This window comes from Scardinius erythrophthalmus (genome assembly GCF_964197995.2).
Source record: "Scardinius erythrophthalmus genome assembly, chromosome: 12".
NCBI lineage: Eukaryota > Metazoa > Chordata > Actinopteri > Cypriniformes > Leuciscidae > Scardinius > Scardinius erythrophthalmus.
This window is the reverse complement of record NC_138232.1, coordinates 13,992,198-14,064,286: the sequence shown is the minus strand read 5'-3', so window position 1 is coordinate 14,064,286 and position 72,089 is coordinate 13,992,198. Positions and strand designations below refer to the sequence as shown.

General features: G+C 39.5%; 1 protein-coding gene across 1 annotated transcript; it reads right to left on the bottom strand.

Annotated features, from left to right (window-relative positions):
* Nucleotides 1-15,847: 15,847 nt before the first annotated feature.
* brinp3a.2 (bone morphogenetic protein/retinoic acid inducible neural-specific 3a, tandem duplicate 2) lies at nucleotides 15,848-66,456 on the bottom strand. The gene is made up of 8 exons (XM_081381638.1): nucleotides 65,886-66,456; nucleotides 56,192-56,485; nucleotides 45,068-45,258; nucleotides 37,388-37,578; nucleotides 28,253-28,358; nucleotides 26,268-26,504; nucleotides 18,948-19,170; nucleotides 15,848-17,325 (listed from the first exon to the last, which is right to left on the bottom strand). The coding sequence occupies exons 2-8, from the start codon at nucleotides 56,389-56,391 to the stop codon at nucleotides 16,209-16,211; spliced, it is 2,265 nt and encodes a 754-aa protein (XP_081237764.1). The 5' UTR covers nucleotides 56,392-56,485; nucleotides 65,886-66,456; the 3' UTR covers nucleotides 15,848-16,208.
* Between the last annotated feature and the right edge of the window lie 5,633 nt (nucleotides 66,457-72,089).

Sequence of the window (72,089 nt, the reverse complement as noted above, 5' to 3'; positions counted from 1 at the left end):
ACAGCTGCTGCACCCCATCCAGCGCCCCGTGTAAGCCTCTATCCCTTCTTGCTTGGAAGGAAGATAGGAGAGGGCTTACACAGAGTGTATCTGTCACTGTTGTTCCATGAACACTGGGAAAGCATGCCCTTTCTATGGGAAGGGGAACGCTGCGGAAGCCACATTCTTCGAATTAGTTATTTGGAAAAAATACATATGGAATAGCCTGACTAGCCCTGCATATGAATACTGGGTGACTTAGCCCAAGGGAAAGACACATATGAAACCCAGCCTAGACCCGGTTCTCAAGGATTCAATGGATAAAGGCCTGGCACCGGACACTCTGCCATGTCCGGGCCGAGGGTGTTGGAGGACTCACAGGTTTTTCACTCTGGAGCAATAAGGAGCACAGTAGGGTGCAGCAAGCCGTCAGAGCCGGGCCTTCTACCAGTTTAGGGTGAAAACACGGGAGGAGACCGGCTCTACACGTAGGCCATAAAATCTAGCCAACGTGTTAGGTGTCGCCCAGCCCGCAGCTCTACAGATATCTGTTAGCAAGGAGCTACGTGCCAGCGCCCAGGAGGATGCAACGCCTCTCGTGGAGTGAGCATACAACCTGAGCGAGCAGGGCACGCCTTGAGCTTGGTAAGCCAAGGCGATGGCATCCACTATCCAGTGGGCCATCCTCTGCTTGGAGACAGCCTTTCCCTTCTGCTGGCCTCCGTAACAGACAAATTGCTGGTCTGAGGTCCTGAGACTGATTCCTGTCCACGTACAGACGCAGAGCACGAACAGGACAGAGCAAAGCAAGCGCTGGGTCTGCCTCCTCCAGGGGCAACACTTGTAGGTCCACCACCTGGTCCCTGAAGGGAAAGGTAGGAACCTTGGGCACATAGCCAGGCTGGGGTCTGAGTACAACATGGTTGTCACCTGGCCCGAACTCAAGGCACGATTCGTCGACCAAAAATGCTTGCAGGTCCCCTACCCTCTTGATAGAAGCCAGTGCAATTAGCAGCAAAGTCTTCAAGGAGAGAAGCTTTAAGTCTGCTGATTGCAAAGGCTCAAAGGGAACATCCTGAAGTGCTCAAAGCACCAGGGAAAGGTCCCAAGAGGGTATGGAGGGGGGTCGAGGAGGGTTTAACCATCTCGCCCCCCTAAGGAACCTGATGACCAGGTTGTGCTTTCCTACTGATTTGCCATCTAAGGGGTCATGATTTGCTGAAATAACGGCAGCATGTACTTTTAAGGTGGAGGGAGACAGCCTTTGCTCCAACCCTTGCTGCAAGAAGGAACGTGGGGTTCTACAAAAGGCACTCTGGTGATACATCGGGGGAGGTGCTTCAGTCTGCTGTTGACTGCGGAGAACTGCTGGGCCAGTTCTAAACAGTGTCGCCAAGAAGGCCACCTTGTGAGATGGGAGCATAGAGAAAAAGTACTTTGACGACCTCTCGCACCTCTGCAATGACAGCCAGGGGCGCTTCTGGACCACCAAGGTGGACATCGTCTGACTGAGGGCCTGCGCTGTGACTTGAACACGGTCAGTTGACAAGTGCAGCTCAACCCCGGCTCAGAACTACCCTGCTACGTGCCAGCGCCCAGGAGGATGCAACGCCTCTCGTGGAGTGAGCATACAACCTGAGCGAGCAGGGCACGCCTTGAGCTTGGTAAGCCAAGGCGATGGCATCCACTATCCAGTGGGCCATCCTCTGCTTGGAGACAGCCTTTCCCTTCTGCTGGCCTCCGTAACAGACAAATTGCTGGTCTGAGGTCCTGAGACTGATTTCTGTCCACGTACAGACGCAGAGCGCGAACAGGACAGAGCAAAGCAAACGCTGGGTCTGCCTCCTCCAGGGGCAACACTTGCAGGTTCACCACCTGGTCCCTGAAGGGAATGGTAGGAACCTTGGGCACATAGCCAGGCTGGGGTCTGAGTACAACATGGTTGTCACCCGGCCCGAACTCAAGGCACGATTCGTCGACCAAAAATGCTTGCTGGTCCCCTAGCCTCTTGATAGAAGCCAGTGCAATTAGCAGCAAAGTCTTCAAGGAGAGAAGCTTTAAGTCTGCTGATTGCAAAGGCTCAAAGGGAACATCCTGAAGTGCTCGAAGCACCAGGGAAAGGTCCCAAGAAGGTATGGAGGGGGGTCGAGGAGGGTTTAACCATCTCGCCCCCCTAAGGAACCTGATGACCAGGTTGTGCTTTCCTACTTATTTGCCATCTAAGGGTTCATGATTTGCTGAAATAACGGCAGCATGTACTTTTAAGGTGGAGGGAAACAGCCTTCGCTCCAACCCTTGCTGCAAGAAGGAACATGGGGTTCTACAAAAGGCACTCTGGTGATACATCGGGGGAGGTGCTTCAGTCTGCTGTTGACTGCGGAGAACTGCTGGGCCAGTTCTAAACAGTGTCGCCAAGAAGGCCACCTTGTGAGATGGGAGCATCGAGAAAAAGTACTTTGATGACCTCTCGCACCTCTGCAATGACAGCCAGGGGCGCTTCTGGACCACCAAGGTGGACATCGTCTGACTGAGGGCCTGCGCTGTGACTTGAACACGGTCAGTTGACAAGTGCAGCTCAACCCCGGCTCAGAACTACCCTCGTGCAATTAGAGTGCCTTGGCCTCACATGCAGGGCAGAGGTGGCCTGCCAGAGGCACAGCCACCCCACCATCAAGGGTAGTGAGAGAGGTGAAAACTTTTATGCAGAATTTCATACTTTTGGCGTTCCACATTTTGGCACCAATATAGCTCCATACTGCTAAGTTTTCAATGCACATTCAAAAAAGACCCGGGAAAGCATGGCTGTCGCTCTGAATCTGATTCAGCATAAGCACACACACTATTACAGTGGAAACTCAGCATCATTTTCATTTCCAGAATGAAACAGCCCCTCTCTCCGATGCAGCAATCGACATCTGCCCTCAGCTGGAGCCCTGAATGAAACGCTAAGGGCCAGCAGTCCCATCCAGAAGCTGCACAGCCGTGACAACCCACGCTGCAGCCCGGCAGCTCGACGGCACATTACACACCGAGGAGTGAGAGACCCGTTGGGTTTGCCTGGCGGAAGCTATTGTTAATCTAGACGGCCTCCCAGAGTGTCGAGCAGACCTGCAGCTGTGCTTTTACACACAAGCAGCAGCTGGCCAACAACAGAGGGGACTCAAGCTTTCCGGAGAAAGAAGAATCAACCGGCATGCTGACGTGGTCATGTTCCCTTGCGAAAACATAAACCACCCACTAACACAGTCTCACATGTTTCCCAGGCATGCGAGACAGTGATCGTGGCCGTCAGTGAGGGCAGGAAAAGACCGCATCCAGAAACACAAGGGTGGAATGCCATCTTTAGAAAGGCGCAACTCACACCCATGTAAGCTCTTTCAGGGAAATGCTCTCCTTGGAACTGAAGCACGCAGGGGAACGGTCGCAGCGGACACAGACAGGAAATGTGCAACCTGTTGTGCGATGTCTCTCTTCACGGCGGCCTTACCAGAACGGCTATTCAGCGCTCTTTGCGCACCGTTACTAGCTGTGAAAACAGCCTTTTTGTTTTGCTCAGTAACACCAAAACAAAAACAAAAGAGAGAGAGAAAGAAAGTCGACCCCGCTGTCGCGCTGTATCGCCCACACCAGACACGAGTGATCCTCCTGAAGAGCTTGCTCGTTGTTTGATCACTCAGTAGATTAAACAGCATCGAAACACTCGGCTCCGAAGCAAAAAGCTGAAGTGCAATCGCACCTGCTACTCATTAAATACCCGCGCTGCATGGCTGAACAGCTGATGCAAATGATTGCACGCCAATGTGCATTGGCTCGTTTAGTTTCACTCGAAGTACAGTAGATGGGCTCTATAGCGAGATTCCTATTAGTCGGTCCCATGTATGTTGAGAGTGACCGACTGATAGGGAACAGGTCAGGTGAGATATGATCCCTTTTCTTAGGTTCTGTTAACAGTCTGGCTGCTGAATTTTGAACCATCTGTAACCGAGATTGAGGTTGAGGTAGGCCATGTTACAGATAGTTACAGTAGAGGGCATTACAAGGGTGAGCTCTTGTAACCTGGCTAGTGCTCCGTATGTAATGGTTCCCTAACGGTGACCCCATACAATGTATTTTCCACAGTTCAGTTTCCCTAGTGGTGAACCCAGTGTCTTCCTCTGGACAAAGCTAGCTCCACCACCACTCGCTGAAAAGCCGGTAGTTTCCCCATAGTCAGGTGGAGCCCGCCACAGGAACTCTTTCCTGTGTAGTACTCCCATCGGTGACATTATTTCACCAAGTACAACATGTTCCTGGATCAACATCTTTGTTGATCCTGGGACAACATTGCAATCAACCAATCAGATTTAAGGGGCAAGTTTACAGTTTATGTCAAGATTAGGCTTACAACCCCACATCAATGCTTCTTCAGTGTTATTCTATTTCTTAAAATATGTTGACCCTGCACTGACCTCTTCCGAGGTTATTTACCCTGGTCATTTACCCTGGGTGTTGGAAGGTTGTGAGTTAGTGTAGCTGCACTTGCCAACAGCATTTGCATTTGCACCCCCATGCCTCGTGACACAGTTCAAGTTGTGGCATTTAGAATAGGGACCCCTAGTGTCGGTATTTTGACACAACATCGAAAGTGACTGATAGAAAGAGAATGTCTAGGTTACTGGTATAACCCTTGTTCCCTGATAGAGGAAACATAGATGTTGATCCTGGCACAACTTGCACTGTCACTGGGGGTTGAGACGCTGCCTCGGCTCTTCAGAACAAAACTGAAATGTGTTTGCATGCAGGCTGGCCTTATTTACCCATAACCTTGGAAATGGCCTGGCATGCAAATTCCACACGCCAATTTCATTGGCCTTTTCTGAATACATCAGAGGTATTTGGGGCTCTCAAGGACGACCCCTAGTGTCTGTATTTCGACACGAAATGAGGGTTACACCAGTAAGTGAGATGTTTTACCTAAAATATTTGTGTTAATGACAGTTAATGACAAAATCATTAACTGAACCAGGTGTTATTTATGTTTTGAGCAAGATGAAAAGGGAGGGAAATTCGTAGTGTTAAATGTTCTGTTATAGGACTTTGATAATATTGGTAGTTAACATCATGCTGAAGAGTGGCACTGATAATGGTTTAAGGTGTTTGTTTGTTTTTTATTGCTAAATGTTGCTTTACTCAATAAGATGTTAGTTTGTAAATATATCAACTAGCACCATAACTAGTCTTTTCTTTTGTTTTCTGTCAACCACTTGCTTTGCAAAAATGCAAATGCTGATCCAAAATGTATAAAAGCAACGGAAGCTCTCCCCAAACATGAATAAAGAATCTGTAATAGTATTTAAAAAATGTTTGTTGAAATCACATGATTTGCCAATTTTGATTTGTGCTCTGAACCACTGATTTAAAAAAATGTAAGATTCATTTAAAGTTTGGCCAACTTTTTTTTTTTTTTTTTTTTCATGAATTTTTACATTCATTTCTTTTTACAGATGTCTAAATTATATCTACAGAATATCTGTCTCCCTTTAGCTCCTCTAGCAGCATGGAACATGGTTTCGATATCAGCTTTTAAAAATCACACAGAACAGACTGAAACATTTATAATGCCAAATTAAATAAATACATTGATGGCATTTACTAAAGTGTTTATTTGCATCTGTTACACATTAACTTTGGCAGTACTAAAGCTAATATCTCTGTTAAACCTGTTCAGGCAATTCATTTAATTGTCTTTTAATTGTCTTTAGATTTGAGTCAACATGTCATCAATAGTTGCACATGCACATCTTTGAAATAACATCAGTATATCAGTAATATGAACAGCATTTTCACAAAGTCTTTCAAGCCTGTTTGTTCATAATTTTATTTTACAATTTAATTAAATCTAGGATTATCTTTTCACAAATCATTAACTTGATTTTAAATGCATGTGAAGCACCTCATGAAAAGCTGAATCTAAGACAATGTGCTTCTTGGATCCTGTTGAGTATAACAACAAATGAACAAATGTCTTTTTGAAATGTCATTCAGCCTGCAGCCTGAATATCAGTGAAATAAACGGTAATCAGCTTTTTGTGCCAAAGTGCCTGTAGTGTCATCATCAAATGATGTTACATTTTGGAACACAATAAATGATCAATTTAGACCTTTTGAATTTCTTTCTGTAGTGAGTATAAGTCACAGAAATTCAAGAAGAACGTTTTGTTCTGTAATAGTATTTACTTGTCTATTTACTTGAGTTTTCTCACAGACTCTGCAGATATTCCACTGAATTTATAAAGCCATCAACATATTGTGTGTATGCATCATTTGTTGTTCCAACCTACCATTAAAATATGCACAGTATGCTTGGTGAGGCAAATGGTTTGTCTTTTAAAGCCGATATTCTTTCACAATTCAACCAAAGTGCTTCATTGAATCTAATTTTCATATACTAATGCACATGCACAATGACACAGAAGTCTCAAACAGGCCCCCTGATAAAAGACATTTCTAGAATGTGCCTTAGTCCTCCTGTTATGTCATAAATGGCTCCTGCTCTGACCACTAAAAATCCCAGATGAGTATTTGGTGTATAAGGGGATTATCTAATAAGAGATGCATTTAGAACCCAGCTAAGGGATCCCCAAAAGCAATTCATTGGCAATTTGAAATCCAGCATAGACTGGTTATTGTGAGTTGGGACTTATTGGGTCCTATTTATTTCTGTCAGGCTGAACTTGTCTTACGATCACCTCCTCAGCTACCAGAATCAGATGTTTGGCTCACGAGCAACTCAGTGGGTCAGACCTCACGCTTTTCCGCTCACAAAAAGAACCCTAAATCGTCTGATTTTAGTAGGTTAGCAGGCTATCATAACCATAGCGCCAGGAGAACTTAAATGAAAATGCAATTAATTGAAAAGATTCAATGGTCATGCCTGTTGGAATGACGAGTATGCATAAATCCATAAAGCAACTTTTTGTTGAGTGCATATAGTATGTTAAGTATACGTAATCTGCCTTACTCTAATTTAATTAATTTCTGATGCAGTTGCATTCTGGGAACTGTATGCTAATTTTCTAATTCCTCAGGCTCTTCATTAGCAAAGCTCATCAAACAGTTCAGTTTGAAGCAGGTGTAGGCTCTCCCCTAAGGGAGTGATTCCACTTGTTGTGATCAAGAGGGATAATGTAGGACTACATAATCCTTCAGGAGTGTAACATTTAATTTTTCTGTAGAGAAACTAGAGAGGATGTAGTTTAAAGATAAAATTGTGCAGGTTGGGAATAGTACCCCTTTAGGTAAAAAAAAAAAAATAATATATATATATATATATATGTATATATATATATATATATATATATATATATATATATATATATATATATATATATATATATATGTATAAATATATTTTTGGACCTAAAGGGGTCCAAAGGATTAGCAGTTTGTAGCTAATCCAGCTACAAACTGTATGTAGCTGGATTTTAATGTTGAAAGCAGGAATGTTGTCAAAGTAACTTTTTTTTTTCTCTCAAGTCCAACCAACCACAGCTTTAGCACAGTGGTGTCCTCCTCCTTTTTTTTTTTTTTTTTTTTTTACTTGTTTATGTCAGCCAGCAGAGTGCCCTGGATTTCTAAAATGTTTTTTTTTGAAGGCAATACATTTCTTCAGTGTATCTAAGATCAGTGACCTCTATAATTTATTTTCTTAACTTTATGGGCCCTATTTTAACGATCTGAAAGCAAGTGTCAAAGCGCAAAGCGCAAGTAACTTTGTGGGCGGGTCTTGGCGCTGTTGCTATTTTCCTGGCGGGATAAATGACTCTTGCGCCAGGCGCAAATCTAAAATGGGTTGGTCTGAAGTAGCTTCATTATTCATAGGTGTGGTTTGGGCGTAACGTGAAATAAACCAATCAGAGCGTCATCTCACATTCCCTTTAAGAGGGAATTCCTATTATAACGGCGGATTTGCCAGGCGTGCGCCAGGAGCGTTTCACAGCCAAGGAGAGCAACGCTCTCGTCAGGGACGTTGGGGATGGAGAAACACACCCAAATTAACTTCGGTTGAAAAGGCGTATGATAATTTGGGTAAATGTGTAAGCTAGATGTATGCTTTTATAATAAATTGTCTATCTATCTATCTATCTATCTATCTATCTATCTATCTATCTATCTATCTATCTATCTATCTATCTATCTATCTATCTATCTATCTATCTATCTATCTATCTATCTATCTATCTATCTATCGTAATAATGTATGATTTGCAAAAATGAAAACTGCTGCTTCTGTGTAGATGAGAGAATCAAAGTGCGCGTTGTGCACATGCTACATTGATTATGGCCAAGCATGCGCCCTTAAAATAGCATATGAATAACATGCGCAACGCGCCACTGACTTTAAACTATTTTTTCCTGGTAAGTAGCGCAATTGTTTTCTAAACCTGCAAAATAGCATGAAGGAACGTTTGCGCTGGAACACGCCTCCTTTTTTGCGCTGAACTGCCCAGGGAGGTCAAGTTCATTCCCTAGTTTAGCGACGTGCTTCTGTGGAGGGAAACACGCGCTTTGTGCGGGTGCAAAATAGGAATGATACATGCGTCGGTGTACAAAGTCAATTGCGCTGGGTGCAAGATAGGCCCCTTATGTGTTTAAGGATAATACTCTCTCTCCCTCTCTCTTTCTCTGTCTTCTAGAAGACTGTCTTGTTTATTCACTGTTAGCCTAAGTAGTTTGTATTAGTCATGTTATCTATTTAAATCCTCTGTGTGTGACAATTTGAAATTCAATTTAATATTGAAAGTAGAAAAATGAGAAAACCGTTCCTTTTTTGTTTTTTCATTGTTTCCAAAAAAAAAAAAAAAAAAAAAACGAAAAACAAGAATTCAGCTTGATTTTTCATTCTGAGGTAGAAAAATGAATACACAGCTTGAATATTCGATTTCTACACGTGGGCGGGAATGAAACGCCCCTTTCCTCTGATTTGTCAGCCGAAGATCAAACTGTTCCATCATCAGTTCTTCCTCAGTTCCGCACAGCAGAATAAGAGTCCTCCGCTGCTGCAGCTGATGTGCGGATTCTTATCTTGTGTATTGCAACTACATTTAATCTTTTTCTCATCAAACAATCAGAATAACGAATGGCTCGACACAACCCGTACCGGGCAAGAGCCCAGACAGGGTTTTCTTCTGTGTAGACCAGCAGTTCTCAAATGCCAGGGGGTCCGTGAAATAATTTGCTATTTTCCTATATTTTCCGGACTGTAAAGTCACATTTTTTTTTACCATAATCTAAATGTTGACTTTCAAAAATAGGCGCGCCAAGATTGAAGGTTATTCGCTGTATTTTGGTTCATTCTTGGTGTGCGCCAGAAAGATGCAACAAATCCAAGTGACGGCGCCTGCCCAGCAAACATGCTCATTTGGGGCCCGAATGGAGCCCTTGCGGGCAGCCCACTGCGGGCCCAGATACCGGCGTGAAATGCGGGGCACATGTGGGCCCCACACTATGGGGCCCATGAGTCCCCATCGGGACAGCCCAAAGTGTGAGCTGACTGTGGGCTGGCCCACACTAAGTAGAGTGGGCCCCCATTGGGGCCAGTTGTGGGCCCACACCCACAGCAATGAAGCCCATTGCTGGGTGCGCATCGCGCTTACACAACAAATTATCAGTTCACTTCTGGCATTGCTAACTTGACATCGCAGCCTGTTCATTAGTAAAATAAAACAGTCAACCAAACATATAAAAAGTTATTCTGCTTAATTTAATTCGTCTTTTGTACAATATAAAGGCTGTGCCAGTCAGTCATGACTTGCTGTTATTCCAAACTAATTTCCCTTGAAGATGCTGATTTAGCCTTTGTGTATAATATGACTCGACGGAAGTATGAAGCTTTTTTTACATTAATATTTAGCATCCAAATGTTACATTGCAAACATGGAAACGTTGGACCGAATGAGAGATGCGCGAACCCAACGTCAGTACAGTTTCAGTTTAGATTCAAATAAATTCGTTTAGGCTTGGCGTTAAAAATATGCTAAATGTTGTTTGTAATAAAGGGCACAATAGGCTATTTTTATAGGCTAGCCTACTATGTATATTTTACTATATATATTTTCATTCTTGTTGTTTTCTGAATACCATTCATTTAAGGATTTGACATAGGTTACAGTAAAGGGGAAGTAAAATATGCATATGTTATCAAAAGTGTTTATAATGTTCATTTTGTATTTTATTTACCGGTCTTTTACACTATTTCTGAATAGACTAATAATAAAACGTTACAATGTGACGTGCGCATGTTTTAAGGCCCTTTCACACTGGACACGATTTTGACGCAAGAATAATTCACGCGATGGTTTTATTTTTTGATCAGCTGTTTGTGTAATGAGTGCTTCCACACCGAACGCGAATGTGCTGCGGCGAAAAAACGACTTTTATTTTTTTCGCTTCGATGTCGATTTTTTTTTTACTTTTGCAGCGACAGAAAAGGCTTCAGCCAATCATATACTACAAGGACAACGATTTGAAAGACAATGTGTGGCGTAGCATTGCCAACCAACTCAGTTATCACGACTGTGAGTATGTTGTGTGATAGTTTTAGTCGTTGTATAGTCCTGTGCTGTGTAGGCTAGCAGGCTACATTTGGGATAGAAAGCTAACACTATTATCTTCAAAGATAGAGACAGAGCCCGTGTTTACTTTGAACATGTAACGTTAACAAAATGTAGTGACTATTTAGGGCTGCTTTTTGTATACTATACATTCTTTGTGTGATATCTACAGTTTCTAGTCGAATGATTTTAACTTACTTTTTGTTACATGTTTATGTAGTGACATTACAAAATGCACTGTGTTTAGTTGAAGACGCAATAAAACTGTGCACATTAGCATACTCCCCTTCAGACTCTCTGTTCTTTAAAGAAAAAGACATAACCTTTTTTTCTGTCTTTTAAAGAAAATGAAAAGCTCGTCTTCACTGGATGATGATGATGAAGTGTCCATGTTTTCTCAGCTGTTGGCGTGAAAGTTTTTGAATGTTGAAGCTCTCTGAACGTCACAGAGGTCGCAAATTCGCGTCGCGGCTGATGTGAATGGTTTTGATGCGAACTATTCGCACACGAACTATTCACTTTTTCGTTTCGCTTTTTCGTTACGCATCCGGTGTGAAAGGGCCTTTACGCCGCCTTCACCCTGGCAGTTGAAATCAGCTCCGTAATACGCAATACGGACCCAGCGGACGTCGTACTACACCGTTGAAAAGCGTCGGAAGCTTTGGAAGCGAGTAGAACAAAAATGGCGGAGAGATTAACGGTTGATTTTGTCAGTGTCAGAATGTACAATTCTGAATGATCTCTCTGATATGGGTTATAGAGACATTAATCGGAAGGCTGCTGTGTGGAGGAAAGTTGCCCAGGACGTTGGCATGTCAGGTCGGCTAAATGTGATATAGTGGTATATAGGGCTTTTGATTGTATTAACTGCCCTAATAATGTTAGAAAATCATGAAAATAAAAAAAATGACATGACAACTTATCGTTATAAAATCATTATTTATTTTATAAAAAGTTAAGAATTCAGGTTTGTTTATCAGTACCATAGCAATGCTAACTTCCGCTGGAATTGTCGGATAGGAACCGTCCGTAGCTTTTCGCAAGAGTTCAATTTTTTTTACGCATCCGGATGACCAACTGACACGATTTTTTTCGCACCGCACTCGTTCCGACCTGGTTCGGACCCATTCGCATGCGGTCTGCGAATCTCCATAGGAAATGAATGACTTCCGGTTGTTTCGAAGCCGTATCGGAGCTGATTTCAACTGCCAGTGTGAAGGCGGCGTTACTCTCAACATGACCCGCTGCGCCGCGCACAACAAGCGTGCATCCTTACAAATTATAGGCTATAATTTTAATAAAACACAAGGCCTACATCATAAAACCCAGAAGAGTATGTATTTAAATATATCTGTTGTTCTCTGTTCTCCGGTTGTTAGTCAATCTGAATAACAGTTCATGCGTGAACATTAGGCCTGTTATATAGGCAAGTCAATGGATTATTCTTTCCTTTTTGTATTAGTGTTTAAAATATTTAATTTACAATTTTATATATATATATATATATATATATATATATATATATATATATATTTTTTTTTTTTTTTTTTTTTTTTTTTAACTAACTTGCTGGGCGAGGGAGACCATGCTAACAGCCGTCATTACCATTATTTGAACAGTCAACATTTAGATTATTTGAAGTAAAATGCATTATATAGGCCTACGTCACTTATGGATAAACCACAGCGTGCTTCACCTATGGTGCTTCATGATAAAAAAAAATAAAAAAATAAAAACTGTGACTTTACAGTCCGGAAAATATAGGAAAATAGCAAATTATTCCATGGACCCCCTGGCATTTGAGAACTGCTGGTCTACACAGAAGAAAGCCCTGTCTAGGCTCTTCCCCGGTATGGGTTGCGTCGAGCCATTTGTCTGGTTGTTTGATGAGAAAAAGATGAAATGTAGTTGCAATAAACGAGATAAGGGAGGAGGACTCTTATTCTGCTGTGCGGAACGGAGGAAGAACTGATGACGGAACAGTATGATCTTCAGCTGACAAATCAGAGGAAAGGGGCGTTTCGTTACCGCCCGCTTGTAGAAATCGAATATTCAAGCTGTTTATTCATTTTTCTAACTAAGAACGAAAAATCAAGCTGAATTCTTGTTTTTCATTTTTTTGGGAAAAAATTAAAAAACTAAAGGAACTGTTTTCTAATTTTTCTACTTTCAATATTAAATCAAAAAACGACTGAACAAATTATACACGGATTACTCGCAGATGTTTAACTTGATTCTGCTGTGACCTGTTTGGAACTATTCATTGGAGGAGCAATATGACTTTAAAATGTTTCTTAATGTTAACTGCCCTGATATTGCTTTATTATGAGAAAATCCTTAATTAAACCTTATGTTTAGAGTGTGCATATAAAGTTCTGCCACAATGACAGCAAAGGGACTACAATGATGCAATTGAATGGTAAATTTTAATTGGATGTAAAATCGTGATTGATTTGTGTTCATAAAAACCACATCAAGTGAAAGGACAGTGTGAGCAATAAATTGATGTTGATGTGGTCCTGGCCCTGGACAACAAAATGCCACTGGTTTGTGAGTCGGTGGTTCTTGATTGCATTGATCTCCCTGCAGATCCTTTTGTTCTTTCAGGTAATAAAGCTGCACATTGATTTATTGGCAGAAGACAGCTACCTTTTGCCTGCCTCCTGTTCACTGCAGTATCAGGCCCTCTAGAAACCTATAGTGAGGCCCAAGATAAAGTTTGTGTCAAGTTAGCAATGCATCTTCATTGTGAATCACAAGAACATAACAATATTTACATTGAAGAGATCAAGGAGGCAACACGACCACTATTGATCAAGCTTTGGCACACTGCCTCAGAGTGCTTAGTGAATAAAGAGCTAACCTACTAAGTTGATGTATGCTCTTTCTTTAATCTCTGTCTGTGTTGGAAAGTTTTCCATCTTCATCAGAGGAGCTGCACAGTAAATATAATGCAATGCTCAGTCTTTTCTTTTCCACAGCTTTTTCACTACAAATGCAGCAGCATGATAAATTGTTTGTCAGGCTGCGAGAAAAGACAGACTGCCTATGTAATGTTTTGCCATTTCTTATTGTCATATTTGTCATTACAAGAACGTGTCAACTCATTTCAGCACAACTGACAAGCTCTCATTTTACAGGCTCTCGGTGCCGCGCGCAGGTGATTTGTGTATGCATTCTGGCAGTAACTGCTCCCTTGGTCATTTGTGTTCGCAGAGTAATTGCTACAGCGTGGGGTGTTTCACATGTAAAAATGTTGCAGTAGCTGCATTGCGGTTAGATGCTCGAGGAAGACATAAAATTAGTGTTCTTCACTCTAAGAAGCTTCTTTTCTGTGGAAGCACGACCGTAGATCATTTACTCTTTTGGATTTTACAGAGTGCCTCTAAGATCTTATTATGCATCTAAGATCTTTTCAAACGACACATACAATTTCCTTTGGCGTACAATCCTTTGACCTTTACATTATGCAAACAGTGTAAATCTCAGATTTTCTACATGTAAAACTTTCCTTTGTCTGCAATGTATATGTTGTTGTTCTTGAAACATTTTCTTTATTATTCTGCACAATAATAAGTAAACTTTGAAAAAGGATGTAGCTAAGTGAGTTAGGTAAGGCTCATTTTATTTATTGTGCTAATAGGTAAAAGGTGCAAACACAGATGAAGATATGAAGAGGCAATTGACACTTTTTTGTTGGCATTAACGTAATCTGTCATCATGTGTTGATTTAACTAATTAGCATTCACACTGTCTAAATGAATGTACTGTAATGCAAGAAAAAGTGAGAAATAGCTGAACCGAAGAAAAAAAAAACATTCCATTTCTGACAAGCGTGAACCGCAAAAAAAAAAAAAAAAAAAATGCATTATAAACTGAGGTGCACAAAATAAGTAAAGCAAAACTGTATACTGTGTATTCACAAAGGCACACTGGATTCCACAATCTTTGCCCCATTTTGGCATCACTGTTACATTCCAATGTAAGGCTCATCAGTAATATATATATATATATATATATATATATATATATATATATATATATATATATATATATATATATATATATATATATATATATATATATATATATATATATATTATGGTTCAGAGAAACGGCTTTGATAAAAGTTCTGATGTAACAAAGTATGGTAAATATAAGCCAATTTTCAACTATGAAAGATATGAAAATATATGAATTAAAAATAATGAAAAGACATGAATTAAAAATAATGAAAACACACTTAGACAAATACAAACCCTGAATTCCAAATTGTGAAAATAAACAAGGTTTAGTTAGAATGTAAATAAAAACATACAGCCCCAAACATTGCATATATGTGGTTCCATTCAAATTTGACAAATATTATATTCACAGACCCCTTTATATTTTTGAACCACCCTCCATGCCTTTAAAAATGACCCTGATAAAAACAACAACAACAAATACATCTACCTATACCTTCACTGGGTCCGAAATCGCATAACTGTCTGAAGTAGGTACTACATTTGAATTCGAATATGCTTTGTGACCGTTAAAAAGTATGTTCTATAGACCTACAGTATGAATATGGGTAGTATGAATGAATTTCAGACATACTACATCTGGCATGTTGCTGTCACATGACCTACAAGCATCAAGTTGCTCTCTTCGCTGAAATTCATAAATCAAATGCGCACTGCAGAATATTGGTGGAAGCAGTAGGACATTCGTGTACTTTTCGCCTATTGTTTTTCAAATACTATGTACATACTCTTTTGTCATATTGTTTTTTGCATACTATATAGTAGGGGAGTATTTCGATTTCGGACACAGCGCCTGTCTTTTATTGAACTTTTTGAAAAAAAATGTTCAAGGCCAACTTATAAACGAGTAACATGCCAATGTGGTTCAGATGGGACATATAATATAGGGGAAAAAATAATATCAATAAAATAACATCTAATAAAATCAACATAAAAAAACTCCTACTGCTAATGTACAGGATATTGTTTCTATAGTGAATTTAAAAAAAACACACACACTGTAATGCTTAGAGTAGGCTAAAAAAAACTACATTCTCTCTTCCAATGAAAGATGAGATATGGATCTAACAAGCATAATTATATTAATAAATCTGTTTCATTATTATTTTATCAAAGTTGTATATCATGTTTAATGTATTTAATTCCTCATTAAGTGCACTCAATTGCAAATATAAAATGTGTTTCATTTTCCAATAAACTAAACTGTCACATAGCAATAAAAATATGCTGATAAATAATGCAACCATTACTCCATTACAACCATGATGTTTTAATAACAATTTATCTACAAAATTGACTGACATCACTGTATTATTTCCAAGGAAAGTGCACTGTCACTGAAGCAAAAGAAAGAAAGAAAAAACATATAAAAATTACAAACAAACACTCCATATATTTTTCAAACCTCCTCTTTGATCTCAGTGTACTATACAATAAAAATGAGTCTGTTCTTTTGAGCAAGATGATCTACTAGTGAACGTTAAGTCACAAAAAACTTTTGTCAGTGTCCAAAAGTGTCTCTAGCACTGAAAGTCATTGCAGCTTTGACTTTAACAGTCTACTCTGCATTTTTACAGTTGTTCTATTGCTTTCTGCTATGATGCTTTAGCCGTTAGCTACAGAGTTTAGTGGTCTCATAATCCAGAGAATTGGGGAGACGGGAATTAAAGGACTGGAGTGAGGCGTGAATCCGGACCACTTCATTAGCTGTCAGTTTGAGACGGTGGCGTAATAAGCAGGCGAACAGGTCCAGAGGTTGCTGGCCTGGTGGGGATAGTCGGTTGACCCGGTCTCGGATCTCCAGCAGCTGGAGCAAGGCCGAGTCCTGCGAGCCCTGCGTGTACGGGTAGTCCAGCTGTAGGATCAAGTCCCGTATTGCTTCTGGGTCAAAATGCATACTGTAACCGAACACTTGAATGCTGTTGATCTTCATATACCCCAGATTTCTTGTAGGGTCGGCCATTTCCAAAGGCTCCAGGTAAACGCTCTCATTGATGCCGGCGCCTGGAGTTTTGATGCGGCTCCTCAGGTAAATGTGGATCGTCTCAAAGAAGGTCTTCCACTTGTTGCCCAAAGTCAAGGTCCAGTTAAAGCACTCAAGCGGAAGGTCCAGCTTAGCAGACTTCCAGTCTGGAAAATTGTTCTCGTTCACAGGAATTAACCAACTCTCTGAGTGGCTCCCTCCGAAGGGATTGATGAAGAGAGTGAGTGCAGGTTCCAGAGTGCTGTTTTTAGTAAGGCAAATTTGCATGGAGATGCCTAAGAGCATATGGACTAGGTTGGATTTGTATTTGTTACTCTTTAGTGTTAGCAGCATCCTCTTCCTCCATGAAGGATCGAACCAGCTATTCAGACGCATGTCATTGCTGATGAAGATAGCATGGACCTCCAAGCGTCGATCGGCTCTCTGTAGGAGATAGCGTAGCTCCAGATCTTGAAGATCAGTCTCAAAGCCCAGGTAGTTCTCTGTGGAATCCGCCACCATTGGTCGACAAGACCCTTGACTTAACATGTAGCCGACATTGCAACTGCCGCAGCGAGTATGGTTGTCGCTAGCACAAGCAGCGCAAGCAGTACCTTCACCCACAGAGCATGGTGTAGGTACCTGGCAGGAACTGTGGTCATATGCACAAATGCAGGTGTGCAGCTCTTCTGAGAAGGAGCCAAGATGGTTGTTCTCAGAGCAGTATAGTAAAGACTGGAAGTAGTTCAGCCAATACGACTGTGGCCTATATTTTAGGAAAGATAATATAAAAATCAGTTAGTCTGCCTAAACGCTGATTGTTGAGATTAAATTGTCATGTATCCGAAACCGGTACAGCAGCAGATGGCAAGATTATAACTTGCACAAACATACATTCTGTTCCACAAAAATAAAACTTTGTCTACAAAGAAAGACAAGTACAGACATATATTGTTCCTTTTAATAAAGGTGCCAATTTGGCAAAAATGTTACTTAACATCTCACAATTTCTTCAAGTTTTATGTTTGCAAACCTATAAATGTTCTGATACCAAAGGAATTTGAAAGCCTAACAATTTTGAAGACTGCATTAAACTGCAGGTTCTCAACTGGTGGGTTCAAAAAATGGGTGGCATCCATCCATCTTCTTCCGCTTGAAATGGGTGGCAATGATACAATAATGATAAAATATTTTTAATTAATAATTTAAATGAGAAAATAATTCTCTGATTAATTGATTTAGGTATTAATTATGTAAATAGTACATTAAGGATTTATTTATGAATTTTACTGTAAGACGAAATCTGTGATTAATCACAGAAAACTGTGATTTAATTAGTTTAAGGCGTAGTTTACCCTAAAATGTTTTTTACTCACCCTGGTGTTGTTCTAATGTAGTATGCCCTTATTTATTTTATGGACCACAAAAGGAGAATAAAAAAAAAAGTCAATACAATGGCAGAGAATAGCAACAAGCATTACACTTTTTTTAAAAAGATGCACAAGTATTACAGAATGATCCCATACGACACATGCCATATATTCCAGTTATTCTGGGGATATAAGATAGGGTTTTGTAAAAAACAAACCAAAATTGTATGTATTATTTAACAAAACTTTTGACCTGGTCTTCTCTGCATGGCTGCACGGTGTGCACATTCGTGAGACTCTATTAGTGACGCAGTTCACTCAGTGTCGCCCAGAAAAAAACACACAAGTTGTGATAAATCAAGATGAACAAAAACGCAACATGACATTTTGAAATAACTAACTAAATAAAATCATTTTCTGGGCCATAAATTAAAAAAGGGCATACAACATTAAAACAACACCAGGGTGAGTAAATTATGATTTAATTTTCATTTTAGGGTGGACTATCCCTTTAACATTTTTCTTATTAACCATATAACTGTGTATAGCTTGGATAGAACAATAATTAGGCTTGTAAATATTTGAAAAGGGAGGAGAAAACACTTCCTATATCATTTGTTGATGTCAGAGGCTGTATGACATCAACTGCAAATGCAAATACAATCTAGATTACATATTGTTTAAACTATGTTGGTGTGAAGTATCCAGTGTAGCCTCTGAAGCAAAACCAGTTGAGAACCACTATACTAGCTCTAGTCTTATTGATCGTGGGTAAACACAAAAGAGACAGGAACACTCGTGCTTCTTTTCACTCTGAAGCACGCTGACCAACATTCCTTTCTGCAACCCATGGAGTCTGAAATGCGGGCCACTCAAGAACACAAGTAATGATGATAAACACTATGTGAAGGCTTTCCTCTCTTGATGCAGTAAATGGGGACATTATTCCATTTCGGAATTAAGTATCAGTGCATTTATCATCACAACAATGAGGAGATAATGAGTCTGTAGTGTTCACCTTTCACGCGGTAAGTTGATGTGGGGCTGCTTTTGGCACCTCTTGCTGAGGCTGAAGAGCTTGTAAACCACTCGTTGGGCTCGCTTGAAGATACTTTTCATGCTGCTTTCCAGCTGCTCATAGCGCCGCTGAAACACACCATCCAGCGACCACAAATGCTGGATCATTGAGGAGTTGAGGAAGAAATTCTGCGGCAGCCTCATCAGAAATGTTTTGAATTCATCTGTTGAAGAAAGGAAAAGTTCTTTCAGATATAGGAGTGTTGTCATGTAAACTTGACTGAACAATGGGTAAATGCCTGGATGCGCTGCCTTTATACTTCACTCTGCTTGACAATAAGAAGGAATCGTTTCACTGAAGAGACGTTTTTTGGGCAGTTCCTTCAAAGCATTTCATTTTAGCTGATGGGGAAGAATGCTGAATGCCTTTGATGCCCCTAACAGAAGGACACATCTATGATACTTGAGAAAGTATGTATACCTGGCCCATCCTGATAGCTTTAATAACATAAACGTCGAAAGTAATTGAACTCAGGGTTATTTTGGGAAGTCGGAAAAAAGATGAGAGTGTGAAATAAAAAAATCTATGCGTTTTAATTTTGCTCAAGCATTAATGGTCACTGTGGGTTGACCTCGACAGGCAGTAATACAGTACCTAAACATTATGCTAAGTGCTCTCATTCATACGCTTGATGAAAGATGCTGTATGGGCAATAAAGCATTTTATGGGTGATTAATCCTGCTCAACATACTGTAAGGCAATATGTTGAGCAGGATCTTTTTTCTAATCCAACGTGGTCTCTGAAGGGCATTGTGTGGTGAATGTCAGGATTCACTAAAAGTTGTTCATGTTTCAGTCTGGCCTATAGAGCAAATTACATAGAAATGACACTTTATTGAAAGTACTAGTTAAGTTAGTTAAGTAATTAATCATCAGCAATGAACAGGAGTAAATTACATAATTATATAAAATACAATAACAAATATTTATAATTATATAATAACATTTCTAAATATGCTATAATACGCTAAAAATGTATTGGTTTAGGTCAAAGAATGTGCAGCTAGCAGGGAATGTTCTCAGAACTTTGACTAATATTTTGGCAAGGTTCTCTCAGTTAAGAACAAAATGATTCTTTTGTAACTTTACTTTACTGTCATTTTTGATCAATTTATTGCATCCTTGCTGAATAACTTTAACAGAATGTTCCCTCAAAGTCATCTGGTCTATAATAATAATGTTCTCAAAAGGTAAGCACAAAAACAATATATATATATATATATATATATATATATATATATATATATATATATATATATATATATATATGTGTGTGTGTATATATATATATATATATATATATATATATATATATATATATATATATATATATATATATATATAACTTTGGATGTTCATCAAACTTTGTTTGAATGTTACTACATTTCTGCCAGGACCACTACTGTCAAATATGATTGACAATTAGCATACAGTTTGGATTGGCGGTATGGTTCTATTCTGGCCGAGAACCCCCTGCGCATCCATGCAGCCTAGCATGGATAAGAGCAGGGAGAGCAGCAATAATCCCCTTTGGGGTAAACAGAACAGAAACCAACATGAAAATTTGCAAATATATTTAATTCAAGATTTTAAAAGTACAACATATTCGATAATTGTTCTGATTCAAGGGGAATCAGAATGTCAAATTCTGACTGGGCGAGAGGAGGAGCTGGGGATGGAGGAGGGTAATTGGCTCCTGAGAACGCGATAGCTGCTGATAACACTGAAGGAGCTTATATATGTATACGGTGATAGGTGTCGTATTCCTATAGGTAGATGTGGATCAGCTGATGCGAGCTTGACTAACGTGACCTGCCAGAACTAATCCTATGCTTGATGTGTCCGAATGTTCAGGGAACATTTAAAAGTAATGTTCCCATATTGTTTGCAAAATTTATCAATTGTTAACCTGTTAACCGTTGCCAGAGCGCGGGCGCACTGAAGCGTTTTTTTTTATAAATAGTTCAAAGTTACTATCAGATTTAATGTTATACCTTGACAAACTATACATCATTACAAAGATATAAGACTCAAGTTTCAGAATTTGACCACTATTGTATTCTGAGAAACTTATAGCGACAGTTATTTCTTAATTTGTGTCAGGAGTTATGAAATGAAAAAATGAGTCGATACCTTTGATATGAATTATGCGCGTCAGCCGCTTTCATTCATAAAAAAACTCTGTGCTGTCGTCATGACAGCGATACACAAAACAACGTCCTTCCGGGCTTTTAGCTAAAAAATGTGCAGATTTGGAGAAATATTGATATATTCTCATAGGTTTACATCAGATTTCTATAGACAGGAATAATATTTATTGAATTTATACCCAAATGCGTCGATGTAATCATTATGAGCGTTTGTATATGTAAGGCGGTATATATATCTGTGTTGTCCACAAGGTGTCCCCATAACGCTATTAAATTAAAACAGATTCAAGTGCCTTTAGCGTTGTTTGGGCCTCGTCATGTACCGTAGCGTTGATACGGGAGTATTGCGTCATCTTTTCCTCAGTTCATGTTGTCAACGCTATAGGTAAGCCATGTTAATGGTAGTGGGGAAAATCAATGTAAAATATAGTTGTTGTTTTCGCACTAAAGATCAGTTAATTAAGATATTTTGTGTTTTAAGCTGTAAAAGACCTAAATGCAGATTAATAGAGAGTTGAAATGGTTTGTTTTTCCTTTAAAATGTGATTAATGCATGGTGGCTAATGTATGATAAAACAAGCAGCACAAGCTTACTGTTGAATTGCATATGCATTGAAATATACTTTGCTGGTTTAAAACTTAAGCTGAGTTCATGTTGTCAACGCTATAGATACCGTGCTGTGGAATAAACGGTCAAGCCACAATCCCGAACCACTCTGTGTCTGAGTCCCCGCTTTCTACCACCACCCACGAATATATAACACAACGCAGAGCAGCGGAGGTGCTAGAGTCCAGTGAGCGTGCGGAGAGAGAGAAAGAGGGTTACATCTTTGGTGCCGTGACAGATAAGTTCCATGACCACCTCTACGGGCGCAAGTTCTCTGTTCTGACCGACAATAACCCTCTGAAATATGTAATGACCTCAGCCAAGCTCGACGCCACAGGTCAGCGATGGGTTTCTCATCTCTCCATATTTGACTTTGACATCCAGTATCGGAGGGGACAGGACAACTCTAACGCTGACGCCCTCTCACGTATGTCCAATCAGGAAGTGGCGGAGACCCTGCAGTCATGCCCGCAACAGGTGAGGGCTCAGGAAAGGACATAGCAGCAGTCACAGAGGAGCCCAGTGAGGCGTATGTGGATGTGGGGATGGAGGCTCTACCTGCTATGACCACACAGGAGCTTCGAGTGGGACAGAAGGAAGACACAGTTATCGGTCCCATCCTCCACTTTAAGAGCAAGGACCACAAACCAAGCCACAGCGAGAGGATGAAAGTGGGCACCACTGGGGGCCTCCTCTTAAAAGAATGGAGGAGGTTAGTGGTAAAAAAAGGGATCCTGTATCGCAGCATCAGAGACTGCCATAAAGGGGTGGTGGAGCAACTAATACTGCCAGAGAGGCTGCGTGAAACTGTCAAAACAGCCCTTCACAATGACTCAGGGCATCTGGGATTTGAGAGGACACTACAGATGATAAGGGAAAGATTTTACTGGCCAAGAATGTTTCAGGAGATCAAGGCTTGGTGCGAACAGTGTGAGAGATGCTGTCTTAGGAAAACTCCCACGGCCAATGTCAGGGCTCCCCTTGTCAGTATCCATACCAGTGCCCCCATGGAACTGGTTTGTGTTGACTTCTTAAAGCTGGAGAAGTCCAAGGGTGGTATGGAGAATGTGCTCATTGTTACGGATCACTTTTCTCGTTACGCACAGGCCTACCCCACCAGGGACCAAAAGGCAGTCACAGTGGCCAGGGTCTTGTGGAGGAATTTCTTCTGCCGTTTCGGTTTCCCTGCTAAATTACACACAGATCAAGGCCGTAACTTTGAAAGTGCAATAGTGAAGGAGCTATGCAAGTGTATTGGGACCACTAAAACCCACACCACACCCTACCACCCCCAGGGCAACGGGACCACCGAAAGATTCAACCGTACCCTAATGAACATGCTGGGAACACTGGATCTGCATCTAAAGCCCCGGTGGCATGAGCATGTAGATTCAATGACACATGCATATAACTGCTCGCAACATGACTCCACTGGATATAGCCCATACTACCTTATGTTTGGTAGACACCCCAGGCTCCCAGTGGACCTCATCTTCGGGTCCACCTCAACAACCCCGCCATGTGAATACAGCGAGTATGTCCAGGCCCTGCATGACACCCTGTCGCAGGCCTATGCCCTGGCTAATCAGACCTCTCTGCTGGCAAAAGGACAGCAGAAAAAGTATTATGACAAAAAGGCTAAGAGTGAAGACTTTAGTTCTGGGGATAGGGTCTTAGTCAAGGTCTGTCATGTGGAGGGGATGCAGAAGCTGGGAGATCGATGGGAGAGACAGCCATATGTTGTGGTAAAGAAGCAACCTGGTTTGCCTGTGTACGTGGTGCGACGAGAGGATGGGGGAGCGGAGAGAGTGGTTCATAGGAACCTTTTGACGCAGTGTATGTTTCTCCCAGTGGAACGAGAGGAAGGAGTGATCATAGAAGGGAGGGAGTCAGATGGTGGGACATGTGGGGCAGGCACTGAATCAGAGGGTGAAGAGGAAACAAGGAGTGACGATTCAGAGGAGATGCTGGACAGAGCCCTAATTGGAACCCAAGAAAAAGAGGAGGCTGACTTGTGGACAGAGGAATCAAGTAATGGAGAAGGAGTGCTTGTGACTGGTAGTGATGCCGCCCCCACTCAAGGGCCCAACCCCCCAAGAAGAAACCCGAGAAGGAACCGGCATCCCCCAACTAAACTCTCACTTGAGACCCAAGTGGTGAAATTGGAGAGTGACCACCAAAAGATAGAAAGAGGGAGAAAGTTGTGGTTGAAGGCCAGAAGTAAGAGGAGCAGCAGAGAACACGTAGAACCATACTGCATGCACCCTGATAACAGTTAGCTACCCACACCTATCACACACATCAGGTGCTATTCATTCATTCACAACATGTTTTTTTTTATTATTGTTGTCATAGATTACACCACACTGGAGTTTTGGTTAATTAGATGGCTGGGACGCCATCAATTAAAGAAGGGGTGGATGTAAGGCGGTATATATATCTGTGTTGTCCACAAGGTGTCCCCATAACGCTATTAAATTAAAACAGATTCAAGTGCCTTTAGCGTTGTTTGGGCCTCGTCATGTACCGTAGCGTTGATACGGGAGTATTGCGTCATCTTTTCCTCAGTTCATGTTGTCAACGCTATAGGTAAGCCATGTTAATGGTAGTGGGGAAAATCAATGTAAAATATAGTTGTTGTTTTCGCACTAAAGATCAGTTAATTAAGATATTTTGTGTTTTAAGCTGTAAAAGACCTAAATGCAGATTAATAGAGAGTTGAAATGGTTTGTTTTTCCTTTAAAATGTGATTAATGCATGGTGGCTAATGTATGATAAAACAAGCAGCACAAGCTTACTGTTGAATTGCATATGCATTGAAATATACTTTGCTGGTTTAAAACTTAAGCTGAGTTCATGTTGTCAACGCTATAGATACCGTGCTGTGGAATAAACGGTCAAGCCACAATCCCGAACCACTCTGTGTCTGAGTCCCCGCTTTCTACCACCACCCACGAATATATAACACAACGCAGAGCAGCGGAGGTGCTAGAGTCCAGTGAGCGTGCGGAGAGAGAGAAAGAGGGTTACATATACTCTGTTAATGCGTTTTCAATTCATACCAATAGCATGAGGGCGCCCTCGCCGCCCTGTGCACAGTATTAGAACATGAAGAAGTGCCATAATCATGTGACAATCCAGGAAGCCTCGAACACACACACAGCTAACAACAGATCGCGCTGTAACATGGAGAAACAGTCGTTTTGAAGACAATAAACATGTTTGCTATGATATTTGAGTTACCTGTGTTTTTCAATCCATGCCAGGTATTTCCATAATAATAGATTATATTTATAATGTAATGCTAATCTATATAGACTATCATTGTGCAGAACAGTATACAATAGTATATTTTCTGTCTGATTTTTTTATCTGAAGCCAAATTAGATCACAGAAAATTATTTAAAATACTCGATTTGCTTTATAAAGTAAGTTTATAAGCACAAACATGGTTTTAATCTCATAAATTGTCGTGTATTGATGGTGTGCTAAGCTAACATGCTAGCTAGCCCTAGGTGCACCTGCCACCTAGAAGTTATATTTTTATTATTTTTGAACGCTTACTGAAATGTTTCTTTATTCAAGAAATGCATTTAAAACAGTTTAGAATGTAAGGGTGAACTTTGAGAAAATAAATTAGTGACTGAAACCATATGAATAGCATGTGAATAGCCAGTCGTTAGTAACTAATGCAAACAAAAGAAATGCATATTTAGAGCCATAACCTGGCTGGAGAGGTGTGAATGTGTGCAGGGGGAGACTGAGACTGAATGGGGCTCGTTTGCACCACAAAACAATAAAGACAATATACTGGATAGATGGTAAGAAGATGACACTAAATATCAGTAGCATTTTAGCATCAAATCAAAATAAAGTCACATGACATGGTCTTGAAAAACATTTCACTAAATACAGAGTTTTGGACTTATTATCTTAAGATTTTAAACATAAAATGTTTAGACATGTGGCATTAGCTGTAGTGCATTTCTAGACTGCTCCAGGGCCAACTTCAATTTTATTTTCATGAGGATGTTTCATAAAAAATAATTTCTAATAACTTTACAAAACTTTGAAGCTACTTATAACAATTTTTGTCATTATGACAATAATTAATTCTACATTACAATAAACTGCCAGGTGTCAGCTTTCAAATGAGATCATACTTGTGCTTTTAGTACAAAGGGTTCATGAACTGTATCTGTTTCAGTTTGGGTATGTCATTTCTTGGGATTTTTCAAAAGTGGGGTTGCAGCTTAACAGGTTAATGGTCATATAAACAAAACAAAAAAAGTTTTAAAACATTTAAAAAACTGGCCATTTTGAAAGTTCAGAGAACATTTAGAAATAACACTTTCATAACTTAATGGGAACGTTTGTAAAACATTTTTAAAACATATTTTTGTTAGTTGGGCTGGTGATTGAGACATTTCTTCATGAGGACAAATGAAACTGAATGAAAAGTTCAATTATTCAATTGAAATATGATTGAATTTAATCTCTTACCTGAATCTTCAAACTCTTTGTAGGTAAGAGCCCATGATTCAGAGATTCGCAAAAGGCTTTCCTCCATGGCCTGAATATCCATGTAGGGGCAGTTGCACTCTGGGAACTTGGGATCACACTTGCACCAGCAGTCATTGTCTCGGCAGACAAATGTTCCCTCTCCATTGCAGGCAATGTAACTAAGAGCTGCTTGGACGAAAGTGTCTCTGAGATAATCTGGCAAAATGACCTGTAAGCCTTAAGATACAAAGAAAAGAAAGATTGTTATGAGGATACTGGGTCACCTGAGTTAAGTGGTTTGATAAAGAGGGTCATGTGGTCACCTAGTGCACACATACGTACACTACCTTTTTAAAGGGGTCATATAATGCCATTTTTGTACAAGCTAATATGATTCTTTAGGGTCTAAATTAAAAGTTTGTAATATACTTTAATTAAAAATTCTCATTAGTATTGTAAGAAAACACTAATTTTACCTGGTCAAAAACAGCTCTGTTTTCAGCACGCCGTTTCAGTGCATGTGTCTTTAAATGATAATGAGCTTTGCTCACCCCGCCCCTCTGTTCTGTGCGTACACCGTTTGTAACACAATAACCACGCGTTGTTCATTATAAACGTGGGATTATGAATTATATTGAGAACGTCGTACATAGAAAACATGCTGTAATGTACCCTGAGTGTAAACCTTAGATGCATTCATCGTGAAGCCTGCAGCAAGGTTTGCAAATTTCGCAAAGATTAATATAAATACTAATATAAAGGTTAATAAAACATTACACTCACATCTTCTGGAGGTTCAGCAGTAACACGTTGGTACCGATCCGTTTTTTCTCGTTTGTAAAGCTGTCTGGTGTGAAATGATTCGCGTAAATATGAAAGCATGGACGATCGTGGGGAATCCCCGTGAGGGAATCCCCGCGTCAATCCTTTGGGCATATCGCTTCAAAAACAAAACTCAGCCACTGCATCTATAACGGCTCAGATTTAGGAACATCCAAATGACTGCTGTGTTCCTTATTACATCTAAGAACAGAACACCACAATCGCGTAGACGCCATTCTACTCCAGCATATCAACAATGGCGGACTAGTATGATGACGGCTGTCACAGCTTGCTCAGGGCGGGTCTTGTGTTGAAGCACGGCTGTCAATCACAATCGCGGGAGGGGCGTACGATCTTATGACGTCACAATATCGAACGGCTTGATTTCATAGATGGTCAAACATATAAGGAGATTAAAACAAAACCACTGGATGGATTTTAATCATGATAGGATGGTTGTGTACAGACACTGCCAACAGACATTTCAGTGCAATCAACTTGTAAAAGTGCATGTACCATTATATGACCCCTTTAAAAGTTTTAAATCTATGCGATTTTTATGTTTATTAAAAGAAGTCTCTTCGGCTCACCAAGGCTGCATTTATTTGATCTAAAATACAGAAAAAAAAACAGTAATATTGTGAAATATTTTTACAATTTAAAATAACTGTTTTCTATTTGAATATATTTTAAAATAGAAAACAGTTATTTTAAATTGTAAAAAACATTCAATGTATTGCTGTTTTTGCTGTATTTTAGATCAAATAAATGCAGCCTTGGTGAGCAGTAGAGACTTCTTTAAAGACCTAAAAAAAATCTTGCCGATCTAAAACTTTTGAACGGAAGTGTGCATGATACTTGGATGTTTGTCGCGGTGCCTGAAATGTGGCACATGCCAAAACTTTTTCTATTACAAAGATTTTGACTCTGTTCCAAAACCTAGTGAGCTGCCTCTCAGCCTGACATATGCGTACACTTCACAATGTCAAAATGGAGTTATGAGCAAAATCAGGTATCTTACACTATGATTTGTCCTGTCCAGAGCAGTAATTTTACGGGAGCTCCCTAGCTTTTGGAAAGAGCCTTTTGTGTTTCACATGAAATAAAATTTCTCTCACAGTATCAAAACTTACAATACTAGATTTGAACAAATTATTTTATACCTTGCAAATGGACTTTGTTCTCGGGACTCTGAACCAGCACAGAACTGACAGAATCAAGGTTGTCATAGTTACTGCAGCCGAGAGGGCCAGTTCTTGTTTCAGTTACCTGGGAAACAAAATTTAGTCCACAGAAGTATCAGTTTCATCATACGGTTACTGTACCATGGTATTTTACATGAAAAATAAACTCCTTTCCCCTGTGTTCCTTGTTAAAAGAGATATAAAGCAGCCTGGCTGTGAACAGATGCATTATAAGAACTTCCTGTGCTTGCTGACTCACTTGTCTAAGACATGGTGATAATGCACATGCAGTGATGGTCCTCTCACAGATAATCACTTACTGTTCTTCCCATCTTATTGAGAGAGCCAAGCAAGCTGTTGTGCAATGTTTTTTTCCCCTTTTCCGTTATGAAATGTTTAATTGATTAGCTTCCCTATTCACACCCACACAGAAAACAGAAGTCCATTTCTCTCTACAATGCAGAACATTATCTAACCTTAGCTGAGGGTACTTAATAATGGTCAGACTCTGTGTAGCCCTATTGACTCAGGCATCTCAATTGACCTTTTCTGCAAGCTAGCCCCACTAATATTCGCATTTGCAATAAGAGATCACACTCGATTTTTTCCTTCTCTTTTCTAGTCATCCTCCTCTCTTCATGACACACAGAAGCACGCATAATTGATTCACACTTTTCTCTCTTATGGTGCCAGTGAACCTTCATCAATTCAGTGATCTCTTTCGATTCAGCCTGTCAGACGATATCTTTTCCAGGCTGACAGTTAGACAAGGTAAGACAAGGTTGTCTTCTGCCACTCCATCACAAACCCACTGAAGAGTCCAGTGTTGGTAACAGGGAACTCTGCAGCAAGTAGATTTGCACTATATGGGTGTTCGATTTTTGGGGTAAGGTTATTTTCCGACACAATCTTGACCTGTAATGTTGCACATAGTTATACAACCTTATGGACTCTTTCACTGCTGTTCTAAAGTATGGGGTCAGTAAAATTTATTTGGGAAAGAAATCATCATTAAAGGGTTACTTCAGGATTTAGCATTAAGCTTTGTATTAGTAGAAAACCTGTAGTATTTTCGAATTACCATGCTTTCCCCCCTCATATCCCCCTGAGACAAGAGATTTATGTATTTTTTGTCTGGAAAAAATCCTCCGATGACGCAAAAATCGTCATTTTGCGTCATCGGAGGATTTTCTGTCCAGAGGCTAAAGACTACAGCCAGTAGATGGCGTTGTTCCGCATGTTTTCAACCCGCCCATAGAGGGTGGGATCTCACTCACAGAATGTACACACAGTGTCAGCCGTCTTTCTTTGGAAGCTAAGCTAGCATGCTCTTGTTCTGTGGAGAAAGCTGAATAATAGGAGAAAGCTGAGTAAGTAGGGGTTACCATCTTCCTTTTCCCGGACTTGTCCGGCGGGCGAGACTGTTAAAAATGTCCGGGATTCGGCTTTTGCGTTCTGCGGTCGCCATTCATTGTTTCCATGCACACCTCTCGTTTCAATCTAACGTTAACTGAATTAATTCCGATCGGTGAATCTGACTGTAGTGTTTACATGAACGCTAAACAAGTAATCGGTTGATGTGCGTTTTAACATTGCTAAGAAAATTCCCGCTGCTCCGTGAGAGATGCGAGACCCGGCGCGTCTCAGTAATGAAGCCACCGGCCTCGCGCCGTTCTCCCGCGGCCGTCAGCCTCGTCCTGCTCGCCACAGTAAACATAATGAATGGCGACTGTAGAACGCAAAAGCCGGATCCCGGACATTTTGGGTCTCTAAATCCCTGGCAAACTCATCACTTACTTAGGCTAGCCTTGTTGTTTTCAACTGTGCTCTCTAACCGGTAGGCGTGGCCTCCTAAGGCAGCGAAGCAAGTGCATTCTGGGAGTTGTTGTCTTTCATCCACATAAGCCAAAAATACATTTTCTGGCTTTTCTCTGTCTAGAAAGCTCCAAATTCAAAAATTTCTCCACATTTCTTCTACTTAAATGACCTATTTTAAATACACATTCATCTTCCCAGAGGTGAAGTATCCCTTTAATAAAATATATTTACACAGCAGGGATACAGTAAATTGATTAATAGTGACAGTAAAGACTCTTGAATTGTTATCAAAAAATTTTTTACATTTTTTTTTTAGAATCTCGAAAAGAAAATGCAGTTTTCACCCAAAAAATAAATAAAATAAATAATAATATAATAATAATATTAAGCAGAGAACTGTTTTCAGCTGTGATAATAATAATAAATGTTTCTTGAGCAGCAAATCAGCATACTAGAATGATTTATGATCGTGTGGTGACACTGAAGACTGGAGTAATGATAGAGGAAAGCTTTACCATTGCAGGACTAAATTACATTTTAAAATGTATTAATATTTCACAAAAATACAGTTGACTAAATTAATTAATTAATTAAGTAACAATAAATAAAATTGCATAAGATAAATAACAAAATATACATACATACATATACATATATATATATATATATATATATATATATATATATATATATATATACTGTATATAGACAAGTACTTCACTATCCTGACCAAATCCTAGTTACCACAGAATATATGGTTTGAATCTATTGCTTGAATAAAAGCTTGAACTGCAATAAAGCACCAAGCTTAGCTCAGCATTGATTTTTCTTTTTACAAAGACCATACCTGATACAATCAGATGATACATCTATGCTTCATTATTTAATGCACCATATGATGTGCCATATGCTAAAGGGGTACTGATTGATGAACAACTGGAGCACGATATTAGATTTCCTTTACAGATAACAGCTGTTATTCAAAGCAAATATTTTGCATGTCACAAAATACCTTGTAATGGCAAATTATAGGCCACCTGGACTTGCGTGATCCTCTGCTGTTTTGGCTTAATGTGAAACATCAACAGTCTGCTGTTGATTCTCACGCGGCATAGCGAGCAGCTATTAAGGATCAATCAAATATCTCAATAGACTTCTAACAATATTCTTACAGGAGGTATAAGCTACCAAGTTTTGCTTATAGGTTCTGTTCTTTTTTACTCCAATTTCACAGATGGACAAATACCACAGCTTCAGCATTTCTTTTTGAAAACACCACTAGACAAGACTACATATCCAGATTTTCAATGGATGGTCTTGCACAGCTAGGGCTTTGACCTGTTGCAAAAGTTTGGTCCTCTATGCAGTTAACTTTGGTTAAGAACTGCTCACTGATACAGGAAGAGACCACCTGACGGAATAACCTGACTGAATATGCAGTTCAAATACAAAAACAGACTGGAAAAATTAAGTCTCAATGAACTGGATAGAATGGGGCATGTCAGCTGAGAGTAGCATCCCAGCTAACAAAAAATGTGCTGAGAATATTTTGCAAACATTCACATTAAGTTATGAAAACGTCATTTCTGAAAAAGTTCTCTGAACTTTCAAAACGTCCAATTTTTTAAATGTTTTAAAAAGTTTTTCCTTGGTTAGGAAAACGTTGAGTTAGATGAATGCCCAAGTAAAACATTCCATGAAGGTTGTATAAATTGTGTCTGTTATGTTGTGTCTGTTATGTTAACGTTTTGAGAACATTATTAAAGACCAGACAACTTTGAATGAACATTATATTACCGTTACTGGAAGAATGTTGATCCATTACATTGAGAGCACCTTGCTAGAACATAAGCCAAAATTCCTGTTTCATGGGATGGATGGTTTTGCTTCAAAATATGTTACTTATAACAGAACACAACAGTTAATTCTCTGCAAAAGAGTTTGTGTCTCCCTGCGGTTACAGATCTGATGCGGTGCGTGTTTCAGAAGGTATTGCAGCTGTAAATTCAATTCTGGCTTGGCATAGAGATGATCTGGTATGAAGAAATTGTCAAATCATGTGCAAAATGATCCTCGCCGATTGCAGAATGGCTTGAGATTTCACGCATTAGACAAACAACCTGAGCCGAACCACAAAGGTGGGATAAAGCCTAACTTTGTAAAGCGCTTCGCTCCTGTGTTTTCCTCTCACAGTCCCAGCATACCGCCAAACTAATAGGCTTTTCCAATGAAAGGAAATAGCAAAAATTTCCCCACCACGGTGCCCAGTGGGGGGAGCTAGAAACCTCATTCTGTACTCCAGCTCTGTTCAATCTGGAATTCATATGGAGGAACGTTCGCCTCTGTCTGTCCCGTGAAATGTAGACATGGGTCAACGCCCTGTGGAAATGATGCGTGTGTCAGAGGCCCCTGCTGCTTCTGCGATTCATTCTCTTGCACGGTTGGAGCGACACCGTCCTGCTTGGCAGGCTGCTTCCGTTACTCACAGAGCTCTTTTGCTTTTCTCACCAGCAATAGACAAACATAGCCTTGACACCTGAGATCTGCCCTCCCAACTGTAATAAAACCATCTAAGCACTGCAGCAGTTGTGTGCCGAGGGAAAGCGCTGTTGTATATAATGGGATGGGGGGGGGGGGTGTATTCCAGACCACACTCATCAAAGTGTGGTCTGGAATATATGTGTCAAACTGTGCACTGCTGTGATAGAGTAAATGTCTGTTTGGGGGATTTGTACAGCTTTGTGTGACCAATTTTAATGGCAGTCAGCAAAAGTGTAACAGCAACTGCAAGTAGTGCATTGAATGAATCATTAAATATGACAAATATGAAGCATAAAGCTTTCTTTGGGTATTAAAATTAGTTTGTGCTGACCTGTGAGGATTTTTATTATCTTAATATAAAAATTAAGGAAGTAAGGCATGGCATTTGGCAAACATGATATCAAGACGTAATAAAGACAATTATATTAAAAACGGGCAAATTATTAAAGTTATTTTTTTTATTTTCTTAAATTTTTATTTATCTTTTCATATGTTACTTTCTTTTTCAGTACACTTACCCCTGGTTTCACAGACAAGTCCCAGACTAAAATGCATGGCTGAGCTATTTTAACTGAAAGCAACTTGCACTGACATACCTTAAAATATGTCAGTGCCATTGTTTTGTCTCAAGATGCTCACTAATAATGTTTTTTTTCTAAGGCATGTTTATAAAAGCTTAATAATTTACTTGTTATATATTCAGTTCAATAAAAGCAAGCAATATATACATATACTAAAGTACTTTAGTATATGTATATATTGCTTGCTTTTATTTAACTAATATATAATAAGCAAAATATTAAGCTTATATATACTGTATATATATATATATATATATATATATATATATACTCACCTAAAGGATTATTAGGAACACCATACTAATACTGTGTTTGACCCCCTTTCGCCTTCAGAACTGCTTTAATTCTACGTGGTAATTCTCCCGTTCCACCACATCCCAAAGATGCTCTTTTGGGTTGAGATCTGGTGACTGTGGGGGCCATTTTAGTACAGTGAACTCATTGTCATTTTCAAGAAACCAATTTGAAATGATTCGAGCTTTGTGACATGGTGCATTATCCTGCTGGAAGTAGCCATCAGAGGATGGGTACATGCAGGGCTTAATTTGAGCCGGAACACGCCAGAACATGTTCCGTCACCTCCGACGTTGGATCCGGAACCTTTTTTATTGGATCCGGCACCTCCTGTGTCACTATGGAAAATTAATTGCCTAAATTAAAAAAAAAATAATAATTGCCTCCTGTTCGTGTAGTGTTCAATGTTGTTATTTGTCTGGTTAGTCTTTATTCCCCATTGAAGTTCTACAAAAATCTTGTGTTTGCATTTTCGATGCGTTTTGAGATTGCTGTTAGCCTCGATGTCAAAAATGGCGTCAAATGTTGATGAAATGTCAAAAAGACAGCAAAATTTGCTTAACTTTTTCAAATACGCTGGCTAGTCAGATCCCAAACAAGCAAAAATCGTTTCCGCTGATCAAGAATGTGGAGACCACGGTGGAGACCACGGTGGACACAGCAGTAGTGTCGACATAATATCTAGTTATTTCGGCATAATAAGGGGACATTCTAATCTGCATTAAGCCACATTAAGCGTTCTTATAATGGTTTTCTATGGGAGGAAATGCTTAACGTGTAATTGTGTTCATATTCTGGGCTTATCTGATTTTTTTGTACATAGCATAGCCTACTTTGTTATGATTTTAGTATCATAATGATTAATAAATGTACGCACAATTATCCGTGAACTTGATTTGAGCAAATGCCTTTCAACTTGTGTGTGCAAAATTCAGAATTAAATGAACGTGCAGCAATTTGTACAAATACAGAGTATGTAGCCTACTATACTGCTGAAGCCATTAAATAAGCGCATTTAGTTTCATATTTTTTAAAATATTATAATGTTTGTTTTTTTTCATTTATGTTGATTTATGAAAAGTGAACAGCACGAGATAGGATGCGCAATATGAGACGAGTGGGTCAGACATGATTTTGACCACTTCATTAAGTTTTGTTTTGTAGAAAACGTTTCTTCAAAAGTGAATTTCGTTTTGTATAAATTGTATCTTAATTTTAATCAATTATTCATCAACCAATTGCCTGGATTTATTGAAGAAGCAAATATAACAGACAATAATCATGAAGGCGCCCCGCGGTCACTTGCATTGCACGTTAACTGCAGCGCATCTCATCCTAACTTAACGAAACTCAGTGTATGCCTTACACAGACATGAGAAATACATAAAATACACAAAGCTTGAAATGTCTTTAAATTCAAAACGAAAAGAAAAAGGCTACTCTCTGATTATGTAATCCATTATGTGCATTTCTCTCTATAGGCGCATAACGCGCGTTCAATATGGCGATCGTCAACTTCATCTTTGCAGTTGACACTGTCAGAAAACACTAGTTTATTAATAAAAATTAATACACGCGTCACCGGATTTACAAATGCACATCTTGCTTGTGGCATGCACACATATTATTTCGAAATAACGAGATATTATGTTGAAATAACATTATTATTAATTGAATGCTAAATATTTCGCTTGTTCAATTTAATAAAATTAAAACTTTAATTGTGATCATTAAAATAATTGAATATTAAATATTTAGTGGCCAAGTTTTGCGCAGCTCCCCCTGTCAAGGATCTAGCACCCCCACTTTACAAATTAAGCACTGGGTACATGGTGGTCATAAAGGGATGGACATGGTCAGAAACAATGCTCAGGTAGGCTGTGGCATTTAAACGATGCCCAATTGGCTCTAAGGGGCCTAAAGTTTGCCAAGAAAACCTCCCCCACACCATTACACCACCACCACCAGCCTGCACAGTGGTAACAAGGCATGATGGATCCATGTTCTCATTCTGTTTACGCCAAAATCTGACTCTACCATCTGAATGTCTCAACAGAAATCGAGACTCATCAGACCAGGCAACATTTTTCCAGTCTTCAACTGTCCAATTTTGGTGAGCTTGTGCAAATTGTAGCCTCTTTTTCCTATTTGTAGTGGAGATGAGTGGTACCCGGTGGGGTCTTCTGCGGTTGTAGCCCATCCGCCTCAAGGTTGTGCGTGTTGTGGCTTCACAAATGCTTTGCTGCATACCTCGGTTGTAACGAGTGGTTATTTCAGTCAAAGTTGCTCTTCTATCAGCTTGAATCAGTTGGCCCATTCTCCTCTGACCTCTAGCATCAACAAGGCATTTTCACCCACAGGACTGCCGCATACTGGATGTTTTTCCCTTTTCACACCATTCTTTGTAAACCCTAGAAATGGTTGTGCGTGAAAATCTCAGTAACTGAGCAGATTGTGAAATACTCAGACCGGCCCGTCTGGCACCAACAACCATGCCACGCTCAAAATTGCTTAAATCACCTTTCTTTCCCATTCTGACATTCAGTTTGGAGTTCAGGAGATTGTCTTGACCAGGACCACACCCCTAAATGCATTGAAGCAACTGCCATGTGATTGGTTGATTAGATAATTGCATTAATGAGAAACTGAACAGGTGTTCCTAATAATGCTTTAGGTGAGTGTATATATATATATATATATATATTTTTTTTTTTTTTTTTTAGATGACCATCTAGAGCTGGTTATAGAAGATACAAATCCATCATTGTTTCTGTATCATAATTCTATGTAAGCTTGTTTCCGCCACATAATAAAAAATAAAAAAGGTAATTGCGACTTACAATTGTGAGTTTACGCAATTGTAAGATAAAAAGTCACAATTATCTTTTAAATAGTTTTATTCTGTGGCGGAAACAAGCTTCCATATAATACAGTAAAATTAGGCAAAATACTGCTATGCAAAGGCAAAATGCAGTAACCAGACATTTTGTTAAGACTGATGACCAAAATCTCTTAAACTCTCATCTGAAAGAGTCAGTGAAAACTCTTTGACAATGTGATTATCTGGCAATCCATTAGTAAGTTGGCTGAATAATTTACTTAAAACTAAAGCCCTTTTAAATTTCAGTGTTGCCAAATTCACTGCAACACTGAAACAACGCCATAAACAACTCCATACTCAGCATCATAGGCCATATGTAAATCTCATTCTTGAATAACATGTACAACCAGAGCTAGGTTTCCTTTCTCACATCGAAGAATTTTAATAATAATATCTAATATTTCATAGGAATATTGATGTATCATTTATTTCCATATTTCCACTTGTTGTGTCTCTCAAAATGCCTGATAAACATGATTTAAGTCCTGATGTCCTCTACAGTGGACATATATGAAATCAATGCCCTGTTGTGTAACAGAAAGTAATTTTTTGATTTGAAACTCCATAACGTTTTACTGAGATGTTGGTTTATGAAATACAATTTGAAAAGTAGTTCGATTTAAATTATAATTACAATATATTATCATATTTCCATAAGAGTGTTTCATTTGATCACTAAATTAATGTCAGATATTTTTAAAGACCAAGGATAAGTTGTTTTCATGGTGAAACCTCCAAACATTTGGTATCTCTGAAAAGTCCTGAATGTGCTCTTTACAGGACACCCAGGTCGTGACATGTGACATTTATGGTGTCAGAGAAATTCACTAAAATATAATGGACATCTCTAGATACCCAATCATAGCATATGACACTTTTCATAGCAGGATCATGGTAACAGATATAGTGAAATAAAATGCACTTTGTTACACTGAACATTATTATTCTTGAGGAGTTGAAAGAACAAAACTGTGGGCTCTGACTTGACTAATGACTTACCTTGATGGCAGTGGAAGCAATCTGGATGTGATGCAGTTTTCGCAGAGTGCTCTCTCTGTCTATGAAATAGGAGGCAGCCAGCTGGTGCAGGGCCTCCAGAGTCACAGCCGTGCTGTTACTTGTGTAGTCACTCGCCTCTGCTTTCTTGCTCAACTTCCTCTTGTCCACAAATATAGTCAGAGCCTCCTCTCCTAGACAAAATGAAAGAGACTATGCTTATTGATATAAAATGTTTTACAGTAAGAAATTATCTATGTTGTGCACCTGCAGAATGTATTATGGATTCTGATGTAAGCTGTTCCTCTAAGCTGATTGATAACTATTACAGGGCTAAGCAAAAATCATGATTTTCTAATTAACCATGATCTTCATTTGAACAATCCTTTATTATTTCATAAGGTTGATTATTCAAATCCCAATATCATTCCTTACAATTTTCAGTGGCTGTGTATCAAGTATCAGTGTATCCAGCACTGCTTTTCAGTATTGAAGACTCCAGTTGAATCTTCGGCACCATGGCAAAGGATATCATAATTTATCTTGGGTTGAGTTTGGAATGTGAGTTCACAGTTTGTATTGACTGTAAAGCAATAAACACCTTGTACCACAAATTAATGGCTAGAAATGTTCTTTTGTTGATTCACAAACAAATGACTCTTATGAACTGGCTCTTTTAGTGAATCATAAACCTTTGCACAACAGTGTAGCCTGATTCCAAAAACACATAACTCTTATGAGCTGGTTATTTTAATGAACAGTTAAAAAAAGACGAGTTACCAGTTTGAAAAAGCCTGAAACACTGCGTTTTATCATTTACAGCACTGGCAGATAATGTAAGCAGAATGGACATTTTAACTTCTATAAATAGAGCGAAATCAAACTGAGAGCTTGTAAAGCAGAATTAAATCAGGAAATCTGTATCAGTTCCCAGTCCTATACGATAAAGCAGATCAGTGTGATTTTATGGTTATACTGTATATGCTCTGTGATTCTCTCTGCCAGTTTGTATTCCAGGCAAATCTCTGCTGCAAAGCCAGGACTTGCATCTCCATTTTCATGCTCTAACCTTATACAATATTGCTTGTTTTCCAGAGCAGTGAAAGCCACATCAGTTGTGTACAGCCAATAGTGTTGCATTACGTGAAGCAACTTGTAAGCGTAGGCTTTTACGAGTTTGAGAACTGAGCGAAATAATGTGTGCGGATTTCAGAAAGATAACCTATTCTGGACAAGATATCTTCTGTTTACACCTGCCTCCCCCTTCCAAAAACACAGTGGAAGAAGTAATACATTATGAGGCAGTAGGAGGCAAAACATGTCACAAGTGATTTTCCTTGGCTTGATAAGTGTAGAAACTGAAATGTGCATGAGATCTATAAGTGTTTGAAAAAAAGAAAAGAAAACACCAGTTGGTTCTCTTCCGAGAGATACTCTCGTACTGCGTAGAATACGCTAGGGGAAAATCCTTTTCCACGAGAATACTGAAGCCAAAAAAATTATCCTTTAATTTTGTATTAATGTAAAACGCGTTGCGGCAGCATACAGACATAGGCGAGGCAGCTCGCGCGCCTATTGGCTGGTCTGCTGGCAACTGCTTAAGCCTATCGAGCGAGACCTAGAGTGACGTCAGACCCAATGAGGGCGCTTCGCGCCCTCTGCGTCACGTCCCGCCGAAACGGGCGTGGCTTAGGTCTATAAATACCGCTCGCAGGCATTATTTCTCTGATTTTTCATCCTTCAGCGAAGCAACTCACATCGCTGGATCCGAGAAGAAGCCGCGCTGTTGAAGGAGCACCTCAGCGGGACGAGTCGAAGAAGCTGCTGGCCGCGCCGCCTTCATCGCCTTCCTGCTGCGCTATCCAGCGCCTATATCCTTTTCATTGCACTGTGTGTGTGTGTTCGCCGGCGCGACTCACACTATCTAAAAGAGCTGCGTCTTTTTCAAGATGCCTGCTTGTGGCTCGTGCAGAGCCGCACTCAGCGACGGGGACCGCCATGTCATCTGCGCTTCCTGCCTGGGTCAAGAACACGCAGCTCTCGCGCTCGCTGATGGCGGCTGCCATCACTGCGAGCTGTTGCCTTTAGCGACTCTGAGGACTCGCTTGGCACTGTTTACCGAGACTGCGCCCACACCTGCTGTTGTGCCGCGCCGTAAGAAGCGCCGCGCTCAGCGGATCCCGGAGCCCTCTCTCAGCCGTCAAAGCTCGCCGGTGCGCCCGCCTGCTTCTCCGGTTTCATCAGCTTCGCTCACGGACGGACAGCGGCCGCGGTCTGCCGCCGCTTCTGTCGATGACGCTGATGAGATCGACGCGCTGCTTCGAGAGGAGGATTCCTGCTCTCTCATAGCATCAGGCAGTGAGGATTGGGCGGGCTCTGAGGACCCCACCCCTCCTGCCCGTGCTTCTACGGGAAAGAGAGCGAGCATTGAGGCGGAGCTCATGCGCGTGCTCACTCAGGCCACGGCGAGCCTCGGCCTCGAGTGGATTACGCCTGAGCAGCCTGCTCATAACCGGCTGGACGGCTACTTCCTGCCTGGGGAGCGCGTTTCACCTGCATCCAAGCCAGCGCCCTTTCTTCCTGAGCTTCATGAAGAAGTCGCTAAATCTTGGAACTCCCCTTTTTCGGCCAGGACTCGGTCCTCTGTCTCTTTGGCGTTCTCCGCTGTTGACGACGCAAAGAACAGAGGCTACCACTCCCTGCCGCCGGTTGAAGAGGCTATCGCAGCGCACTTATGCCCGCCCTCCGCTGGACGGCGTGCTAAGATGGCGCTGCCCTCAAAAGCCTGCCGCACGACGTCAACCCTGCTCCGCCGCGCTTTCTCCGCCGCCGGGCAGGCCGCGTCAGCGTTGCACACCATGGCCACGCTTCAGATATACCAGGCCGATCTCCTCCGCCAGCTGGACGAGAAAGGACCTGACGCAATCTGTGTGCCGGACTTGAGGAGCGCTACAGACCTCGCTCTTCGCGCCACCAAGTCAGCAGCACAGGCCATCGGACGGAGCATGGCCTCGCTCACCGTGTCTGAGAGACATCTGTGGCTTACGCTCTCTGACATGTCTGAGTCGGAGTGCACCGCGTTCCTCGACGCGCCGCTTTCCCCTGCCGGCCTCTTCGGAACCTCGGTCAAAGATTTCGCCGATAGGTTCGCTGAGGTGCAGAAAGCGACCCAGGCCATGAAGCACTTCCTCCCGAAGCGCTCCAGTTCTGCAGCAGGCCGTGCGAAACCGTCTGCTCAGAGCTCACAGCCTAAGCCTCCGCCCGCCGCCTCCTCTTCTCAACGCCGCCAAGCCCAGAGCTCGAGACCGCGCTCTCGCTCATCCGGCCGCCGCCCCGCCCCGCGTGGCCCGCGGCAGAAGGTTGTGTTGAAGCCAGAGGCCCCGAAATCATCCTAGCACGCCTAGGAAAGCGACGGTGTCCAAGTCCCGCTGCGGCCGGACTTCCACCAAAGCTTGCCGCTCGTCCAGTTCCAGGAAATGTGACTGGTCCAGCGTATTTAGCAGCCAACAAGCCGGTTCCATTACCCGCTTGCCTGCACACAAAAGCCGTTTTTACGGCTACCCAGATAAATCCCTTAAAGAGTGTATTTTCTGGTGTCCCGGCCACGGCCGACGGTGTTTCATGTGTAGAAAAAATGCCCGCTACTCAGCGCCCATTCCTACACACAAGCACAGCCCTTCACACAGGGCGCGCGCACATAAAATCGACTCAGATCGATTGCGCTTCAAATGTAGCAAAAGTGCCCACTACCCAGTGCCCACTAACGCTACTTCCCACATGTCTCACGGTCCCTGTGAATACAGGACCCGTATGCATATGCTCTGCTCACGCGAGCAATGCTGTAAAGGTGGTGTACGTGCCCGCCGCTCCGCGCCCACGCCCACACACAGACATGAAACTAGCCCAGCCCTCCTCCTCTCAGCTAAACACTGCGGAGGAGTCGAGCGCGGGCATTCTGCCCGCTGTTATCAGCGCGCCCCCTGCCTCAGATGTCATGAGCGCGACGCTTATGTCACAGCACACAAAAGCCGCTGTATCGCGAGCCGATCAGAGCGCGCTTCGCATCCGGCCCCTAGCTACTCGCGCACCTGCGTGGGAAAAGCTTCCCGGGGTTTCGAGATGGGTGCTGAACATCATAAAAGGAGGCTATTCGCTGCAGTTTCGCCAACGCCCTCGCCGCTTCATGGCGCGCGTCGAGACCACGGTAGAATCGAAAGTAGCCCATCTACTTCGAGCCGAGATTTTGAAACTGTTGAGCAAAGGGGCTATAGAACCCCTATCTCAAGCTCAAAGCGAGGGGGGGCTTTACAGCAGATACTTCCTGGTGCCCAAAAAAGACGGGGGTCTCAGACCCATACTAGATCTGCGGCAGTTGAACAGAGCGCTTATGAAGCGCCAGTTCAGGATGCTCACAACCAGAAAAATCCTCGCGCACGTCCGCCAGGGGGACTGGTTTGTGTCAATAGATCTAAAAGACGCGTATTTTCAAATACAGATAGCGTCACGTCACAGGCGATTTTTGAGATTCGCCTTCGAGGGCCAGGCATATCAGTACACAGTCCTGCCTTTCGGCTTGTCCCTGGCACCCCGTACATTTACGAAGTGCATGGACGCAGCGCTCGCACCCCTCAGATTACGGGGCATACGAGTGCTGAACTATCTGGACGACTGGCTGATTCTAGCCCAATCTCACTCAGAGCTCGTAGAGCACAGGACCATTTTACTCGATCACCTCGAGAATCTCGGCCTCGCAGTGAATTGGGAGAAGAGCTCACTTTTCCCCAGACAGATTATATCTTTTCTGGGAATAGAGCTGAACTCGCTGCTAATGACAGCACGCCTGTCATCTCAGCGCACACTAGACATTCGTCGCGCAGCCGGCGCGTTCCGCTGCGGCGCGATAGTCCCTCTCAAAGCCTTTCAAAGGATGCTCGGCCTGATGGCCTCAGCATCTTCAGTTCTCCAGTTGGGCCTTCTGCGCATGCGCCCACTGCAGTTCTGGCTCAGAAAGAGAGTACCACGCTCAGCGTGGGCCTCCGGTCAGCTTCGCGTCAAGGTCAATCGAGCATGCATTGCAGCTTTGAAACCTTGGGAGGCAAAAGACTGGTACCAATCAGGTGTAAGCCTGGGGACTTCCTCGAGAGTGATGGTGGTGTCCACGGACGCATCCACCTCGGGATGGGGAGCGCTGCTCGAGGGCAGACCGTTTTTTGGCCTATGGTCAAAGCGGGAGAAGCTCTTACATATCAACTGCCTCGAAATGTTGGCAGTGAGCAAAGCGCTCACGCGCTTTTGTCCCCTCATACAGGGGCACCACGTGCTAATACGTTCAGACAACGTCAAAGTGGTGTCCTACATAAATCGCCAGGGCGGCCTCAGGTCCCTGACTCTGTACAGGCTAACCAGGCGCCTCCTGATATGGGCCCGCAGCAACCTGCTCTCGCTGAGAGCAGCGCACGTGCCAGGGCTCCTAAACATAGGACCAGACAGACTGTCCAGGAACCAAGTTCCGACAGGAGAATGGTCTTTGCACCCACAGACAGTCCAGCTGCTGTGGAAGAAATTCGGCAGAGCGGAAGTAGACCTGTTCGCGTCTCAGGAAAACGCTCACTGTCCAGAATTTTTCTCAAAGAGCAAGGACGCGCTGACCCACGAGTGGCCTCGCCGTCCTCTCTACGCTTTTCCCCCCGTCTCCCTCCTGACTCAGGTGATAGAACGGGTCAGGGAAGAAGGATGCTCAGTGCTGCTTGTAGCCCCACTTTGGATGAGCCAACCTTGGTTCCCAATCGCGATGCAGTTAGCAAGCACCGCCCCGTGGCCAGTGCCTCTGAGGAGGGATCTCCTCTCTCAAGCCAACGGCTCGATTTGGCATCCTCACCCAGAGCTGTGGTCCCTCCATGTGTGGGCCATCAACGGGTACCCGCTGACCTCCCACAGGGAGTGCTAAACACTATCACACAGGCCAGAGCTCCGTCTACGCGACGTCTCTATGCCTCAAAATGGTCAGTGTTCTCTAGCTGGTGCACAGCTCGTGGTGTGTCACCCCTGTATTGCGGTGTGACGGAGGTTCTTTCCTTCCTACAGGAGCTGTTGGATAAGGGCAGGTCCCCTTCCACGCTCAAAGTCTATTTAGCGGCCATAGCAGTGTTCTCTTCGACCACGCTCGGCCAGTCTATTGGAAGGAATGATTTAGTTATTCGCTTCCTTCGTGGAGCTAAGAGACTGAATCCTCCCAGACCTCCCACAGTCCCTATATGGGACCTTTCTACGGTACTGGAAGCCATGAAAGGTCATCCATTTGAGCCCTTGCAGGAGATTGATCTTAAACACCTGTCTTTCAAGACGGCGTTTCTTCTGGCTCTCGCTTCAGTGAAGCGCATAGGGGACTTACACGCGCTCTCAGTAAGCGCGACGTGCATGGAATTTGGGCCGAATGACTCTAGAGTTATACTCAAACCTAAGCACGGTTATGTTCCTAAATCCCTCAATACACCGTTCAGAGCACAGGTCATTTCCCTGTCTGCCCTGCCGGTCACTGAAGGAAATATGGACGAAAGCTCCCTTTGCCCAGTCAGGGCGTTAAGAGCTTATGTGTCTCGCTCGTCTGTTTTCAGACAGACGGAGCAGCTATTTGTTTCGTTCAGCGGACGTTCTAAGGGACAAGCCGCTTCGAAACAGACCCTATCCAGATGGGTAGTGGACGCGATAGCGCTAGCTTACACAACCAAGGGCATGCAGTGCCCGCTGGGTGTCAAAGCGCACTCCACGAGAAGCATGGCTTCATCGTGGGCATGGTCAAGTGGGATTGCCTTGCAAGATATTTGTATGGCGGCAGGCTGGGCCTCTCCGTCTACATTTATAAGGTTTTACAACCTAGAGGTTCCCGCACTACAGGCCAGACTACTGTCGGTCTAGTATGGCCAAAATCTCATAGCTGGCGCTGTCAGTTATGCAGCTATTGAGTATTGCAATCCTTGCTCTATGCTGCTATAAGGAAGATAGTGGCTAACCCCCCTTTCTTCCAGGATTCCCTGTGGGTCCCCTGGGTGATTATGTACTGTATGAACTCCGGGCTGTCGCCCTTGAGTCTATGGTATCAGATCCCAGCATGCACGGCGTTTTACAGTAGGTTCCCCTAGCGTATTCTACGCAGTACGAGAGTATCTCTCGTAAGAGAACGTACTCGGTTACTAACGTAACCTCGGTTCTCTCTAGAGAGAGGAACGAGTACTGCGTATCCTGCCGTGCCTGCACGCGCTCTGGTTGCTTCGACTATGAAAAACCAGAGAAATAATGCCTGCGAGCGGTATTTATAGACCTAAGCCACGCCCGTTTCGGCGGGACGTGACGCAGAGGGCGCGAAGCGCCCTCATTGGGTCTGACGTCACTCTAGGTCTCGCTCGATAGGCTTAAGCAGTTGCCAGCAGACCAGCCAATAGGCGCGCGAGCTGCCTCGCCTATGTCGGTATGCTGCCGCAACGCGTTTTACATTAATACAAAATTAAAGGATAATTTTTTTGGCTTCAGTATTCTCGTGGAAAAGGATTTTCCCCTAGCGTATTCTACGCAGTACTCGTTCCTCTCTCTAGAGAGAACCGAGGTTACGTTAGTAACCGAGTACGTTTTTAAGCTCGGTCAAAGTAGGTAATGACCTTTGTGTCACAAAAAAATATAAATTTCTACCTCCTAGTGTAGCTGAAAGTAGAAAATGGGTCCCATATTTCTTGATCAGGTTGTCAGTAATTAGCTGGGCAGTGGGTCTGCGTCCCAGGAGTCTAATGTTCCTTATAAACTCCGGGGTGAGAGGCAAGGGGGAGTTCAGGAAATCCCGTCGCTCTACAGCCAAGTTATTCACTTTCCATCGGCCAAATTCCCTGCATGAGAAAAACAGAGACAGTAAACAGGCTTGTCCCTAATGATCTGTTTACATTAACATTTCTCGACTGTTTTGGACATGATAGGAGGCAGCCTGCAGGGCAACCAGTGCCCCTGCCAAGCTGCATCTCTAGCCTCAGGTTCTCAGAGCATGTTTCATTTGGGGGGTGAATACCATGCGTTGGGAGCTGCCTCCGAATGTGCAGCTGACAGGTGCTACGCTCAATAAACACTTCGTGACAGAAATCCGCCCTGACAGAAAGACTCATAGAAGCCTGCCCTGTGGTGACAACCAATACCTTTCATAAAAAAGAAGAGGAGAAAAAAAGTTAAATGAAAAAAAAAAAAAAAAAATGCCACAAAGCTCTGAAATCCTTGAAGGCAAAAGATAGACAAACAATACCCCAGGCTTTGGTGACTCGTGCATTTTTGTCATTTTTGCCACTCCTAGGTTTCCTCCAGAGCACCACATGACATATAATTGACTCAATATATCATACATATGAAAAACAAATGTTTCTAAATCTATATGAATGATATTTTTTATGAGTAGTCAATCAGACAAATTAACTGCTGATCCATGTCTACATATTAAATTAATCAAATCAATTTGTTCAAAGTCTGTGAAATATATGATTAAAATGTATTTTAATGGAAAGTATGAAAGGATACAGCAGGCTTGGCTTATATTTAGAACATTTAGCTTGTTCTATGCACCTACATTTTATATGCCAAATGAGTTCTTTTCAGTTTTTTTTTAAGCCGACTGATGCAATCCAAACTGCTCACAATGAAAACAAACAGGCCTTTAATTCAACTGTAGCTATATATCTTGTAGTGAGACATTAATGCAAAGACATACATTAGAGCGCCAAGTCACCTTTTAAAGTAGACATAAATTGTTGTTTGAAAAATGGTATGTGGACTAATAAACTGGAACCAGTAGTTGACGTAAACAGCCTAGCAGACCAATGGATCTTCCTTAGAGCAAAATACTAAAAGCATTTGTGCCATTTATTGCAAGATGAGTAGCTGATGAAGCAATAAAAAAAAAAAAAATTATTTTTAATTAGCCCTGACAGAAACTATTTCGTTTCTTAAGCGACAGGTCAAGACTAATGTTCTTCTTTGTCTCACCAGCAGCAACTCACAATGCATACAAAAATAACAAATTTAATTCATGCAGTTACAGGCAATTAAATATTCAAGCTTTTTGTCTCTATAATTCTTTCAACCCCCGGTCCTTATTTTTAAGCACTGCGTTATGCAATTATGCATACGCTAAAATAGGCAGATGCCTCAAAAAGCATTGGCACAATCTCACACTCAATATGTTTCAAAACACCCTCCAGTCACTATGCGCCTTTCTTCTATAAGAGCCTGTCCTCTCAGTTAGCTGAGAAATAGTGAGTAACCTCATGCACAGGTGATGGATGGAGCTGGGGTGGCCTTCTGAAAGGGGATCTATCACATTAAATCAGGAGTAATGACAGAGGCCTCCCGACCCAGATGTTTGATTGATTCATTCCAGCAAACGCCCTTAATTCCATCTGCTGTTTTGCAATTCATAAGGGGCAAAAGTGATAGAATTATGTCAAAATTATGTCACAAAAACACACATTATTAATGTATGGCTGAGGCTGTTGTTGAATTTATGTCAGAATATAATTGTCAGTAATTTCATGAGCTACGCCCTCAGCTGCTGTAAAACATGGTAATATTGCATTTGGCATGTGCTATACCAGCAATTGAGATGATGACTGCTTGCTTGAATTTTGAATGATCTCTCTCAATTTCACATGGCACCATGATAAACCACTTTTTAAACTGGACAGTTCTTTGGGAACTGTGATGAGCTAGCCTTCAGGAGTTCAAAGGTGTCCACAAAGAGGAAAGTAAAGACGGAAAATCCTCCCTGTCATTCTCTTTCCCGGCAGCGCTGAGCACGATAAGCTTGGATTGTCTTATCAGGTAAGGCTTTGTGTGAGAGCAGTTTAAAGGCTTCTCTAGGAAGCACTCTTTGGGACTTCTGCTGTGCTATATGAAATACTCATTATGACCATAGTCATCATCAGTCTTCTTCACACCGGCACTGAAACCAACCCTGCATTCTGTGCTTTGTTTCTCAGCTTTTTGTTGCAGAACAAAAAGTACTCAAGGCTTATGTCACAGGCTTTTATCTTTGCCTTTAAGATACGTATTAAAAAGATGATTTGAATTTCATACAGAAGGAAGTGGACCAAAAAAAGAGAAAAATTTAGGGCAGCTGTCATCGTGAAAAGAAATAGCATTTTATGAAATGACCTTTTACAAGCAATTTCAAAATGATTTTCCCACTTACATTATTAAGATTGTGAGAGAGAATAGCCTTAGTCTGTGCGCACATCAGCATCTCTGGAAATTATCCCATGGAAGTGGTTCAGTAAAGCAGGTGGTATATTTGGACCCTGTCTTTGAATGTTATGACATGGCATTTCCCCAATATTCTACAAAGTGAAATCTCCCAAATAAAAAAGAGCTATTTCCAACAAAGAACTCATTAAAATTCTTTCAAATTCAATCAAGAAGAACGTGGAAAATTGAAGGAGGGATGAGATGGTGCACTTTCATTACCCGGACGACAGTGTTACACACTACTGTAAGTAGGAGAAGCACTTCTGGTAATTCATCTTCTACCTGTCATTACGGATTATTTGAATCGAGCAACGCAACAAAGCTGTGCTTGAAGGAGGAAAAGCTATCCCCAATATAATATTGCCACTTTTAATCTCTGTAGGTCTGCTACATGCATATGTTGTTATAGGAAAGAAAATGCACTGAAAAATAGATTGCTTGAATAAAATGCTCTAGGCTCTGCAACATATTACATAGAATCTGCACTCGCATTAAAATATGCGATCTGATCTAAGGATGTCACAAACGTAATAGGAGATTTTATAGACACTAAGCTATATGCCGCATTTATCTTTTCTGAGCATTATTTGTTCACAATTCTCACACTTCAAAGAACAAGCAATTGATATCCAAATCAACATAACTATAGATCATCTTATGAATTACTTTAAAAACATGTGTGTTAGATCTGTGTGAAAGTGATTTTAATCAAACTGTGTGCCCTGGTAGCTTAATTCAATTACTTAACATTTTCAATTACTTAACAATTAATATAAATAGAAGTATTCACTGTACTGAAAATGTCGTCATAAGTTTAACCATTGAGATTAAGATTTAAAGATTTAAAAGCACGTTTTTCTTTTATTTACATTGTTTTAAATTACCCAATATGTTAATATCATGTTTTGTTTTGTTTTAAGCAATGTGCAGTACATAATATCAAAGTGCTTTTTCTTATGCCGGGTTCAGACACAATACACAATATCCACCCGATTATGGCAAAATCTGTTTGATGTAGGGTGTCGTGGTGATTCGTAAATGACAATGGGTGTCAGGCCGCAAAAATCGATCGTTTTATCTTGGATAGTGTGTCATAGTGGACGACAACTGACCCTGCGTCTGTGACACTTCACAACGTCCCGCCAGAAAGGCTAGCATGTTTATTTATTTTTTCGGTTCTCCACAAAGGGTTCCATCACATTTGTGACATTTACCAATAGGAGCTCAGAAGCTCTTCCGTACACAGCTTTTAAACATGGTAAAACAAAAGAGAGACAATGGTTTTGGTGCTGCTAGGTGGAATTAAGCAATGGAGGAAAGGTTCATGGAGCTATGGCAACAATACACCTGCCTTTATGATGTTTCCACGAGGGACTACCATGACAGAGTGAAAAAAAGATAAAGGCTGTAGAACGATAGCAGAGGCGCTTAAGCAACCTGGTGAATACTGGAATTAGCATTAAGCTAACACGCTGCTTCGGTAGCCATTGTTTGTTTAAGTTCTTGTTTCCGGAAGCCAGTTACTAATTCCACCTTTTCGATGACATCACACACATCATTAAAGATGGCAAGCGATGATTGGTCGGGAAGCAACGTGTAGTCTGACATGATTCTTGTCCACGACACAATAATTTATGAAGTCAGTGACAGTGACTTTCGTAACAGACAAAAATACATACAGTCGGCATCTAGTCATAGTTGGGGGCATGGTCTGGCGTGGCGAGGGTGGAGTCGGCGGGGGGGGGAAAACACTGCAAACATCATGTGTATTTGAATGACAAAAATGTCGTATTGCGAGTCATTGACGCCTGCCGACCGGCAACGGTACATTGCAAAATTAACTGCAATAGGTTATGATTGCACTTATTTAATTAAAAACTGGGTCAATGACCCAACCAAATGGCCGGAGGTGTCGTTTCCAGACATATTTTGTTATCTGGTTGAATCTCCAGGTAAGACATCGCGGTAGCTGTAGCGGTAACATTAGCCTGTAACTCAATCAACTTTCGTATATGTTGCATACTATAACTCCATAAAACCTTGTCACTTACCAATTGTACGTATGCTTCACTCCAAACTATTAATCCTTTTGTAAAACGGTGATCAGTAGTACGAAGTTGCCGATCCCTAACTCACAGACTGCAGTCTGTATTGAGTGTAGACCTCGAACTACTCGATAGGTTCACAGCTCGCGTCATTACGTAGCGATTGGCCTATCAAGCGAGCCTTCAGCTGATAACGCTAATGTGAATGAGACATCCCTTATGAAAAACAACTATAGGAATCTTGTAGTATTTTGGGACAAAATATTATAGTAATCCTATAGGAATACTATAGGAATACTATAGTATTTTACTATAGAAGTACTATAGAGGTATTACAGAACATCACAGAAGTATGTAGCCATTTGTCCAACTTTCCGGTTCTGTGTGTTTATTAGGAAGATGTAGAACTTCAATTCATAATTTGTTTGTTTATTGGTGGTACAGAAAACGACACAGCAACTCTTCGGCATGATTGTCCCATGTATTTCAATTAGCGCCAAGGCAATGTTTTCCCCCACGGGCTAAATTCACATCACGTGACGGGGGCGTTCCCAGATAAACCGTCTGTATGTATATTGTGTAGTCTGAATTTGGCATTATGCTAAATCACAAGATAACATCAAATGAACAGTCATGAAACATGAAACCCTCATAAAACACTTGGTACATGAAGCATGGCTAGAGTAATTATCAACAGAATAATCTTTTTGAGTGAAGGAACAAACTCATCTCGACATCACAAGACAACAATTAACTAAACATGACAACAAGATCAACAACAACTGTGTGAATAAAAGTGGCAAATTGTCAAACAATGCAACTGTAATTATTCATAGCTCAGTGCATGTTAGGGAGGATGTGAATGGGACTGAAATGCGAAATAATTTTCAGGCTAGGCCTACTTGAACAAAGTACAAAGTATACAGTATCATAATAGAAACGGTGCTTTTAGACGCATTACTTATGGTCCTATAAGTTGAAATACATTTTGCAATAATATAATATAATATAATATAATATAATATAATATAATATAATATAATATAATATAATATAATATAATATAATATAATATAATATAATATAATAAATTATTGAAACATTGCCATAGTTGTACTTAAATAGTCTATTTAATGAGAAATTACCATATTTAAATGTTTTACTTAAACTCTGGCATGCATGTAAAAGCTGCACCTTTTCAATTAGTATTTTGTTATAACACACTTATTTAATCAAGGAGTGGTTGTAATCTTCCCCTAACACAGCCTTGCCGCCAACAGTAGTCATCTCAAGGGAACAGGTGATAATGCCGAGTAATAAGAATTAAGAGCGCACTAATCAGTTGGCCACATGATAAGACTATTAATCTTGCAGAGGGTGCGCTGAGCACCAGGTTTAGCCAACAGACAAAAAAAAAAAAAAAAAAAACCTCCAATGTTTTGATGAAGGGCCAATCAGAGCAGCCATGAAGTAGCTCCCATAAATTAGAAGATGTCAAATGTGGTTTCTGAGAACAGATGAAAATTCGATAACTGTCCCTGCAATGATGGGAATTATGTATGAGAAATCATCAGTAATTTAAGAGCTGTAATGTCTGCTCACCTTCTAATGGACCAGAAATGCAATTCAACATACAGTATATTTTATATAATGTTACTACTGACAAGTTCACTTCAGCAAATCTAAGGCTTTTAGAGTACACTACCACTCAAAGGTTTGGGGTTGGTTAGATTTTTTTTGAAGTAATCATGTTACTCAAATATGATCAAAAATGGCTGTAAAAAATAAATCTGCATCATTTATCCTTTTGATCTTTCATTCAAAAAATTGGCAAAAATCGAACCTTTCATTGAAGTAAAAGAATTGAAAGTGGGAGGGAAATCACATTATGAAATAAATGTTTTTCTCCAAAACACGTTGGCCACAATTATTCATACCCCTAGAATTTTTTATGAATAAAATATCTCTGAAGTATATTCCCATTAATATTTACCTTAATTTAGCATACCAGGGTGACTAGGAACATGAAATTGTCCAGCTATGACTTCTTGTTTCACAGGAGTTTAAATATGAGGAAACACAAAGGCCAAATTCCCTTAATCATCCATCACAATGAGTAAAACCATAGAATATAGTTTTGATGTGCAGCAAATGATTGTTGAACTTTGCAAAATAGAAAGGGGCTGTAAGAGAATAGCTAAAGAATTTAAAATCCCCATTTTGACCATCAGGGCAATAATAAAGAAGTTATAATCAACTAAAGATGTCACGAATCCTCCTGGAAGAGGACGTGTCTATATTGTCTTAATGGACGGTGAGGATGAAAGTTTGAGTGGCCAAAGACTCTTCAATAATCACAGATGTGTAATTGCAGAGATTAGTTGAGTCTTGGGGTCATAAAACCTATTAAAAAATAATCAAACAACCCCTACATCCCAACATGTTGTTTGGGAGGTTTTCAAGAAAAATGCTCCTCGCTCATCCAAAAACAAACTACAGCATATTCAGTTGTCAAACACGACTGGAACTTCAAACAGCACAGGGTTCTGTGGTCAGATGAAACTAAAAAAAAGAGCTTTTTGGCAGCAAACACGCTAGATGGGTTTGGTGCACACAAGGATAAAAAGTACCCCATGAGTACAATTTAATATACCATTCGATCTTTAATGTTGTGGGCATATTTTTCTGTTGGAGGTCCTGAACTTCTTATTCAGATACATGGCATCGTGGATTCTATCAAACATCAACAGATAAAAAATCAAAACCTGAAGCCTTCTGCTAGAAATCTTATAATGGGCCGTGGTTGGATCTTCCATCAGGACAACGATCCAAAACAAACATCAAAATCAACACAAAAATGTGTTAGGGAGCACAAAATGAAGCTTCTGCCATGACCCTCCCAGTTCCCTGACCTGGGGTCTTATTTATAAACGTGGCTGAAAATGTGCGTACGCCGCTTCCAACGCATAAGTTGTGATTTATAAAAACAAACTTGACGGGAAAATTTGCGCACCTGCACGCAGGGCCGTTTCTAGCCTTTTTGGCACCCTAGGCAAGATTCCTATTGATCCCCCTCACCCCTCACCCCTCACTTAAAAAGACTTTGTTGCACTATGCTGGAGTAAAGTTAATAAATGATCGTTCTCTCCCATAGGATTTTGTGAAACTATGTTGGGTGGACCTCTGTCCCTCAAGGGGGTTTCGGGGGCATGCTCCCCCACAAGAATTTTTTTTACATTTTAAGGTTAAATTAATGCATCAATCTGGTGCACTTTGAGAGCTAAAAATTAAGAGCTTTAACCCATGAACTGTGCACATTGAACAAAGAAAAACCATTGACTTGTACCTGGACACTAAAGATTGCTCAAACATCTTAGTTATGATATAGAGTCTCAGTCTACATTACATTATCACTGGTGTTTATGATTTATATTCCTATGACGTAAAATCCTATAGCCAATAATATGTAGCCTACTGTATAAATTAAAATGAATATTTCAAAAGTATATTTTACATTACACTATAGTATAGGAAAAGTACAATACTTTTGTCCTAATTTCTTCACTTGCAAGAAATAAACCCTTTAGCTTTGGAGAAAAACACCAGATCACCATGCTGATCGCATGAGCAAAGTGCGCACTTTTCTCTAAATCACGCAGCACAAACAGAATGCCTATATAGGCTACTTAATTAAAGTCTTGTGCTGTTTTATAAAGGCACAAAGCCATATCACGATTTCGATTTTAGTTCCAGAAAGACAGGCACTTAGTGCAAATATACGCTCCATTATCGGAAATGTAAAAAAAAAGGATTTTTCTTCCACTCGCTTGGGCGAGAAAAAAATGTCTAGGTGTGGTGGGCGCTCTCACTGGCGCCCCCCAGCTGTTTGCACCCTAGGCGACCGCCTAGTTTGCCTATCCCTAGAAACGGCCCTGCCTGCACGCAAACTCTGACCCATGCGTACAAATGTTTTGTAGATGGAGCAATTTGGCGACACCGATGGTGAGCTGGAGTTAAGCGTCTTTTTGTTCACTTTTAGACAGAAAATCTAAAGAAATACAAGATAATACAAATATAATTTCACTCACCAAGCCTGTCACTTGAAGCAAATATCCATCCCTTCTTAAATGTCCGCACCAGCGAGTGCTTTGGGCCGTTTAGTGAAATAAACTGACGCAAATAACAGTTTAAATAAATAAAATAATGATTTAAACTATGTTTTACTTCTGATATAAACATTTAGATTAAATATGCCATTCAAATTAATGGAGAACACTTAAACATGAAATCATTACTGAGAAGTTACAACATTTTTTATATTCAAATTCAATCAATAGAATTTGTTGTGGATGCGATGTTTTTGAACACTTTTCCTGTAGCGTGGTGTGTTTTAATGTTTTAACCACAGAGATAATTGCTTATCATGATAATACAAGATTGTCTGAGAAAATAGTTTCGTTCAAATAATGCCCAAGGCCTATCTGTTTCCATTAAAAATATAAATCAATTAAAAATACAATTCGGCCAGTGGAAAAGATGAAATGTATTTTACACTATTTGATTTATGTATTCAAAAACAAGACAAGGATTTGCAAGTACATGATTTTTATTAATGTAATGTGTCTATACCATTAAACGTTATCACGTGGATGAATAATCGTATGCAAATGATATGCAGATGAGGATATGCATAGTAAAACTAGGCGTTGTAAGCTCCATATATGGTTATTTCGGGGTGGAGACGCATGTGCGCACAATCTTCCGCTGACTGGGATTTATAAAGTGAATTCTGTGCAAGTTCTGGCGTACGAACGGTTTTATAAGTCTGAATATTTTTTTTGCATACGTCATTTTTGGCTTTCAGGCGCACGTACACATTTAGTAAGGTTCCTACGCATAATTTTATAAATGAGACCCCTGATGAGTGGAGTGAACTGAAGAGAAGAAGCACCAACATGGTGCTGAAGGATCTGGAGAGATTCTGTATGGAGGAATGGTCTCTGATCTCTTGTCAGTTATTCTTCAAACTCATCAGGCATTATAGAAGAAGACTCAGAGCAGTTATCTTGGCAAAAGGAGATTGCAAAAAGGTATTTAATAAAATGGTATGAATAATTGTGGCCAACGTGTTTTGGATTTATTTTATAATGAGATTTCCCCCCCACTTTCAATTCTTTTACTTAAATGAAAGGTTAGCCTAGGATTTTGCCTTTTTTTAATGAAAGATCAAAAGGATAAACAATGCAGATTTATTTTTTACAGCCATTTTTGATCATATTTACCAGGGGTATGATTAATTCTGAGCACGACTGTATTTAATAAAAAAATACAGTAAAAACAGTAATATTGAAATATTATTACAATTGAAAATAACTGCTTTCTATTTTAATATATTTTAAAATGTAATTTATTCCTGTGATGACAAAACATAATTTTTCAGCATCATTACTCCAGTCATCAGTGTCACATGATCCTTCAGAAATCATTCTAATATGCTGATTTGGTGCATAAGAAACATTTCTTATTGTTATCAATGTTGCAAATAACTGTGCTGCTTATATTTTTGTGGAAACCGTGATAGATATTTTCAGGATTATTTTATGAATAAAAAATTAAAATGAATCATGTTTATTTGAAACACTTTTTTTCAGCAAGGATGCAAAAGAAAACTATTCCTTTCTTTAAAAAATAAAGAAATATGTGTAATGTTTTCATTGCCAGATTATTCTTGACTAATTATTTTTATTTTATTGCAAGCCTGTTCATTTATTGTTCATAGACTCAGGGAATAAAAATAAATAATAATCAGTTGACTGATCAGTTATATAGCAATTAAAAATACACAGAACATCATATATTTTAGAACTTCTATAATATTGCACGACAAAATATGTTAAGTTAATAAGTAAAGTATTTTTTATCCAAATATGATACTTCTAGTTACTTTATATAGATAATTCTGTGCTGTAAATAAAATGTCCCATTCCTGTCAGTTAAACGGCTTAAGTTCTTTACATGTTCTGATTTCTGCACTGGTTATAACAGAATTGTTTTATAAAACAACAAACCAGAGTAACAGAATTGGGTAAAAAAAAAAAAAAAAAAAAAAATATATATATATATATATATATATATATATATATATATATAAATAAAAATAAATAATAGCCTTCCGATTCATGAGTTGGAATTTTAATTTAATTGTCTACACCCACAGGAAATTGATTTGGAATGAAAGAAGAGGAAATTACTACTTGTTCTGATTCAAAGAAATTCAACACACACAATGCATTCCGGGAAACAAAGTTCTATAAAAATAGAGTGTGGTCATTCTGATCATTCTGAGAAGGCTTCTAAATGTAGCTAGATTGATAAATTCACAATGTTAAATTTAATATACAGTATATATACTGTTACTGTGTATCAGAAAGTGGGTCGTGGTCAAAACGTACCTAAAACCTATCATACAGGCCTCAATTCAAATACAACTAACCTGTAGATCTTGTATCTCGTGGAAAATCCCTGACGATTCCTCTCCACAAATTCAGTGTACTCTTGTGAGTGGTGAAAGGGGCCCTTATCAGAGAGAAGCCAGTCCAGGGGGCCTGCAGGGCCTTCTTCAGCTAAACTGACAGAGCTTGTCAGCCAGCAGCGGAGGCTGAAAGTCAGCAGCAACAGCTCCCATAGAGCCATGGGGGAGCAGCACAAGGCTTCAGCTCTGGTGCAAGACCATACTCCACCACCCGGCACTGAAGATCAGCATGGCTTTGGCCCCACAAACACTGACCTAAACACACACAGCAGGCAGATTAACACAGAAAGGACAAAGATACATTAGTAAACACTTAGTCACCTTCACCTCCACAAACTCACCAAAACAACTGTTCATTTAAGTGAAAAGTGCACAGAGAGAGAGAGGAGAAACAAAAAAGAGGCAATTAGCAGAAAATTCTGTTTCCTTTGAAGCCACAAAAACTATTTAGGACTCTGGAGAGATCTTGTCAACACAGACAGGGGACAAAAGTACCATGATTCTTTGTGGGAATAATCTAGTAATTGTCTGTAAGTGAGAAGTGTAATGAATTCACATAAAAATGTTCTCTGCATGTTAATGAGTGTTTTAGTACTTCGGAGGAACAAAGTCTCGCCAAATTAACAATAAAAGAATGTAAGTGAAATAATAAGATCCTCCTGTGCACATGCTTCCAATTTTAGCATCCGCTGTGCAACTGCGCTGGTATATGAAATGGAGAAGTTCCCCTAAATTTTTTTACTGCTTGTTATTAATCCAAATTATTTGTAACTTCACAAGCTTTTTGCTTCAAGTGCAAACTGTATAAAAAGGCAACAGCACCAATTGTTTAAATGCAGGCACTGAAATTCAGTGCCATGGTAAACAGATGCCATGAGAACATTTTCGACATCTCTTTCAGTAGTTAGTTCTCAGCGTCTCCCGCAGTCCCGCCCCTTGTTCTAACCCTGTTATTATTTCCATATTTCCACCAAGTGCTGTCAATCATTCTTCATGGCCACGACCAAACCAGATGTTGGAAAAGAGTCTCGTTACTGTTTTCTGATGACAGTCTGTCAAGTCATGTGTGTCATGTGACCATATGTGTGGGCGACATTCAAAAATACTCATACTTATGGAATAGTGTGGAAAGAAATGTAAATACAGATGAAAAGACCCTATACAGACCCTAAGGTAACATGAAATATAAATGCACCACACTGACTTAGTATAGCCTAACCTCTAATTACTGTGATGTGCATATTGAAACAGAAGCGCTAGTATGCCTACATTTATTGCAGAGCAGATAGTGATAGGATAAGTTGTTGGTCATATCAGCTCATTAAATATTTTCAAGCTTAACATTTCAAGTCATAATCATAAGATGTCCACCTTTGGCATTTAGTCCTATGGGAGGCCATTCTTGGATGATGCATCTACACCCTTATCTCCCACAGAATATAATGTATGTTACATGCTTTCACACATTCATAACACTGTGACTACAGCTCCGATCCAGGCTACAATGTTTTCTGCTGTGATTACAGCAGATTTAAAAGCAAGGCTTTTGCTGCATGACATCTAATTCTTCAACGCAGACATCCGTACTTCTCCATGCATATTGATGAGGACGTCTCGGTGGAACACAGTAACCACTCAGTAGGGATCTTACAATGCGCTGCACTTCAGCGCCACAGTGCACCACAAAAAAAGGGCCTTTCAAATGCCGCAACCTCCCCGTTTCCATCAGCAATTCTTTTGACTTGCTATTTTTCTGCCTTGAGTAACATGCGCTTTGCTTTTGTGTAAAATCACTGTTTACATTTCTCCCAAGAGCAAACCATTGTTATATGTGTTCTAAGTCTTTTTTCCCCATTTTTTTTTTATTTTTTATTATTCTTTTTTGGATCTTTTCTGCTTGAAAAGTGGCAACATAAAAAAGTGACGATTAAAAGGCGTGTAATGTAAGTCACAAGGGCAGAGCAAAGCTTTGAGATATATGGTGCTTCTGGCTCATGGTCTCTTCTGTACTGTTGAGCTATTTCAGCTTAGTTCTTTATGAAAAAGAAAAAGACACTCATTTCAGAGTATTTCTTGTTGTTAAGTACTTTATTCAAAAGCAAGGTTGTGATCTCTTTAATTCGCCAATTCTTTTAAATCAAACCTGCAACCTTGAATCAGCAGCTCAGATCTTTACCTGAATGCTATCTTCAAACACCAAACACATGTAAACATGTATTCGTTGAGAGCACTGTTCATTTCAAAGCAATCTGCTGCTATAATCACATTATCTACCCCACCCAGTGCAGTTTAACAGGATTTTGGTTATTATCTGCAGGAATAATATCAGGTATGTGTCATTCCCTTTTTACAGGGGCATCATCAAACAATATCTGTGGTTACAAAAACAATACACTTCATCAAATGCTGTTAAACCAATCCACCCTGAAAGAGGAGCCGAGGTATATTTTTATACCACAAATGAAACATCCAGCCTGAGAGATAAATGTATTTTTTTTATCATCAACTGCGGACGCATGAAAAGCACCAATGGTGCCACTTAAATATAATTGAACACCAAACTGGCTTGAAATCTCCTCAGGCTGGTATAAAATGTCATAAAAGTGACAATTCTGTTGGTTCCTACACAACTTTATGTTGATTAAACCACAGCTTGGAACAATATGTAGGAAAAGCACTTTAACAAATAAAACTGATTTGACTTGACTTGACAAGTGTGACGTGTGGAGGGAATGAAAGAAAATGTATTTATAAAATGTGTGGGATGAACAGAGAAATAAATGATGGAGGAGAAAGTGTAAACACATAAATGAGGATAATTAAGAAATGAAATAAGTATCTGCATGAGTCAAATTAAGCAAAAGTCTGGTGGGAGAGAACATCAAAATATTAGCTAGTTTTCTGGGGAACGAAGAGAAAACAATTATTTAGAGGCATGTTGGATTAAAATTTGTGTAACCACTGTAGAAAAAAAAAAAAGGTATTTTAAGCCCTTTATAGAGAGAACATTATGTATACAGTTTTAGAAGATCATCTTAGCCTTGCTACATGACATGGCAATTTTTCATTTAAACGAGATGCTGCAAGAGTATTTGTATCATAACCTGCAGGGCTTACAATAGCAATACAAACACTGGTATTGTAATTTGTCATGTAAATGGTGAATATGACAAGGTCCTGAGTATTCACCTAGAGGGACAAATCATTTTAAAACTACAGCCATGCCTGGTAATAAGAGAGAAACAGACTAGACAAAATAGCTGTCTGAATGACAAAAAGCCAATCTGTTTTAAACGGTATACCATTTTGCTCAAGCACATTGAGTCATATTCATTAAGCAGCGGTGCAACTCAGTCATTTTAGATTATACTCATAATGTGATTGAGAACGGATTATAAATAAATAACTGACTAAAACCAGATAATACAAAGAATATTCACTTAGCACCAAACAGAGAATTATTATTTTTTTATTTTAGGTATTAAAAATGCTATATCCTTCCCTTTGTTGTCTACAATGAAGATGAACATCCCTGCAAGGTCGCTGAAATGGGAATCTTTAGAATGAAATGTCTAGGTGTTCAGAACTAGCCGAATAAATATCTTTCACAATTTCTTAGAACATGCATTTAACTGAGGAATTGTATACATTTCTAAAGGTGCGCATTACTGACCTATAGTATCATGTTTCCTTGTGTTTTGCAGTGGAGATGACAATTAATGTAAAATTTATTTGCATGTTGAATTGTGAATTCAACAACAAACTTAGTTTGAAGCCCACTTGTTAACAAATGATTAATCAACACAAGTTCAACAAAAGGCTAAGTTAGCTTGTTCAAAACAACTGTATTCTTATCAAACTGATATTAAAGTAATACTTGGCAATGTTTTTCAATCAACAGTTTGTGTTATACTGGTTGGAACTATTCACATCCTGATAGCAATCAATAATATAAATGGTCTAAATATTCAAAGGTACATATTTGTGGAAGTCTCAGTACCAAAAAAAATTTGTCCAATCATTGCATTTGGTCCGAATGCAATGATAGGATGTCCTACCTGCCTGTCAATGTGTATTTCCATACCTCTACGCACCTTGCTCAAGCAGACATCACGTCATCAGCGTGTTCCATGAGGCTATGCAGAGTAGAAGACAGACAGTCACCCAATGCCACAAACAAAAAGCAGACTTTTACCTTTTACTATTCCTCCTGAACTGAGCTTATGCTGCTTGTAATGTTGTAATTACCGTAATTAAGAGATGGCAACCCGTGACGATCTACCAGGAGCTGTGTTTCTATGGCAGCACTATCAACGCTGAAATCTTTTTTTCTTATGAAAGTATTATGCTTTCGCAGATATCTTGCTATTAAGGCTAGCCTCTCCGATATTGCCTACACTACAGTTAAGCAAAAAAAAAAAATTGCACATACAAAATTTACAATTGCAACACAACACTATAAACCCCAAAATTACTTGAACTTATTAAAACAGCTTCACAGCTCAAATAAACAATTTTAAACATTATAGTTAATAAACATCATAAGCTTCACATTTACTCCAAAAAAACAACTACATATGCTTCCATTATAAGTGGCTAGATTTTTCCTTTTTTTTGTGAAAATTATTTATTTATTTATTTATTTATTTATTTATTTATTTCTAGTTGTTGTTGTAGAAATCATGCCACAAAGGCTGATGACTGAACTTTTGAATCTGGATTGAACCCAGAATATCCTTTTAATAATAAAGGAGTTTATTTCCTCAGGAAACCATCAATCCTCCATTGCCATTTGCAACTCCATATAGCCAACCATCTCCAGGCACATAAACTTAAATTACAACTAAGAACAAGAACTAAAAGTAAAAACCGAGCTCAAATTATTGAAGTTGTTTTGAAAGGTTAAGATGATGAGATTTGGGATCTCTCAAACTTGAGATCTCAATGGCATTTGAGTCAACCATGTTCAGAGGATAGATTCAAGTGTGCACTTTGGACTCAGGGCATCTGTTCAGTTCTTTCATTAACAACCTGTGCAATTGCATTGAGCTTTGGCTGTCTCTGCTGGAAGCATGCAAATGAAGCTACATTCTCTGAGATATTTCCTGCTCTTCATCTGTGTCCGCAGGGTGGATGAAGCGTTGTCTGACTGTTTGCAAAAGTGTGTATCTTGGGTGCGAGTTGATTACAGGGTTGTATTACAATTTTTACAGTAGGATCCCACTATTTGTAATTCTAGTTATTTCAGGCTTGACTTCAAGTCATCCCTGAAACCACATTCAAAGTCTGCAACAGGAACCGATAAGCCTCACATCCTCCTCTTTCCGCTGACTAATGAGATTTTACTCTTAATTAGATATGTTATTCTCTAACCCATGACAATCAACAGTGTCTTTCATTGTGTGCCAGAGGGTAAAAGGTTTCTTAGTGAAATAATGCGACTGGAAGTCATAATTATTTATCCGTGTTTCGTTTGAGAACAAAAGGATGTGTACAAAGAGATTTGTGGTGTGTAATGTATCAAAGAGAATATCCTAAGCAATAAAAGAAATATGAAATACTAGCTTATATCAGTTCATGGGACCAGAAGGGGGAAAAGGAACGACAGCCATTGTGTTGAGTGTTAAATGCAAATCAAATATTCCCTCTTATCTTGCTGTCACAATGAGAAATGGACCTCTGGGAACAGACAAGCCATGAAACTAAAATAATTGTCAGATTCTAGATGAAACACTGAACATCATAATAAATGATATCAATTTGTTGTGAATGTTCAGGTACATTATAGCGTACTGCCAATAGCAAACAACTGATCTTGTGTGTTCATATGCCAAAAAAAAAATGCTTGTTGCATCCTCTTGGTCCATAAATGACAAACTTATAAATATGCATGTCTTTGCACATTACTCAGAGCATTATTTAAAAGGACAATGGAGGACCCAAAGTATTGTGGAAAAAGCGAACAAAGAGATAAAGAAAAACAAGAACGAAAAAGAATGTAGCATTGTTTGCTCACCAACACTTTGGCAGACACATTTAATACCAAATGTCCCTGAGAGTATAATGCCTCTATGGAAATGGCACACATTTTAATATGAGGGTTTGAAAACACTCAGTTCATGTCTCTAGGGTGCAATAATTAGTCTTTTTTTTATATGAGAAGACTAATTGTTATACAAATCTATATTAATAAAGCCTTTGATCTTTTAGGAAGCATGAACAACAAGGTAGACATTTTTGATCATGCACGTAATCATTTGTTTGGATGATCCGTGTAAAAGGCTATAACTTGGTTTTTACGAGTTGTCCAGTTTAAATAGCTATTGCTAATCAGGTCAGGACATGTGCAAAGTGTAAAGGTTTATCAGTTAACCATAATAGCTATTAAACAGAGGGGTGCGTTCCATTAAATGTCCGTAAATCCCAACAAAGAATTGATTACAGGTTAGAAATAAACCTCACAGTAATAGTGCACCAAGCCAGTGGTAATATTCACAATTCTTCAGTATAATTGCTGCTTTAATTATTGCCTTTTTGATCGTAAACTTCGTAATTTTACATTTTTATTTGGCCACATATCAGAGAAAGGCTCAGCGCAATACAGGGAAAAAAAGCAGCAATTAATCTCAGAAAACAACCCATGGTCCTCTTTTCTCAATTCAGCCAGACATAGAGTCTCCTCTTCAAACAAAGGCCATTACGAAAACAAAAGCCCTCCAAAGTACTTTACATTTAAACTTAAAGCCATAAACTAAAACATTTATAGAAATCTGTAGGATTTAAATGATCTGAATGATGCTGCATACATAAAGTTGTTACCATCTTCAGAGTAATGATAAAACAATTTTGTACATCTGACACCATGTACAACACTGTCTGTCCACGTTGAAAGTAAAAATTATGTGCAATGCAACATAATGCTAGCCAATTAGAATGAAAGATTTCACAGGATTTTGACCATTCAATTGACGCTTACCACTTGTTAGGGCAAAAACACTAATTTCAATGGAAGTGAATGCTTGTGGCTTTATTGTGTCACTTTTGGTTAGGACCCAATGTGACACTGAGGTTTAAAAGACACATAGTTTTGTAAAAATAAAAAAAAAGTCTATGCGTCAAGAAATTCCCGATGACAGCTGAAACCTTTTAGCAGCATTGCTTTCTTGCATTTGCTTGTCATTTCGTACACGCATCAATGTTTTTGTTTGCCTAGTTGAAAGGTGTCATGTCACATCTTTACCTTCTTTTCAACTGCATACTCCCGAGGGTCTATTTGTTTTCAAGCTCTAATCAGAGAGCCAATGTTCCTGCGCCTGTCTTTTCACACGTTTGTCTCATTGAAATCTCAGCATCAGGATGGATACGGTGATCCTGCTCATTATCATAAAATAATGGGCTACGGCTCACAATCCTAAAGCTTCGCTCATGTTCGGGCCTGTCTGCTTGCTGTATGTTCAACCAATCAGTCGTTGCTGTGAAATTTCTGATGTGCTGGAATTGCTGCAGAAGGGCCTTCATGCATGAGTCATTCATTAATTTGAGGACTTGTTAGGGAGCCACTTTACCTGCAGACAGCCATTTGAAGAAAAAAAAGGCCCCATTGAGGCATATTTACAAGACTAGGAAAGGTTTCACCAGCTCTCTTGGGCTATCATCCATGGCTATATCACACATCAGTATAGGATGAATGAGCCATTGAGCTAGCACACTACTGGATGCTGATGTTTGTGCTTATTTGTGTAATTGTCCGTGTGTGTGCGCGCTAAAAGGTCTTTTTTTGTCTTTTATGTGGCCGCCAAAAGCTCTAAATGGTGTTTTTGGAAAATGGCAAAAACTGTGCCAGCGGATAGCAATGATGAGAGACAGCTGGGATACAAAGGCACACACACACTTAGTTAGACCCTTCACACAGGGAAATGTGAATGCAGCATTAGATTGTCAGTATTGTGGTGCCAGTGACTGTTTTGTGTTTTGTAAAGACATCCACTGTGCAGGGGTAACAGAATTCCGCAGGAACTGATAAGGTTCGTGTGCCTCCATGAACCACAGTAAAAAATGTAGTTTCCAAATGTGCAGTTTAAAGATCTATTGTCTGATCTAAATAATTTAAAAAAGACTCAAGAACGCAATAAGATGGTTAAGTTAGGTTAACAAAGACAAAATAATAATAATAAGAAGAATAAAAAAAATATATTAATTAGTATACATAGTAAGTGCATACTTCAAAGGCATAGTTCACAAAAATAATAATAATAATAATAATAATAAAATCTGTCATCATTAACTCAGCCTTGTGTCATTCTATCACTTCCTTTCTTCTGTGGAACATAAAAAATAGTTTGAGATTTTTTCCAACATTGGTTTTAAATATCTTGTTTTGTGTTCTGCAGAAGAAAGAAAGTCTTTGGAAATACACGAGGGTGAGTAAAGACAATTTTAATTTTTGGTTGAACTATCCACTTAAGAGCAAAGACTCTATCAGAAAGATGCTTTACAGCATGTCTGTTGTAGATAATGAAGTCATGAAACACTATTCTGCCAAAATCATTGGCTTTTTCTGCACTCTCTCCATTGCTCAGAGACAGGGATAATGGCACAGTGGTTTCAACTGTATTGTGCACAACATACACCACATTATTTCTTCATCAAAACCCTTACTAACCAACTGCTGTCATGTTAAGGAACATTTTCTTCTTCTTCTTTTTCTTCGCATTATGGCACTGGATTTTTCCACAAATTTTAGCAATATATTAGCAGCTGTTTTACCTGGCAGCGAACTTATATGTCTGATTTTATAGATTTTCTGTAAGCATTTAACTTTGTAGGGTATAGTAAATCAAGCTTGCTTGATTTTCACACAATGACATTATCCCTCACTGTTGTTAACTGTTTGAAAAATGGTTCATGGGTATTGTATGCATCACTGACAGTTACAGAATCAGCTAAAGACTCGTTAGTGTGTAAAATATTAATTAATCAAAGTAGCCTATAACCCTATAACCTGTAACCTGCATCACAGGTGCAAAAAAAATATATAATATAAAAAAATAATCAGTATTTTTGTCTTCTTTCAAGGAAAATATCTGAACCCCTCCCCCGTGTTTACTTTAATAAGAAGCACAAATGTATAAAATATTAAGACTTGTTTTCAGAGAATATATATTGAATTAAGTTTTCTTGCTTCAAGCATGCATGTGACAAAAAAAAGTATTTATGCTTAAAACGAAGAAAAAAAAATAGGAAAATGAACTACATTTATCTTGTTTGAGAAAGTTTTAAAAAATGATTTCGGCAGTATTGCAGAAATACCAGCATGGTGTGTTTAGAGAGAGAGAGAGAGAGAGAGAGAGAGAGAGAGAGAGAGAGAGAGAGAGAGAGAGAGAGAGAGAGAGTCTGTGTATTAAGCACCATGGCATAAATACATGAATGGTCATGAGGGATCACAGTTGTTACTTGTGTAAGGAGTCGTGTAGACTTGATAGGCTGCTGCATGCTCATCATTCATGAAACGTTGTGACGATCATGTTGCATTTGTTCAAAGTTGCCCCGCTGCAGTATGAGGCAACGATTATATTTGCATTGCATAGTCAACTGGCAACAATTTAAACCATGTCCACACGACCAGACCGGCATTAAAAAAACAAAAACAACTCACCACAACGTAGATCAGTGTTGAAACTTCATCCGAACAGGTCCCATTCTTCGCTGAATCTGTTCAGTTTTGAAAAAAAAAAAATAAATAAAATCAGTTTTTTCTTCTCTCTTTCTTTTTTTCTTCGATATGTGAGTATTTAACGGGCACCAGCGTAATACCCACGAAAATAATGAAAACTGTTTGGCGAAAATGGACGAAAGGTCGCTCGGGCAGCACCTAGGCTATTTTAAATTGGTGCTACTTCACAATAGTCCAACTTCGGTAACAAATCGTCCCCATTATAAAGCGATGGTAAGGTTATCCGTGTAGAGCTCTGAATTGTTCCTTGAAGAAGAAATAACCGCATTTAGTCAAACAGTGCCGAATATAAATCCACTAGCCGCACAGACAGTTAGAAACAGATCGCAGCTATCAGTTAAAGCGCGTGGCTCAGTTTAAAATCCGCCAACGGACTGCGACACTGAGGCTTCCTAGTCTCTTTTTGAAGTGCCTGTGGATATTCCTCTATAAAGTCAGTCCCATCACATATCTCTGCTTGACCCTCCTACTCTCTGCATCGTTGTCCGTGTGTGAGAGAGACAGAGCCAAATTTCAATGGATAGAGACGCTGGCAGACGCGAGCGCGCGCCCTCTCTCACCAAAGTCACATGCTTAAAACACAAGTAGCCCTCTGTAATGGCTTTTCGGAGGACATGCATAAAACCGAAACGAGGGTGGAATGATAAACAGGCTGTTACCAAATCTAGAGATCCCTGTAAGTAAGTGCTTAAAGAAAACGATTTCCTATTTCATTCTCCTTTCTTCTTCTTCTTCTTTAAAAAAAATAAAAATAAAAATCCGCATAAGTTTAGAATGCTTAAGCGTTCTGCTCATGTCCACTGGGTTAGCATGTTAGAACCCCATGTCATTTATTTGTGCAGGCAGTGTTTGGGGTGTTCTCCTTTTCTAAATTAATAATAGAATAGAATAATTCTTATAAGAAGTGTTATTCAAACAGCATAAATTATAATGCACTGTAAAATAATGTTGTAAATTATACAGCTAAAAAGTGCCACCCGTGGTTGCCATTGCCATAAAAATGCTGTGACAATGTTACAAGCATTATGAAATGACATTTTGGTTACTGTATATTTTATAGTCATTAGTCATTAAATCATATAGCTTAATGCTAATTTAACAACCAATTTGAGCAATAAAAATGTGTTTGTTATTGTAAAATGTAGTTTTATAACACAACTGTCAGAAAGTTTATCAAAATCAGAAAGCCAGAAAGTTTATCAAAATTAGCCTCCCCAGCAAATGTAGTTTATCATAAAACAGAGCACACTGTTATGTCAAAATGCCATAAGGAAAACATGAACTAAATAAAATAACACGCAGCATAAAACATTCCAATTTATATAGTTGATAAAAAATAAAAGATAAATCGCACAGGGAATTCTGGAAATGTACATTATACATTTTAAGGTCATCTATAGTTTTTATTTAAAAAAAAAGAGAATATTATATTTTATTGTAATATGTATTGCATTGCATTGTTTAATATTTATATATTTAATCTATAATGTATGAGGTATGTCATTCTTTGTTTTACTTCTAATAATTTTTTCACTATGAAGACTAAAATTTCCTCATTTAATATTGTTTTTAGTATTATTATTACTTTTTATTAGTATTCATAATCAGTAGTATTATGTATCTGTATTATTACTTTTTATTTACATTCATAATCATTTGTAATCATTGTATTTTGTGAATCATGTTGTTCTTGAAGACATATTTGTGGAAGAGACTTTGGAAGTTAGAGACTTTGCACTGTAAAAAAAAAAAAAAAAAAAAAAAAACCTTACAAAAATAAGGCAACTTATCGCAAGCTCTTTGTTGAGTAAACTCCACGAACAGGGACTGAAGTCAACGCAACTCAAAAGATTAAGTTAAAATCATAAGTTGCCACAACATAAATTGTCATGTTTAGCTAATGAATAACAGAACAAAGTATTTTTAGTTGGCTGAACACAAATGGGCCTATTATCTATAGGCCTCTATTGATTTATTATATATTATTTAAATAGTTTCATTAAATAAGAGAAAGATTTTTTTTTGTTTTTTTTTTAACAGTTTGTGTCCGATGAACAACAATGACATTATAGTAGCAAGTCTTGAATTTGTTAACTCAATGCATGGTACTTACCAATGCGGCTGCAACACATTCTCATACCTAAGACGTCACTTTTTGTCACTTTCAACCATGCTTCAATATCTGACGCTCAAAGCATCCTTTAGCGTCCATATGTGACGCTTCGGTTATGGGTAGGTTTAGGCGTCATGTAACTGACGCTTTCGAAAGCGTCAATATCCGACGCACAAAGCACCCTTAGCGTCAATATGAGACGCTTCGGTTGGGTAGGTTTAGGTCTGTGGTAGGGTTATGCGTCTCATATGGACGCTAAAGGGTGCTTTGAGCGTCAGATATTGAAGCATGGTTGAAAGTGACGTCTTGGGTATGAGAACGGCAATGCACGTTAAAGAACATTAGCCTGAAGGTTTAGTTCACCCAAAAATGAAAAGTCAGTCATCATTGATTTACCCTTAAATTTAAATTAAAAAGAAGATATTCTGAAGAATGCTGGTAACTAAACAGTTGATGGTATAGCCTTAAAATCCGCAGGCAGTCAATGGCTACTGTCAAATGTTTGGTAGTAACATTCTTCACAATAATCATCTTTTGTGTTCAGCTGAAGAAAGAAACTCATACAGGTTTGGAACAACATGAGGGCGAGTAAATGATGACAGAATTTTCATTTTTGGATGAACTATCCCTTTAAAGCTAAGGCTGAAACCAATGAATACTTAACAACATTAATCAATACATTGACATTGAGCAGTATTGTTTTTTTGTTTTTGTTTTAATCATTAACTATTAAAGTATAAAAGAAACAGTGTCCAGTGGAGGAACGTCACTCAAATTTTGCCATGACATTTGCAAAATGGCTTTGTAAATTTAGCTAAATTTAAACTTCAGTGACTTAACTCTTGCAGAGAAGGAACCTCCAAGATCCATGAAAATCTTCTGAATTACTTTGAAAGTATACTTCAGTTCTTTTGGATACTCCATATTCAGTGCATTCATGAGTCCGAACAAATAAGAGTATGCTGCTGGCAGATCTGTAATGTCCTCAGTGGCCTCTTCCAGTATTAGTTGGTAAGAGCTGGTAGTAACAGTGGCATCTTCGACCACAGTAAGGATTCCGATCTCTACATCTTTGGTGCCTTGATCTAAAGGATCAGTATCCTGGGAGAACAATTCATGGGATAGGGTATTAATGGAAGTGAAAATATAATAAAAATAACAACAACAACAACAACATTAATATTATTGATGTTGTTGTGTAAATAACCCGAATACATGTAAAATGTACATAGTTTAAAAGATGACCAAGAAATGAAAATGAAAATGGTAATTTACCAGACGCATCCTGAGTAAACTTGTAGAGTTTTCATGCTGGAAAAGTGGCAGTCCCTCAAGATCTGTTGTTTTCCGATGTGTGGTAATGTCACTCACCTAAAAAGAAAGGAATATATATATATATATATATATATATATATATATATATTTTTTTTTTTTTTTAAATCTGCAGATGTACTATGACCTTAACTCTTAATAATTTAATATAGGGATCTCTACTGCTTTGGCAGTTAAATGTGCAGCACATACCAAAAAATGATAATTCTGTCATCTTTTACTCTCCCTCATGTAATTCCAAATCCATATGACTTGGTCCATAACAAACATTTTTTTAAAGAATGTACAGATTGCTCTTTTACATACAGTGGCATCAAAAAAGATGTAAAATCATACAATTTGTCAACAAAACATGCACTGTTTCCCAATTTACACAACTGAATGAAAAACAGACTGATGTCATTATGAAGTTTATGATATTGATAACTGATATTATAAAGTTATTTATTGACTATTTTCATGTGTTCATTCAAAGTAGATTCTCATGGCTGAATAAAAAACAACTTGTTATTGCTTAACCTCTGAAATACTGCAAAACGCCACTGGTTCCTGCATGTCTTGAGACACCATTCTGAATGAATGCAAAAAGGCCTTGAAAATACTTAAAATGTCACTGTTCATAAATAACTGAAATTTGTTTTCTAAAATTGGCTTAGTAATGGGTTTTCTTAAAGTGATATTTTCCATGCAATTAATCTTGCAACACAATAACATTAAATTGGACAACAAATGTAGGCTAATTATAGAAACAATATGCAAACTTGCATTAATGGTTTTATTCAGAAAGCTGTTAATACTGCAGTGTTTTGAATATATTAAAGGAACTTAAAAGAGTTCCTGTTCATCCAGCTTGTCCAAAAGAGTCCTAATTTCTTCTCTAAATGCATTCATTCTTCCTATAGAGTTTTAGGAGAGGTATTGTGAACTTTTCAATGGATATGTAGAACTTCCACAGGAGGTCGACGTTACAGATACATGAAAACTCCATGGAGATATGTTAAAAAAATATATATATATATAATAATAATAAATCAATTGGAATCACCACAAAGTTTTACTACTATAAGTATTACTAAAATGTTCTAAATCTTTAGAAATAATAATTAAGATAATAATTAATATTGACAGTTGCTATTAAATGTTTTACCTCGTCCTTTAGAAAAAGTGCAGGCGGCAGGCATCTCTCTCTGAACTTCTCAACTAGTGTAAATACATAATGAGCAAAAATCTAATTTGATATGACAAAATATAGTAGTTAGTTAATTATAACAATAATTAATACCAGACAATAAGTCCCTAAAGGCCAAGTCCAAGTCAAGTCTCTTCCAGTGAGCGCCGGCGGTAACAAACCCCTTGTATAAACAAGCGATACAGTAAACAACACAAAGAACAATATTTCCCATCAGTGACTCTTTAGAAACGCTGGATTGAATAGGCAGGACATCGCTAGTTAACATCAGCATTGGCAAAAGCACTTTTTTACAGTGTGGGGCAAACTGTGCGGTGTTTCCATTGAGGCATAGCATAGGGGTATACATTCCATGTTAATGGGAACCATTTGTTCCTCTGGTAATGTATGTGTTCCTATGGTAATGTAGTTTTTTTTTTTTTTTTTTTTTTTGGTCAGTAGTATAAAGACCGAGCCCTTTTTGCAGGAATAGATGCAAGGATGCCGAATGAAGACCTCTGATTGTCTATAGTCTCTTCCTATAGTAACTGGTGTCTGGTCAAATTAACTAACAACAAGGGGAAAGCAAGATTTCTAAATCTACAACTAAAAATATTTTCCAGTAAAAAATAAATATTTTATTTTTATATATATTGCTTACTGTATGTGGTAAGGTAAAAGTCAGCTAATTAACAGGTCTTTGTTGTGGCATTTACACTGAATTTTCCCAAAAAAATTACAGAGTGGCATATAAATGTATTACCTGATTCATTTTAGGTTATTCTGAAATGTTAGTGGCATGTGTGGGTGCTGAAGTCTATCCCTGGCATAAAGCCCTGATATATATATTTGTGCAGTAGGAGTGATTCAGACTGAAGTGGCAAAAACTAAAAATCATACTTCTGATTCAGTCTGTTGCAACAATGTCCAAATTTTACTGTCAGTATAAATCAGAAAAAGACAAGAGACATTTAAGCAGCAGGAGTTCATTACAGTCATGCTTTGATGTAGAGCCAATAGGATTTCAGACCGGGAATAACTTATTTTTTTATTGGCGTTAAAGTATTGGTTAAACCCAAAGCTGACTCCAATCAAAATGGCTCACTAACCATGGACAAATGCAGCACAAATCCATTACAGAGGTTGGCAAAGTGAGATTGTTTGTCTTCTGGCAATCTGCTGGAACACGCATCAGTCCTGTGTGTGTTATCAGGGAGCTGCTTGTGATGGATTAGATACATGGGCAATGTCCCGAGTGGACATTCTCTGAACGCAACGCTGTGCTGGAACTCTCCATGGTGCTGAACTGCAACAGAGCCATTGGATTACATACAGAAACTTTTGCCATTGTCATTCATTTTATTGTGTATGGGTGTATTAGCCTAATCAACCAAAATAAATATTTCTACTGACATAATTATTGATTATGCATGTCCAGTACATAAATACATCAGTGGACTTCAAGGATTAGAGTCATAGCTCTTGGGAAGGCATGTAACAGATGGAATGTTGT

Bases quoted from the DNA above. Each gene is read 5' to 3' on its own strand.
- brinp3a.2 (XM_081381638.1), bottom strand. From the start codon at position 56,391: ATGGCTCTATGGGAGCTGTTGCTGCTGACTTTCAGCCTCCGCTGCTGG. The intron at 45,259-56,191 runs GTTAGTTGTATT...TTTCTCATGCAG, and splicing joins ACGAGATACAAGATCTACAG to GGAATTTGGCCGATGGAAAG. The intron at 17,326-18,947 runs GTGAACACTACA...CCTAAAATATAG, and splicing joins ATCAACTTACCGCGTGAAAG to GCCACAGTCGTATTGGCTGA.